The following is a 70,898-nucleotide window of genomic DNA, read 5'->3' on the forward strand; positions in this document are numbered from 1 at the left end:
TAGTTTGCCATACCCTCTCATGGCCCAGTATCAGGACTGGTCCCTGAGGACACCCTCCCCTGTCCCCAGTCACCCTTTCCCAGGTGGGTTTCGGAAACTGGAGTGCGAACCCGGGTGGTGGATACCAGATCCTTGGTAGAGCTCACACAATCATTTTAGCCATTCTAGTGAGGCAGAGTATCTTTAGACCAGGAAAGGGACCTGGGGGACGGAGACTTTACTACGAACGATGGAATCCTTCCAAAGCAAAGGCTCTTGCTTCCACATCCCCAGTGTACACGCGTGGGGCGAAAGGGTCCTGTGGACCAGAGCTGCGGGAGTCTGGGAGACGCCAGGCGGGTGGCACCCCGCTCCCTGCTGGCAGTTTCTGCAGAATCCCATTTCGCGTGACATGGCGAAGCCGGCGCAAAACTTAGGAGTTCCTCCCCGCGCCCCAGAGCGGGCTCCAAGGCAGGGAGGACTGTAATGCCATGCGTCCAGGAAGGGAGGCAGCGCTCAGCGCCCCACATGCGCCTCACACCCCGTCCCTGCTTGGGTGCGGGGAAAGGCTGCTCCGCCGCAGTCCTCCGAGGACGAATGACACCAACCCCCGAGCGGACAGGCCTGCCACCAAGCCGGTGCCCGACACAGGGACCCGCAAAAATCCCAAGGGCGCGGGGATGCCAGGAGCCGCCTCCCACTGTTGCGCTCTCTGCCGGGACTGGGGAAAGCTCCAATTGCGGGGAAGGGTGCAGGCAATCACGAGGCTCTGGCGATTTTCCGCTGCCACCAAGTATCCCCAGAAAAAGGTCAGAAAATGCATAGGCCTCTGCTTTCCTCCCCTGCTCCAGAACGCCCGGGCCCGCGCACCCCATGTTCGCCATCCTGCGCGCTCCATCCGCGTCAAACCACAGCGAGCAGCAGCTCTTTAATGCTCCCAAAGACTGCAACTATAACAGGTCCGCAAATTCTAGGTTTCCTGCCTCCCCTTCCTCCCTGGTAACGGCTCATCCGGAATCGCCGTGCCACGTACGGGAACCGTCAAGGCCGAGAGGTTTAGTCCTTTGGGTCCAGGAGGCTCCGCAGCCTCTTCCCGCACAGCTGCAGGACCTGCAACCAGAGCGCATCCCGGATTCAAGCCTGGCCTGCCGCTGGCCAGCGGGACAGGGAAAGAAAAAGGCCAAGCATTGGGCCATGGAGAGAGGGCACAGGTGCAGCACGCGCAGCCGGCGTCCCTAAAGGGCTTGCCACGGCTTCCCGATGGCCTGGATGTGCTCCTTGGCTTTTAGGCGCAGCGCCGCGATGCTGCTGTTGCGAGGGTCCGCCTCGTCGAGCGGGAACTTGTCCCCGAAGCCCGGCCCGCAGGGGTAGGCAGGTGGCGGCGGCCCGAGCTGCTGCAGGCTGGGGCCCAGCGGCGGGGAGTTGAGGAACGGTGGTGGCGGCGGCGTGTAGCTGGCGGGCAGGCTCTGCGCCGGTGGCCCGAAGCCCGGCAGGCTCTGCAGGGCCGTGGCTCCCCCGCCGGGCAGTGACGGCCCGAGCCACGACTCCAGTGGCAGGGCACCCCCCGCCGGACCCCCGCCACTGCCACCGGCACCCGGGCCCGCCCCGAGGGGCGCCAGGGCGGCAGAGGGCGGCGAGCGGCTGAAGGAGAGGAGGGGCGGGTCCTGCAGCTTCATGGACGACACCTCCAGTTTCTCCTGCCGCCGCCACTTGGCCCGGCGGTTCTGGAACCACACCTGCAGGGAGAGAGCACAGCAGGGTCTGACCCGGAATTTCGGCTCCCAGCTTCCCCTTATTCTCCGTTTTCTCCTTTTGTGCAGACTTTTCCCTAAGTTCTTAACTTAGTGCAACTTTGTCCTTCCAGCACAGAAAACTCAGCCACAACGACTCTAGCCGCTGGTTCCTGGACTGCCCGTGCTGGGAGCTCGGTCTCTTCCCTTCACCCTTGTTCTCTCCCTCTTATACTTTCAAAAAAAATGATTTTTAAAGACCAGAAAGATTGCCAAGAATGCTTCCCTTCCCCCCTTGCAAACAGAGCAGAGCCAAGTGGCTGAGTCTGGAGAACTGTGAAAGAACGGTGGCCACGTTGGTTGCTTAAAGGGTGGGGGCTGTGAGGGGAGAAAGCAGCTCTGAGTCCAAAAGGAGGGTGAGAGGGGCTTCTAGAACTGAGAGAACAACACGTAGTGCCTGAATGGGGGGGGGGGGAGAGAGAGAGAGAGAAATTAGGAAGAGGCAAAGAGCAAAGATGTAGGGAGCCTGCCCCTTCTTACAGAAGGTTCATCTGGGTGCCCAAGACCCTGTGGGTCAGGAAAATACCAGATGTGTGCTGTTGGTGAAGAAAAGAAAAATTCAAACCTGGTGGGAGTTGGGGGGATCACCTGAACCCTGGTCCCTTCCCTCACCAGCACCTTTGGATCCGTTATCCAGGGACAAAGGACTAAAGATTTCCCTACTGCCGCTGTTCACATGGTAGCAGCCCTGCCTGCTACTCTGTCCTCACACACAGCTCCATCTGATTACATCAGTCATATGTCAAGAATGTAGTTAGGTCATGGCTATGCCATGGTGGGACACCAACATCCCATGTAAGCAGTGGTTGTGTCCCGGCTTCCCCACTTCTGATTCAGCTCCCTGCTTCACACCCAGTGTCAGATGCTGCCCCCATGTTTGGTTCCCTGACCTGGGAGAAGCTCCTGGTTTCAACCTGTGTCAGCACTGGCAGTTGAGGCCATCTGGGGAGTGAACCATGAAGAATGAAAGATTTCTCACACCCTCTCCATCTCCGTTCTCACTCTCTCTGTAACTCCGACTTTCAAAATAACAAATTTCATCTTTAAGAAGGAGCACAGCCACAGGCTGGGTGCTGTGCTGGTTGCAGAGCAGGCATAGACATGGTGCTCAAGAATCTCTTGCCAGAAAGAAGCCCTCAAGCAGAGGCACCAGGGAGCCACACACTCACTTGCTGGGGCTTCGAAGCCTTACTGCTCCTCTTCCCTCTCTGCCCTGCACCACCCTCCCTGAAAGCAGGTGCTAGAAGATTCTACCCCTTCCATGAAATAATTGTGGTATTGTGGTCTCAGATTAGGAGACACGGAACTGCCCTTGCTAGCTAATCCTGGGTGACATTTGGGGAATGGTTTTCAGTACCATGCAGTTGCCTCATTAATTCAACCCTAAACTTAAGCAGAAGAGACCCAAAGCTAGGACTTGTCTCTGACTTCTCTTGGGTACTGGTGACAGCATCACTCCCCTACACACACCTGAATATTTGCATTTCCTGGAAACCTAATTTATCCGATGAACACAGAAAGCCCAGCTCAGTTCCCTTGCCTCTCACCTCTCAGCTCCTGGGACATCAGCTCCCAGTGTCTTCGCTTTCAGGCCTGGAAAAACTCTCCCAATTTGGAACTCCTCCCGGATTTTTTCACAGATGACTAACAAATATATTTAAGGCTTTCAAATATTTTAATGATGAGGGATTAAAGAGAATTCAGCTTTAATTAAAGCCAAAAAAAAAAAAAAAACCCTTCTACAATAAAGAGAAAGAGCTTCTGAAGCACGGTGCCTGGAGTTGGGCTGGATGCGCACCAGCCTTGGGCAAATCCAAAGCTTCCACTGCTTTGGCAAAGACCCTGAAAAAGGGGTGGGGGTTCCAAACTCCTCCTGGTGTATTTGGGGGTTCCATTCTGTGGTATTTGGGGGTTTCATTCTGTGGACCTTGGAGCCTAGGACCCCGTCCACCCCTGTATCTGGCAATCCCTTTCCACCTTCTCTTTTCTATTCCCAGTGGGGTTTCCCCGGAGGGCAAGTCCTACTGTAAATTGGACCGGCCTGTCCGAAGGAGTTATGCAGGCGGATCAAGGCCCTCACTTTCCACCAAGTCCAGAGCACGCCCTCAACAAATGCGAGATCGCCCGGGTTATTTGAGGAGCTGTTAAGACCTTGTTCCCCGCCCCTCCTGGGTCCCTCCCGGTTCCTCCACCCAGGCGGGCGGCGCCTTACCTGGACCCGGACCTCAGGAAGGTTGACCTTGCCAGCCAGCTCCTCGCGGCTGTACACATCGGGGTAGTGGGACTTCTCGAATGCGCGCTCCAGCTCATGTAGCTGGTACGTGGTGAAAGTCGTGCGGTTGCGCCGATGCTTCTTCTTGGGCTGTTCCTCCTCAGACGGCTTCACGTCGTTGGCGGCCGGCCCACTTGGCAGCCCGGAGCTCGGGCGTACCTCCCCAGGTTCCTTGGGGCAGTAGGGGCGAGAAGCTGGGGCAACAAGGCCCAGAAGGGTCAAATGGACTCCCCTGGTTCAGGCTCCGAGCTACCCTGTTTTCCCGCGGGTGCTGACCAGCGCTACTGCTGGCAACTAGACGGGCCTAGGGAGGTGGGAGGTGAGGGTTACGAGGAGTGTCTAACGCTTTGCTCCTGCCACAGACAGAGACTCTCATCCCTGCGCCCAGGTGCCAGCTCTGCTGTCTTGCAGAACTTCTCGGCTTGGGCACAAGCCGAGGTGCACACTTACCGTCGTACTCCAGGGTGTGCACAGACCGGGGTTCTGTGTCTTCCCCCGCTTCCTTGGGATCAGTGGGGCTCACACCCAGCCTCCGATCGCGTTCCTTCACGCCCCGGGTGCTTCTCTCCGCCGGGAAAGCGCCAAGAATCCCGTCATCCTTGGTAAACCCCAAGATGGCCTCGATGCTGTGCAACCGAGAGGCGCTCCCGCCTGGGCTGCGGAGCAAGTGGCCCGCGAGCGAGAAGCTCCCGTCGGCCATGGCGGGCGCGCAGCCCGGCAGGTGCATGAGGAGCGCCCGAGGCGAGAAAAGACGTGCAGTTAGAAGGAGCTCCAAGAAAGCTCTCCCTGGTCAGCGATGGAACCTGACGGGCTACTTCCTAAGATCAAGCTTGGTGGACCATGCCCGCCCCGGCTGAGCCCACTGGTGGTGGGCGAACACTCGGCCCTGCCACCGACTCTGTCCCTGCAGAGATGGAAGTTCGATCGGGTCAGCTAGGGCTCCTGGCACTAACGGCTGGGAGCCGGTGGCCTCAGACTCCTCCCCTATCTCCGGGGACCCAGCCCCTTCTCTTGGACCCACCCCCCGCAGGGGGCGGGTCCTTGCCCTGCCACCCTGGGGGAGCGCTCGGAATGTCTCACCTCACCTCTTGATCCGCTCCAACCCTCACCAACGAGTCTCGGAGAAGGACAGGCCATCTACCCGAGGCTCCTTCTCCTCACCCTTCTGTGGCCCTAGGCGCGGCTCCCAGCTGCTAGCTCGGCTATGCGGGGGCTCCTGCTCTTGTCCGCCCCGGGGCCTGATCTCTCCCAGCTCCACAGCCAGGGGCGCACCACAGCCAGGGGCGCAGCCGGGGAGCTCAGAGATCCTCCCCGACACTTCCGTGGCTCCTGTGGGAATCCACGCGGCTCGGGATGCCCGGTCTCCCTCTCTCCTTCCCCTTTCTGCTCCAGCGCACTCCTCTCCAGGCTCGCTGGTCCCTCGTCCCAGCCGTCGGGTTTGTCTACTTATCTCTTTCAAGGGCTCCTCCTTGGCCCACTCACCGCTGGAGGCTCCAGGCTCAGCCGGCGGCGGGCGCATGTGCGCCCACGGTTCCAGCACCCTCAAGACCAGTCCCGAGTCTGACTTTCGGACTGTGCCTTGGAAGGGCAAGGTTCTGCCCCGCTGCCCCTGCTTGCCTCCCCCCCCCACACCCCCCCCCATCCCCGCCAAGCCAAGGGACCGCTGCCGCTGCGCACTGGGCAGGACCTCAGGCTGGCACTTGCATGAGGGTTCAGGGGTAATCCGATTGTGTTTGTCCCCCACATCCCCCTTACCTCCCTTAAGGGGGCCATGGAGGCTCGTGTGACCCAAGAGCGAGTCAGGTGGAGGAGGGAGCAGCGTGGCGCGGCGTGGGTGGACGCTGGCACCGGGAACCCTGCCAAGGCCAGATCCAGCCCCAACCCCCACAACAGGCAGCCACGGGCTCGCCCGGCATCTTCAACCCTCAGAAACAGAATGAAAACACCTTGCAACCATCACATCAAACAGCAAGGATCGGGCCTGTCTAGAAAGGCAAGGCAGAGAAACACACACTTGCTCCCATGGTCTAGCTTTAAATTAGGGTTACAAGGACAGTTTGCTAAGGACAAGTGAGTACATTAAGGATTTGTTAAAGGGTTAACTCTCCGTGATGGGCATATGGAATGGAGAGTGGCCCATTTGTATTAACCAAGCTATTTTTTTTCAAATATTTGTTTTATTTTTTAATTGAAAATGTTATGGAAATAGAAGGAGAGAGGTAGAGAGGAGGAGGAGAGAGAAAGAGAGACCTTCCACCCCCTGCTTCACTTCGCAAATGGCAGCAACAGCCTGAGCCTGTCAGAAGCTGGGAGCCAGGAGTCTCTTGTGTTTTCCATATGCACAGCCCAAGGACTTGAGCCATTTCTATTATCTCCTCAGGCCATAAACAGGGAGCTGGATTGCAAGTGGAGCAGCTGGGACTCAAACCTGCACCCACGTGGGGATGCCAGTGCCAAATCTCCCCATTTTTAGATCAGCTCTATGAAATAAACAAAAAGTGGTATTGTAATAAGTACAAATGGGACTATTTGGGGGGTGGGCCCTGGGAGCAGCAGTTAAGATCTGCTTGAAATGCCCAACATCCCAAAACGTAGCTGTTTCCAACCCAGCTTCCTGCCAGTTCAACACTCTCCCAGGTAACAGGTAATGGCCCACAGGGGAGATCCTGACCATGCTTCTGGCTCTCGACTTCCAGGTGGTTAGTCCTGGCTATTGGGGGCAGAGGAGGTTGGAGGTACAGAGATTTGGCACAAGAACTAGCAGGTGGAAAAATCTCTCTCTGCCTTTCAAATAAAATTTTGAAAAAGTGAATGCAAGGAATTTTAACAAGAAATTTAACTACTCAATCAAATCAGAAGTTATTTTTAAGGCAGACGAAATGAACAGCACCTCAGAGTTGTATGTATCCCTTTGTAATTATGGGGTCCCATTTTATGGGGCTTGAACTAGGGTGCTACCATCCACTTGCGGAATCAGGATGGAGTTGTGGCTTCAGCTCAGCCCAGCCTTGACCCCAGAGGGCCTTTCAGCAGTGAACCAATGGATGAGAGCTTTCCCTCTGTGTGTCTCTGCGAAAATCAACCGATCAAATAAGAACGCTGGGATTTGTTTTGTTTTGTTTTTTCAAGTCTACGGAGTGTAGCCCTTGTGTCCTGGGACCTAGGTGACTTTTCCAGTCCTGGGGGATGAAGGCTGTCTGGTATCCCCCTCGGGCTCTCCAAGGCTGGCAGTGACCTGGTGCCACCCAAGGTCTCACATGCCAGGTATGAAGCCCAGGTGGCTGTGGGACTGTGGCCCTGGTGAGCAATGGACAGCCATCAGGGGCAATTCATTGCTGTTTGTTGCATCCCCACATGACTGGGCATGCTTTCTGTGGAAACTTCCCCAATATTGCATTGATCTCTTTAATCACCGCTAAACGAGGATTGGCACCGGTTTCCTAAGCCCCTGCCCACACGCGGCTATGGGGTTTAGGGACTTGTTTTCCAAAGTCTGTTCCCTTTGGAACTGCCCAGCTCTCCTTAATAGGTCCTGTTGAAGTGAGCTTTTATTTACTGTTTATTTCAGAGTCTGGGGAGAGAAGCAGCAGGGGCCTGTGGGACAGAGCAGGACAAGAGGAGGTTGGGGCCTCCTTTGTGCAGGACATAAAGGGCCAGTCAATAGCTTTGTGGGCACAGTGGAGGGTACTCCAAGCAATCAGCCGGGGGTCATTGTTAGGGGCTAATCTACATGTGTATTTCCCAGGAACTCGATTAGAGCAAATGAATGGACTGGCCATGTCCCTAATTCTCCCAGCCCAGAGCTGCCTCTTTCCAGCAGTTACGCCAGTTCATAATCAGCCCAGCTTCAGCAAAAGTGGGAGCCTGGCTTCTGAACTCTACCTCTGTTACATGCATCAATTCATTAGCCGGATCAAAGAGGGTGGCGGCTCCCACCTGCGGGCTGACCTTAGCCCATTAAACTTGGCACAGTTTGGAGAAATATGTTCATGAAAGTGGGGAAGTTGCGGGATAAAATGACTTTGATTCTGAGTATGTATAAGCAGTCCAGGGCCTGGGAGTGTTCTTGGGCCATCCTAGGACAGGTGGATATGGATTCCTTGTGCCTTTGGTGGGGCAGGAGAAGGTGTCTATGAATTAATCCGGCCACAGCCTCTAGTAATTTCATCCATCAGCTATATTTTACATTTTGGTGAAATAAAAGGTCTACTTACGGGGCTATGAGATATTAATTCAGAAGTGCGTGGAATCCATCCTCCTGTTGCTGTGTGGACTATCTCTTGAGTAGATGCGATTTAATCCCGAGTCACCCCACAATAGAGAGCCAGCTTCTCCTGCTAGCTGACACATGTTCAAGGAAGACAACTTTAGTTTTAGCTAAAACAGAACATACAAATCCTATGATCACTAATCACAACACTCAGCGGTCCACGCACTCTGAAGTTCACCAACTCCAACTAAGAGTTAAAACATACATGTTAAGAGCTAGTCATTTTTATTTGAAGTGCTTATTTTTTTTTTCATCTATTTGAGAGTAGAATTACAGAGAAAGAGGGCGAGCTGCTTCCTTCCATCCACTGATGCACACTCCAAAAGCCTGTGACAGTCAGGAGCCAGGAGCTCCCTGCATGTGGATGGCTGGGCCCCAAGCACTGGAGCCCTTGCCTGCTGCCTCCCAGGATGCACAAGCAGGGACCTGGATCAGAAGCAAATGTGCTGGAACTCAAACTACTGGCCCTCTCCTGTGGGATGCACACTTCCAAGAGCTGGCTGAACCTGCTGTGCCACAATGCCTGCCCCTAAGAGCTTTTATTTATTGACACTAACTGTATGCAAGTGAATATTGGCCACTTTCTCTGTAGTGGAGCCCAACTATGTGTGAATTTTTAAAGTACTGAATAGTGGATTACCAAATTTCATCCTTATCAAAACACTATGAGGTGGACACTATTATTATCTCCACTTTCCAGGTTAGGAACGGGTTGCTCAAGACATGCGGTTGACTTCAGGTGGAGCCAGGATTTGAACCCAGGAGTTTTATTCCGGAATGTGTCCCTCTAATCATCATGAGTATTATTTCTCACTAGGCTGTGTGTGTATTAAGAGGTGCATGTCCATTTTCCATTGACTACAGGAGAACTAGAAAGTAAATTGGAACAAGACACTTTGGAAGGCAAGGATGACAGAAATAAAGCAGGTATGTGCGTCTAGTCTATTGTTGGTTGCAATGATAACAGATCCACTTAAAAATAACTTAAATATGCTTTTGAACTTTCCTTTCCAAGGTTTTCTCCAAATAACTCCATAATTAGTGACAATAGAGTTCCAAACATTTGTTTTTAATACTGTGAATTCTCGCCATACGTTGTGTTTACCTAATTTGAAATGCTTGGGACCAAAAGTGCTTCAAATTTGGGGTGTGTTTCAGATTTTAAAGTCATTGCGTATCTGTAGTGTCTTGAGAACAGATCCAAGAATAAACAGGAGATTCATTTTCGGTTTACACATTCCTTACACACTCAATCTGAACATAACTGGATACATTGGTTTTTAGTGGCCCTACATTTAGAATCGGTACAAACACAAGGAAGTTACTTGTTGTGTGACTCCCTCATCACTTACCAACCCAGTTACCTCGGTTCTGCGTTTGCTTTCACAGCTGATGCAAGTTCAAGTATCCTCTGTGTAAGGGGAAAAAAATCACGTGGCAGCAGACTGCAGGGCATCTTGGTAAACATCTGATCCCTCCTGTCCTCTGGTGAGTTGACTGGCTTGGGACAGCCGCTGGGTAACATCTCCTTTCAGCCCAGCTCAATGATTCTCATCCATAGCTTGAAAGCAGCTTTTCTGGGACTGTTGCCACCACATTAATTAGCATACACCAAGAACCAGGGTCTTCCCCTCAACTAATGGTTTTCAAACATCTACTAGCAGATCGTTAAATAAAACAGAAAGTGATTTTTTAACATTTCTCATAAAAAAAGAACAAAAACCATCATCAATATATTGAGATGTCCAGTTTTTTTTTTCCTGAAATGGAAATTTCATTGTGATCTTAGAACACGTATATAAAAGTGGCAAACTTGGATTTCTGCCAAAGAAATAGACCTTCTTTTTCAGTTGTCAGGAGCAAAGCTATATTAAGATAATTCCTCTTTACTTGTTTTCTAATTAAACTAATTGAATTCAGAGTGACTAGGGGAAGCACTAGAGACATTTATCTCGAGGGGATGATGGTCTTGAAGCTCCTCAATCCTCTTAGGGTGCTAAGAAGGCAAATCCAAGGACACTCACTGTGCAACAGCCTTGACCCAACCCCCAGCCAGGCCTAAGAGCTCCAGCATGCTCTTTCCCTCTTGCTTTAATTTAAAACTATTTTCATTTCTTTTAAAGGCAGAGAGAGGGAGAGAGATACGTTATCCACCAATTCACTCTCCAGGTGCTCTCAATAGCCTGAGTTGGGATGGACTAAAGCAGGTAGCTCCTCAGTTCAGTGGGGTCTCCCACGTGTGCGGAAGGGTCCCAAGAACTTGAGCCATTGTGGTTGCCTTTCAGGCAGTGCATCAGCAGAAGGCTGGAATTGGAAGCGGAGCTGGGTCTTAAATTTAAAAGACTCTGATATGGAAAACAGGCTTCCCCACGCAGCAGCTTACTTGCAGTCCCAATGCCTTCTGTTCTCGGTGAAAGAAGAGTTAACAGGGAGCCAGCTCTGTTCACAAGCATTTATTGATCAAGGCATGCACACGGCAAGGCGGGGGTCTAAGAAGTCACCTGGTCTCCAGTTTTTCACAACCGTTGGTTTTCTCTCTACCTCAACGCCAGCTCCTTCTCGATATCCTCTGCAGATTCACCCCTGACTTTGACCTTTCAAACTGAGAAGTCCTGACTCTCCTCTTCCTGTCTCCCTTCCTTAACAATTACCCACCCCAGGCCTCTCTTCTGTCTGCAGGTGCACCTGGTTATCTGCCTGTGTGGGAGTGAGTACCGCCATGTTAGCATGTTGCAATGTGAAAAGAAACTCCATCCCAAACCTGTTCTTTCCCCATCTGCCTCATGTTTAGGAAGGTCTGTTCCATCCCCTCATGGTTTTTAGGCTTAACCACAATTTCTCTTTTTTAGTTGCAGATAGTCTAACTTCAAATGGTGGACAGATCCCAGTGGCTTGTCAGCATCTCCAGCCTGGTGGAAGCCACCATTACATCTCTCCAGACTCATCCCACCCACCCCCTAATATCTCTTCTCAACATGGAAGCCAAAGAGGTCCTTTGAACACATATCCAAGCATGTCAATCATTGTGATGACCCCTGCTTGGACCTTTGCAATGGTTCCCCGTTGCCTTAAAGTCTTTGAGTGTCTCACCAAGTCCTGCACGACCCAATTGCCCCAACCTCACCTCATGCTCCTCTTTCTCTTGCCGCATCAGATTCAGCTCCTGCTCCTGTGTCTGCCTCTCTGTTTGTGGAGCACACCTGGGGCCTTGACCTTGGGTGTTGCTTTTGCTGCCATATATTGTCTCTGATGACTTTGGGGCTAACTTCCTTAGTCCCTTCAAGCCTTTGATTAGATATTGCTGCTCCTTGGGGTCTCCCCTGACCACTCTATGAACACCCATACCTTGATGCTCTGGATGTTTTTTTTACAATATAGAATGGGCCTCCCACTCAGTCTCCAGCAGGCACCAGTGGCCTGCTGGAATTATCAGCGTCCCACCTGGTCTCCTTTAGTACATGCATTTGGAGTTACCACCTCATTAGGACACACCGAGTTCCCATGTGTGTACCAACTCAAGTTTATTTCATTTACAAAGTGATTTTGCTGACAGAGAATGATTCAACATCAGAATTGCAGGTCTGTGGGGATCATGAAGGTGGCCTACAAACAACTGAATTTTGTTGTTTAATTGGTCACTTGTTTTACACAGACAGTTCTTGCCTCCAAAGGGTTCCTGTGTGATAAGGGACCCTAGCCCCTCCTGCTCAGTGTGCCATTGCTAAGACCCTGTGGTGAGAGTTGCTGCCAGCTTTTAGTCGTCAGTTGAGATTTCACCACATGGGCACTCTCACACTTCCATAATCACCATCATTTTGGAGACAAACATTAGCTTTCCACACAGCATGTCCAGAGAAGTAATTATAGCACAAGTCTGTCTTGTGAACTTAAATCTGTAAGTCTGCTTTACATTACATATTCATTCTTTTTTCCAACCAATGATGGCTGCTTTTTTTTTTAAGAACACAATTCTTTAAAAAAAAAAAAAGATTTATTTATGATACTTGAAAGTGAGAATGACTGAGAGAGATACAGGGAGACACTTATTTATTTACTTATTCCCAAAATTGTTGCATGACCACAGCTAGTCTGGTCCAAAGCTAGGAGCCAGGAGCTTCTTCCAGGTCTCCCATGTGGGTGCAGAGGCCCACACACTTTCCCAGACCATTGAGAGGGAGCTGGATCAGAAGTGGAGCAGCCAGGACATGAACTGGCACCCATATGGGATGTTGGTGCCACAGGTTTAGATCAGCCTGCTACACCAATAGCACCAGCCTCCTGGTTGGCTTCTTAAAATAGGAGGCTTTGCACGTTTGCCCTTTGCTGAAGGTTAGGTCATTCGACACACTGTGTTCAGTTTCCTCCATCTAGCAGCATGTCAAAATGTCCTAGCTATTTGAAGCTGAGTAATGTTGCATTGGGTTAGAGAGCTAAGTCTGGTTAACCAGTCATGCATCCATCAACTGGAGTTGCTTCCACATGTTCGCCCCTGTGAATAAGAGCTACCTTGAGCACAAACGTACCAACATTGAGTCCCTACTGTCAATTCTTTGCCTGGGTCATGTGGTAATTCTATGTTTAGAGAGAGAAAGAAAAAGAATCTTTCATCTAGTGATTCACTCCCCAAGTGGCCACAAAAGACATGGTTGGGGCAAGCTGAAACCAGGAGCCAGGAATACCAGCCAAGTCTCCTAGGAGGCTGGCAAGGACCAAATACTTGGACCATGATATGGGATGCCATTATTTTCTCCAGAGGCAGCTTAAATGACCTGCATCACAATGGCTGGCAAGGAATTAGCCTTCTGTTAGCCTTCTGTCAGCCTTCCTGCTATTCTTAGTTGCTTTCCTTCCACGTTTCAATCTGTAGCTAGCCAGCCAGCCAGTCAACCACCATGCAAGGCTGGGACTCAGATCATGGCACTCTGTGCAGTACCCCATCCTAAGGTTCCCTCTTTTGCTTAGGCGACATCCAAACTCCTGGCACTACTCCCTCACGTCTGCCCCTCCCCCATGTCTGCAGGCCTCTTGCAGAACATTCTGGCCATTTCTCTACCCTGCTCAGGGTTTACTGAGCCAAAGCCACCCTGACCTTTTCCTTCTCTCTTGAAATCTCCCAAGCCCTTCCCTACCCCAGGACTCTTACACTTCTGACTCTGCCTCAAGCCAACTCACATGATCTTGCAGGTCCTTCTGCCCATAGGAGCTACCACTCCGCAAAATACTTACTATCTCTTGTGTGTCTATTACCTGTCCTCCCCACCATTAGAATCTGCCTGTTATGAGAATAAGGCCTGTATCTCTCAGCTCCCCAGCATCCAGCGCCTGTGCCACAGCCAGCGCAGGTTGATTGAATGGGTGACTACGGGAGTAGGAGCTTCTTCACTGGTTTAGTGAAGTAGTGAAGTGACCTGTTTTATTTCATACTGCAACTCATTGGCACAAGTATACCATTTTTCCACATTCTTCTATTAAGTCATCTGGAGATTTTCGAAAATATTAATTTTCCCATTTTCACATTTCCCATGTGTTTGGAACACATCAAACTGCTTTGTTTTCCTTCTCAAATGGTCCCCCAGCAATCATTTGATCACTTTCAAAAGACATTGCAATCCAATCCAGTCTTGTTAACATCAGCACTGGCTGGAGTTTCCTCTGCCGCCTTTGATGTTAGGGTTCATTAACTGGGGGTTCCCAGGGACTGCCACAGCCGCCTTGTTCAGCTGTTGTCACTGGCAGTGGGAATGTCATACTTTGGCTACCACGACATCTACAATTCCTGTAGACTGTTCGCTGTAATAGATTTTGCAGTTTACTATGGTTTTAGGACCATTTGTCTATTTTTATTGTGCTTTCTCCTTTGACCTCTTAAGCCCTGAAAATGCTGACCCTATATGTTCTGATGAATCTAATTAGCCCCTCTTGGCCCAAATGCTTTCAAGCGCGTTTGCAAGGTACTTCTAGAAGTACCTCTATTCAAGTGCCAGGAGCTGTGCGCATTGTCAAATCAATGAAGTGATCCTGAAAGGCACAAAACTTGGAAATCCTTAAAGGCCTCTGAAATAGCTTAAGAAAACAAGCAAACATCCCTCTGTACCTGGGTACTATCTTTTTATGCTTCCCGAAATTTGACACCACCTAGGAATGCCTGTAATTAATAGATGGAGTACTGAAAATATAGTCTACTGAAAATAGCAGTGCTTTTGAATGAGGTAAAAATGCTAAACTTTATTGCATATCAATTTCTTACATGAGTCTTCATATTGCTTGTTAGGTTTGAAAGTTATCCAAAATAAAGTGAAAAAAGACTGAAAAATTACAAGATCTTTGAGTCTGATTTTCACTATGTATGAATCTATTCTATTACTCAAGTGTCATTCTTGTGATTGACAAAATTGATTATGTTAATTTAGATGAAAACACAGGAATGACTCAGCTACTCCTCCGTGGGGAATAATTAGAACCAGGACCATCACTTAGGGAATGGACCAGCTCATAGAAGATCTTTCTCTCTGTCTCCCCTTCTCTGTGTAAATCTGACTTTCCAATAAAAAGAAATAAATCTTAAAAAAAAAAAACAGGGCCATGGGCAGACTCTTTTCTTTTTAAAGATTTATTTTATTTTTATCGGAAGGTCAGATATAAAGAGAGGAGGAGAGACAGAGAGAAAGATCTTCTGTCCAATGATTCACTCTGCAAGCAGGCACAACAGTCAGAGTTGAGTCAATCCAAAGTCAGGAGCGAAGAGCCTCTTCCGGGTCTCCCACATGGGCACAGGGTCCCAAGGTTTTGGGCCGTCCTCGACTACCTTCCCAAGCCCCAAGCAGGGAGCTGGATGGGAAGTGGAGCAGTTGGGATCAGAATCGGCGCCCATATGGGATCCCAGTGCATTCAAGGCGAGGACTTTAGCCACTAGTCTATTGTGCTGGGTCCAGGCAGACTCTTATATACCACATCACTGGTGATGTTATCCAAGCAATCAAAACATACAAGTCACTCAAGGGGCCATCCTTGGAGGAATGGGTAAGTGCAAGGTGGTGTATGCTTTATCATTATTCACCCTGTGGAAGGAAAGTCACCATGAAACCTTGAAGACACCATGCTAAGTGAAATGACCCAGTTACAGCAGGGCAAATGGTGTGGGTGAAAACCCAGTATTTGAGTTTGGTTGGGTTGGATTTGATGAAAGAGCTTTATGTTTTTTTTTTTAAAGATTTATTTTTTTAATTTTTATTGGAAAGGCGGATATACAGAGAGGAGAGACAGAGAGGAAGATCTTCCGTCCGATGATTCACTCCCCAAGTGAGCGCAACAGCCAATGCTATGCCGATCCAAAGCCAGGAGCCTCTTCCGGGTCTCCCACGCGGGTGCAGGGTCCCAAGGCTTTGGGCCGTCCTCGACTGCCTTCCCAGGCCACAAGCAGGGAGCTGGATGGGAAGTTGGGCCGCTGGGACTAGAACTGGCGCCCATATGGGTTCCCAGGTGTGCAAGGCGAGGACCTTAACCACTTGCGCCACTGCGCTGGGCCCAAGAGCTTTATATTTTAAAGAAAAAAACCTGCAAAGTCTTAAAAATAATTCCTTCTGAAAGAGAGGTGTTAGGAAGGAGAAACTGGTATTCTTCTGGAAGACATGCAGAATGCCTGAGAATTATTTAAGGGTAATGGGAAGTGGCAGACAGGAGAGGGAAAGAAGATAGAGGAAGAAAGAGTGGAAAAGAAGAGAATAATTGGGGAAGCCAACTAGGGGAACAGGAGAGGTGGTGTGACCTTGCTTCCCCTGGAGTCTGCATCCTTGGCTCCCTACCTTTCCCATTGCTCCCTGAAAAGACCTGCCACCATGCTAATGGTGGGACAGCATGAAAGCCCATTCTCTTAGGAAGGAAGCTGGAAGGGAAATGTCTTTGCTTTGGTCTCCTTCCGCTGGCTTTGAAGGTCTTTGAGCAGACATGAGAATGACAGCTGACATTTTGGCCTCAGCCACATGTGTAACTAAAAGCATAGTATGCCTCCTACTGCAGGGTTCTAGCTGAACGATCTTTCAGGGATGACAACAGAACGTTTGTCTATGTGTGGAAGCTTTAACAGCACAATCTTTCCCATACTGACTGTGTTAAAAACAAAATCTATGCTCCTCCACATGCCCATGAGAGCACGTGTGTGTGCGATGGCCAGGTTCCCTGATTCACATCACAGAGCACTTCTGTTCTGCTGACTGCTTGATTTCTGTGAAGGTGGCCTGGGCCTTTTCTTTTATGGAATCCAAGTCCATGTTCTGCAGATTCTGCAAGTGCCCCAGAATAGAATCCTTATCCTCTTCTTCTTCTTGGTCCTCGTCTACCATTTTTCGGAGATCTTCAGGCAAATCCACATCATCGCCAGCCATCTGGATTTGATTCTCATCCATTTCACTCTGTGTGAGAAACAAGCAGAGAGATAGATGAGTAACTCTAAAAATTAACCAACCAAAAAGTGGAATGCAAACACAGCAGGCAGTGAGGGTCTGTTGAGAATGGAGGTGAATGGCACACTTGGTCATCTCCCAAGATGCTCCACACTTGAGCACTCCTGGTTGGGAGGCTCCTCCTTGGTCATTCTTTGGATCAATCAGAACCTTCTAGCACAGGGTGGTCACTGGACAAGTAGTGTTAACATCATCTAGGTGCTTGTTTAGAAGTGCAAATTCTTGGAGTGGATACTTGCCATACTTGTGAAGAGGCCACTTCATATGCTCACAACCCATGATGGAGTGGCAGGATGCATTTCTCAGCTCTACTCCTGATGTCAGCTTCCTAATGTGCACCCTTGGAGGAGGTATCATGCGATGGTTCATTCAATTGGGTCCTTGACACCTGTGTAGGTCACATGGATTGAGTTCTGGCTTCTGGCTTACATCTGGCTCAGTCTATGCTGTGGCAAGAATTTGAGATACAAGCCAGGAGATTGGAGACCTACATCTGTCTGTGTTTCTCTTCAAATAATGATCAAAATCTGTATCAAAATTCTTAGATTCTCCCTTGAACCTATTGAGATGGAAATTCAGCCATCTGGACTGTCAAAAGCTCCTTCTCTCTCTCTCTCTCTCTCTCTCTCTCTCTCTCTCTCTCTCTCTGTCTGTCTGTCTCTCTGATGCAGATGGTCACAAAGCCTGGAGCTTCTTACATGACTTCAGTCGAGGGCTGCTTTGCCAAGTTTGCATGGTCTGTCAGCCCATGCTACAACTTGGTGTTTTGGCTGATCCTACTCCAGAAGGTGGCAGTGACCAGATAAGTTTTTGTCATTCCACTAGTCACATCACTTAACGTCCTCTGCTTCCCTTCTGCTAGCAAGGGATCTGGCCTGAGTCAGGTGTTCCAGGCACAGTTGTTACATGAACCATCACAGTTGTTACATGAACCAACACAGCTCCTACTCAGCATCCCGTGCTGCTGGTGTTGTCACCACAGGATGCTTTAAGCATCTCATTTTGTGATTGAAGGCACAGCAGCTCCAGAATTCTTTAGTGCACATCATCTGGGCTTGGAGATTCCTTTACTACTTCAATAGAATGAGTTGAACTCGTCTCTGGGAGAGCTTATCTGTAACTGACACCCTCAGATTGGTGATCAGGCTGTAACAAGAAACATGGAAGATTATATAAGATGTCACTAATGGTAGAAAAGAGGTATGTTAAGGCCACCTTCCCCAGTTGTGACCAGCCTCGAATTTCTTGGCAGGGCTCATGAAATCCACATAAAGAGAAAAAACATCATCTTAGGCTCAGACTGCTGTGAATTTAAGAAAGAATTCAGCACCTGCTGAATTCCCAGGAGCGAGATCGGACCCAGGTGCTGAATGGAAATGACCAGAGAGGCACTCGTGCTCTCTCTGGAACAAGCAGCATGGCAGGCTGCTGTGTACCAGGCATTATCTTCTGTCAAGTGGGCTGGAGGGACCACATGGTTAAAATCCTTCCGGCTCTGTCTCTATGGCATTGAACTTTGCTAGCTGGTCCTTGGAGGAGCCAGGGTCAAACAGCCCTTCCCCAGAGCGTGCGGCTGTTCTCTGCTCTCCGGGCTGTGTGGTCTGGTTCTGCAGCCAGGGAGAGAGGCAGATTTGGGATGGCAAGCGGACAGTGCTTCTGGGAGGGAGACGTGTCCCCCAGCGTTCCCTGCAGACCTTGGCAGTGGCAGCAGCCTCCATGATGGGTAAGCTGTCCCTGTACTTGGTCGGAGCCTCGGACCCTCTAAGTGCTTACAGGATTAACCAGTTCCCCCATCAAACAGTTGTGGGATTAGTTAGTTAGCTAATCCCTACAGGCTCCTGGCCGATCCTGCATTTCTGCTTATGTTTTGTTTACTTACCCCTGTGGCAGCTGTTTTTGTTTTTGATTGTCCTCTATGGATTTTTTCCCCAAGGAGAAGAGGAAAAGCAGAGAGCAGTCTATCCCCTTTGAGTTCATGCAAATGCAGGACGAATGTCCCCTCACAGCAAAGTCAAAAGGAAGTGATTGCAGTAGCAAAGTCCTTCATATACTACTGTAATAATGTGGGGGGAAATCAGTGTGTGGGGGGATTTAAGGGTGGGAGAATGGAACTGTACTGTAAAATAATTTTTAAAAAATTATGGTATGGTTATACCATAATCAGAAGTAGGTATTGGAAATATTCTAGCAACAGGTAAGATTAATTGGAAAATATAGGTTGATTTGCCACGACTCCATAGAGGTGTTATTAAACACGGAGAATAAAATCATATCCTATTCATCAAGAAAAAAAGAAGACACATCAGACACTCAGGGCTGGGCCCGCTCTCATGACTTGGCCAGTCCTCCTGCGGTTCCGGTGCCTGCTGTGCTGAGATCTGCAGCTCCACACACCATGCAGACAGACTGCCACCTTCTCACCTTAGGTCTCAGAACCCAGCAGCAGCTGGGACATGGAGACACACACAGTAGGTGCCTGCCCAGTGATCCATTGAGCCTACAGACACTTAAGTTTGTGGGTCCACTCTGCTGGAAAGAGCTATATTGCTGCAGCTGTCTGTTCATTGTCCTGCTCCCGTGGAGACACCACAGCCTAGGGCAAGGGTATTGGACCGAGCCCGGCAGCCCCAGCAAAGTTGTCAGTTCTACCTCTCAAGCTGTGTGACCCGGGGTGCTCTACCCAACCTCTCTGAGCCTTATTTCCTTATCTATACATTAGGGATCTCTCTGCAGCCTGAGTTGTGCGAGGTTAATTAGATAACTAGTACTGCTTAGAGTCTATTAAGCACTCAATCAGGGGGAGCTTTGCTCAAAACAGCAACGCTCAGAGGAGGGTATGGACATGCTCTGGGTAACTGCACCAGCACTGGGCTCCTCCCTGCTCTCCTGGCTGTGACTGCTTCCTCCCCTGCCCAGGCCCATCTTCCTCACAAGCCAGTCTTCAGGCACCAGGCCCTCAGGTCACCTGGAGTATGCTGTCCAAGGGGTCCCTGGCCACTGGTCAGTGCCAGCACCCCACTGTGACCCCACCCTTCCCTGGAAGGGCCCCAGGGCCTGCCTACTGTGCTCTTCCTGCTCCCAGCTCAGCAGGTTCCCAGACATGAGTGGACAGAGGACAGTCCATGGATATCAGACCTGGGCCTGTGGCCTCACCAGAACTAGGCCCTAACTACGTGAGCAACCCAGATGGAGAACCAGCCAAGGTAACCAGCTCACTTATAAATACTGCATCTGCTACAGCCTGGAATAGGTGATTCTGGTTCAAGTCCAGGGTTTGTCATTCATCTGCCATGTGACCTTGAGCAAGTCACCTTACATCTCTGAGTCCCAGTGTGAGGACCCCAGGTGGATTTATGAGATTAAATAAACACAGGTCATGAAATGGCTTCACAGGCTTCCAGGACCTGGACAAACAGCAGCTGATGCTATTAGTATATCAGGCAGGAGAGTTCTGCGTCAACACGGCTGCCGCTGACAGTGTCCCAGGGATAAAAGCAGGCCTGGATGGTGACCAGAGTGGGAGAGCCTGGCCACAGCAAGCAACCGGGGAGCAGCCACTCAAGGCTTGCAGCAGCCCCAGCCAGCCAGTGGTTGTCTTTGCTCAGACCTCATCTACAATTTAAACAAGGGATGACTTATCCACACTTCCTGTTGCGCAAACCTTAGGTTGGAGAGGCCGGAATATTCTAGACACTGTTCACATGCAAAGGAAAGGCGGCCTTGCCTCATGCCAACCAGCGCAGCCACAGCCACCATGCATCACTGTCCCCACAGGTGGCATAGGGCAAGGGAGGGGTGTGGGAACTGAGACCCACAGCTTGAGTGGATGAGGGAGAGAGAGGAGAGGGAAGTGAGACAGCTTATAATTAGGGGACTTATGCGCTCTGTTTTATTCCTATAGTGTCTGTTGCAGAGGTCTTCTCATTTCGAGAAATCTTATCAATTTGGGATTGTTTAATGCACTTAAAAGCTGATTATTTTTATGCCAGCTGACCAAGATCCGTCTTAATCTCTTGTTTTTAACCAGACTTACTATCTGCAATGCCAGTGCTGACTGCTCCATTGTTTAAATTACTCCCAGCCTGCCACACTCCCCGGGCCTTCTGACAGAACGGCAGGTGTTCCGCTGGGCTCCAGCCTCAGGAAACCTTGGTCAACCAAACCTTCAGCTTGCACCCAGCCTGAGACATGTTATCTTAGATGGCTTCATCTTCAAAAAGACCTGAGTGCTCACTGCTTGTTAGCGTCCAGTCAAGCTTGGTGCCTGCTCCACACCCAGTCTGATTTAGTTTTGGCTTGTTTGTTTACTCTTGGTCCGCAGGATACCAAAGAGCCCCGGAAACGGATTTTTTTCTAGTAGACGAATTAATCTACTACCTGCTGCTGCTAGGTTTGTGAACCTCGTGGACTGTCTCCCTGTCCTGTGGCTGACCACGGCCCTGCGTGGCACAGTGTCCCTGGGCCTTGTGTCATATGGCCCTGGGACACTGTGGCTGCACCTGCTGGCTGCTGTCTCGCTGCCCGTGCCTCTTCGGCGACTTAAAGAGTCCCCCGCACGCCCAGATAGGACAAATGGTGTGAATTTGCCTTGAGTCCCGGGCATGGATTTTTAATGCTGACTGAGAGAGTGTCGGGGTGGGCCCTTGCTGGCCTGGGGATCGCTGTGCACCTCTTGCGGGCTCATCTTCCTTCGGCAGGCAGCGCAGAGGGACTCGCCGGCTACCAGAGGCCGCCTCTCCAAGCCTCTCCACACAGATGAGGAAGCCGAGGTCCTGGGAGGCGAAGACCCTTTCAAAAGCTCATGACCCTGGTCAGGAGTGTGGTCCGCCTCGTTCGGCTCAGCTGCCAGTAGAGGGGGTCAGACGCTGAACCGCTGTTGCCCAGTTCTCTGTGAAGGAGAAGCTGTCCCCAGCTCCCTTACAAAGGGCTTGCCAGCAGTAAGTGGGAAGTGCCTCCTTCCCATTGCCCTTGTTCTCTCGGGGCTCCCAGTGAAGGGGAGGGGCCCACGGAACTGGGGCAGGGGGGAGGGTTGGGGGGAGGGCTGTCTTCCACCGGCCTCCACCCGCCTCCTGCCACCAGAAACAGCTGCTCAGGGTCGGGAGGGGCCAAGGCTCAGACCCCGCTGGGCAATCTCCAGAGCTCCTGCTCGGAAGGAGGCTGGCGGGGAAGGTTCTAGAATCTTCTTTGCTGTTTTATAAGAGGTGGCTCCATTTGGTTCTAACGGAGTTTAAAGTAGGACCCTTTTAGAGACAGCTCTGTTGAAGAGTTTCTTCCTGGTCCATCTTTATTCCAGACGATGGACGCCCTTAATACTGCAGACAAACACCAGGTGTAACTAAACCGTACGGCTCAGCAGGGGGCACAACATGATTTTTCAGTGACTAACCCAGACTGACAACGCTGTTAATAGGATTAGGGTTCATTGTGGAACTGTTTTCTTTTATTAATTTGGCTTGACTTACATATATATTCTGAACTGCCTGGGAAGAGGGGCATGTTAGCTCTTATGAAGAATCTTGTGACTTTCTTAAAAATATTACTTCCTTGCTCTGACAAACTATGACATTTCCATTTCAATACAGAGTCACCTTTTACACAAAATTATACAGTGATTGGAGTCACGAGTCAAACTTGCTCATTTCAAGGGAATTAATTTTAAGGTGATTTTAAGAAGAAGATAGTCTTTTTCTTGTTTTTTTTTTTTTTTTTTTTGACACTTTGGGTAATTCTTTTCCCTCTAGCATCTGTTCATTGTGTGAATACCCTGTGAGAGCATGTGTCTCGGTATCCGGTGCATACAACTTTCATGTGCCAGTACATGCTGGGTGCTGAGGAACGCGCATGTGTCTGCGGAAGGCACAGAAAGCTACGGGGAAAAAAAAAACACACCACGTACTAAAGTAGTGTAGGAACATGGACAAGGGTGACCCAGTTCAGCCTGAAATAGGAAAAAGAGAATCATGGAAGGTTCTGGAAGAAATGGCACTAAACTAAAGTTTTACAAAACAGAGGTCAGGGTGCAGGGAACACAGAAGGAGGCGGGTCTGGTTCAGGCATGGGATGGCCAGAGGTGAATCTGCAAGGGCAGGAGCCACATCTTTGGCAGGCAGGTTCAAACTTTGGGCTTTATTTGTTAAAGTTCTGGTCAAATCAAAGAGGCAGGGATCAGGAGGAGCTAATGGAAGGAGCTGGGTAAGGTTTTTATTTTAAACACCTAAGTCTGCAGTTTTAAGAGAAGCAAGACTCAAGGAGTAAAACCTTTGTGACAGAGGTGAGAGATGACGGGGCATGGGGCCAAACAGAACACCACTCAAGAGACAGCTAGAATTTGCAGATGTGATAAAACCCACGTAGGCTAGCCATATGCACCCAAACCCTATAATGGCTGATAAAGAAGTACAGGGCCCAGCGCAGTAGCTTAGTGGCTAAAATACTCACCTTGAACGCGTCCCTGGATCTAATAAGGGCACCAGTTCTAATCCCAGCAGCCCTGCTTCCCATCCAGCTTCCTGCTTGTGGCTTGGGAAAGTAGTCAAAGAAGACCCAGAGCTTTGGGGCCCTGCACCTGTGTGGGAGACCCGGAAGAAGTTCCTGGCTCCTGGCTTCAGATTGGCTCCACTCCAACCATTGCAGTCACTTGGGGAGTGAATCATCGGATGGATGATCTTCCTCTCTGTCTCTCTTGGTCTCTGTATATCTTCCTTTCAGATTAAAAAAAAGTAATTAATTAAAAAAAAGGGAGTACCCATCCCATTCTTGCAATCTGCTTACCACATTTGCTTGGTGACTCCTCCAAGGACTCAGTACCGGTTACCCAAAGACACCTGGGATGGTCCTTAAAAATTAAAACAAGCTTGGGATTGAAGACCTCTCACAGTTGAGAGGGCTGGAGTCTACTTTGCTCTTTTTCAAGGAGTTAAACCCATTTTCCCCAAGTCAGCAGCAGCAGAAACTCTTTCTCGTAGGAAAACACCAGTCAAGTCATTTCTTTAGAAAATGCAGTTCAAGTTCCAAAATGTGACACGGTTTCCCTTATTGGACCCGACAGCTGCTGGGAGCTGAACTGAGTCCTGCTGTTATCTAACCCAGGGAATTGTGAATGGGGTGCCCGAGGGGTCAGCCCTCATTAGCCCCAGGGTGTGTTGAGTGCCCCCAGTTCCCCTGTGGACCAGTCATGCTATTACCAGCTCGCTTTACCCAGGATAGATTTTATAAGATGGCCCAAGGCCAAACATTCTGTAAGCCCCCCTCCAGCATGGGGGTGGTGGGGAAGGACCTCAGGAACCCACTCAAGTCCTGGGAACCCGTGCTCCCTACCCAGCGAGGCTGCAGTATGGGCTCAGTCTGAGATCACTGTGTCCCGGGGTCCCAGGTCTCACTGGGCAGGAGCTGTGCTCTTGGAGAGGGAGTGGGGAGACAGCAGCATGGAAAACCGGATGAGAAAAACTGGGTGTGAATTCCCACTGGTCACAGTATGTCTTGTGACCTTGGGTAAGTCGCTAAGTGGATGCCATTTTAATGATTATGCATTGAGCAAACACCTATTGGGGGGCTTCCCCTCCCCCCCGCCACCAGTGTCCTGTGTGAGAATCAGTTTAATAAAAGGAGAGATCCCCCGCCACCAGGATCAGGCATTTGTTTCTGACCTGAGGCCTACCCCTTCCAGCCCCCTAAGGTAGGCCTGCCTCTCACCTTCCCATACCTCCATGGCCTGCTGCATGCCTGGGATGGGGAGTGGGAGGGCTGTCCCAATCACAGCCCCAATGCACCAAATGGCACTGCCTGGAGGGCCCAGGCCTTGCTGTTTAAGCAGATGCATCTGCAAACCCACAAACAAGATACCCATTGTGGCTCCTGAGGACATTGGACCCTTGGGAAGGGTTCCCCTGTACCCAGACAGACCAGAGTCACCTGCAGCCTGCTGCTCTGAGACTCTGGTTGGGTGCTGGGTTAGAAGAGCTGGCATTTCCAGCCTGGCAAGCCATCCTGTGCCACGTCCCCCGCCCCCTTCATTCTTCATTCCCCGTCGGCGCCTCTCCAGGCTGAATGGTCCAGCGCCAGAAACCCCCAGCTCACTCTCCTGGCACACTGCAACAGAATCTAAAATGCATAATCTGCTCCATAATGCCCAAAGCACGGACTTCTAGGAAGGCTCTGGAGGACCTGGTGGGGGGTGGAGGGGGGGTGGGGGTGGGGCGGGAAGAGGTTGTGAGGACCGCTGACAGAGCCGGAAGCAGGAAAGTCAGTCACAGCTTCTTTAGTGCCCCATCTCATATTGAGTCCTGCCCATCTGGACTGACTAGGGTGACTTAGAAGTGCCACGTTTTTACACCAAGCAGGCAATTATCATTCACTGCACTTCTAGAACTGCGGCGTTTAGAATCCGTTTGTACCAAGTGCAGCCATATTATGGCAGAGCCCTGGGAAGCTTCCAGACGGAAGTATATTCTGCAGGGAACCCCACTGTCCATATGAAACTGTCACCTGTTTATCCCAAATGCAGATGGTCACTCATGGGTCATGGATCAGCTAATCAGACCCTGGCTGGCTTCAAGGGGGTGGGACTGGGTGCCATTCCTTTAAGCAGGGAGATGGGACAGGTCTTGACACTCAACTTTAAGCCTCTGTGGATTTGAAAACTGCCTGAAAACTTTGGAGAATGCCCAAATATTAATAGTAAAAAGAGAGGCCAATGTTGTGGTACAGTAGATTAAGCCTCTGTCTATTGAGCTGTCCTGGCTCCTCTTCTCATCAAGCTCCTTGCTAATCTGGGTAAAAAAAAAATACCATTCAAGATAGTTCAAGTATATGGGCCCCTAACATCCCATATGGGGGACCCAGGTGGAGTTCCAGGCTGTTGGCTTCCTCCTGGCCTAGCCCCTGACCCTTGTATCTATTTGGGGAGTGAATTAGCTGATAACAGTTCTTTGTCTTTCCTTTTCTCTCTGTAACTCTGCCTTTCAAATAAAACAGTAGTTTAAAAACATTTTTTTTTAAGGTAGAAAGAACAGACAGTGTCAGGAAAGAAGGAGGGATGGCCAGTCCTAAGTTACTCTTTTCATGGTTGGAAGGCCTTGTGAGCAACAGTGGGAACTTGAAAGACGGGGTCCAGAAGGAGCTGACTGGGTTATGACTTTGGGAAGGCATCATTCCTGTTCTGAAGAAGCAGGTTGCTGTGAAACAATGACTATGGCACCTCTCCTGCCTCTGCCTCTCCCCCTCTCATGCCTCCTGCCCCTCCTACCTCTCTGTCTGCCAGGCAGGAAACCTCCCAGCCACCAGCATCTTGAGCCAAGCACACCGTAGCTCTTTCTACATCAGACAGTGTCAGGTGCAGTGTTACAGCAACACAGGTTGGCCAAGCCACCTGCTCCTTTCTGGAGCAGACAGAATCTCTGCATTCTCCAGGGAGGACCTGAGCCGCATTTCGGTGTTCTGTCTGCCTTGCACTCTCCCTCTCCAAAAATCTAGATAAAACATTTACATTTTAAAAACTGTTTGAATTCTGTTTATTTGTTTCATTTTCTGGATAGAAACAGAAGTTCCAAGAGTGAAATCCCTGGGCCTGACTGTTTATAAACTCCTGGCTCAGTGTCCTTCTTGCTGCATCACCTCAGTCTATGTTAGGATGCACGTACCTTCACAGCAGTCACCTTGTGCCAAGCGTGTGTGAAACGGTCGCACAGGCCTGGGTTCAGAGCATCTTTCTTACCTTTGGGAGGCGGTACTTCTCTCTGAGATGGACGCGGAGGCACGCTCTCTCGGCCTTTTTCTGGGTGAATGCAGCATCTCTTTCCATCCTAGAAGAATAAAAGGTCATAAGGATGTGAGAAGCTCAGAATGTCCCAGCGACTGGCCCCAGGAGAGACCACTAGGGCACACTGCCTGTGCACACCTGGCAAACTGGAGAGTTCCTTTCCCTCCTTCCCAGGCTCTCTGTCACCTCCCTATCATAACAGAACACAGGTCCCTAAATAATAATACCTTGGACTTGGTAATCACCTATGCTGCAAAATGGGGAGAGAGGCAGGGTGCTCATTGCCAGGGTGGAGTTGCCAAAGGACTGCACAGCCAAGCATTGCAAGTCTCAGCATCAGCTGGAATGATTCCATTCCTGTCCCATCAGAATTGCTCGAGTGGGAAGGGTAAGATGCACTTCTAGAATGAGTGATTTTTTAAAACTTTTTTCATTTTTTAATTAGATTTTTGACAATCTTTACATAGTTAGTTAGGGTAAAAAGGTTCAAGAGCTACAGGAACGTGGGTAAGACTATTATTTCCATATTGTTTCCTTCATGTATCTGAGGTAAAGGGGGATATTAAAGGAGAAGCCCCACCCAGTCTCCCACCCACCCCATAGAATGAGTGATTTTTATACATGGTAGAACAAGGGTCCAGTGGCCAGGGCCAGAGGATCTTTTGTGGGTGCATGGGATTTGGGGATATATTATTAACCTGTTTCCTTTCAGTGTCATCTTTGTCATGCCCTAATGCAATCAGAGTCTCCTTTCCCCTTTGGGAAAAGAGGTATTCCCAAAGAAGGTAGTGGCAGACTCTGGGCTGCTTGGAGGATGACTCATTGGAATGGCTTACGCCAGTTTGCAGCGGATTCCTTGCTCCTGCTGACCAAGGCAGAGGCAGACCCCTTTGGAGCTGTCTGTAGGCTCCCTGGAACCACCACCCTTCCAGGATGTACACAGAAGTGCAGTGTTGGAGCTTAAATCTTAACACACAGTCTTGCTCCTTTGGCCATATTAGGCTGGGCCCAGCTGAACAAATGAGATCTGGAAGTGAAGTTGTGACTAAGAAAGGCAGTCTGGAAGTGAGGCTGACATCATGACAAGTGGACTTGAAGGCATTGACTGCCATTGTGCTTCAGCCACAAGGTCTGGGTAGCTGAGTGCTCAGAGAGCTTGGCTGCCGAGATGCAAACAGCAGCAAGAGATGGACTGAGAGTGTGTCTGGTTTCCCAATTGCCTTGAGTTCTTAGGCTAAGAGCTTGTGAGGCCTGATGGGAATTCTTCTCATGATTTGTGAAGGCATCTTTGCATGGAATGTTGTGTGTGTGTGTGTGTGTGCTTTGTGTCTAACTCATGTTTTCATTTTCAGGTGAAAATGGTTTTCCATTCCCTGACTCCAGATTTTGAAATAATCTTAGACCTGTCACCAAAGCTCTCTCAGAAAGGACTGCATTTGAAGCAAGCACACAGATTAAACTATTGATCTCTGGGCTGAGCCCCCTGTGAAATCATTTCCATCTGCAAGATGTCAGGGCTGGAGTGGCAGGAGAGAGCACTGGTTTCTATCTTCTGGTAGAATACAGCGACTCGTCCAAGAGATTAGCGACCTGCAGCTCAGGAAGGAAGCCAATTTCACCTACACCTGCTGCAACATTTTATTATTAAAACCTTTACGCAGGGGCTGGAGTTGTGACATGATGGGTAAAGCCACCAGCTGCAACACCAACAGCTCAAATGGTGTGTCCTGGATGCTCCACTTTTGATCGAGGTCTGTGCTAATGCTCCTGGGAAAGCAGCAGAAGCTAACCCAAGTGCTTGGGTCCCTCCCCCACGTGGGAAGCCTGGAAGAGCTCCTGGCTTTGCCATGGCCCAATCCTCCCATGCAGCTATCTGGGGAGTGAGCTCATATGTGGAAGATCTCTTTCCCTTTCTCTGTGTAACTGCCTTTCAATCAGTCAATGGCTTTTTTTTTTTTAAAGACCCTTAACATGTCCAGTAATGTTAAAGGAATTTTACAGTACAATCCAAACACGCACTATCTGGATTCTACAATTCACATCTCACTACCCGCGTTTTCTCCTGTGTCTCACCCACTCTCTACCATTCATTTATTCACCATATTTTTTGATGCAAAGCTGCATCCAATGTGCATATTAACCAGGGCTACAAACTTGTTTTTGTTTGTTTTTTTTTTTAAGAAAAAAAATGTCATATGACTGAATGCACAAACTTCATGTGGAGTTCTTGCTGATGCCCTCAAATGCACACATCTGTGTAACTCAAACATGAATTGCTCTGTGACAGTGGCCTCTTTCCATTGCCGGTCTGCACCTGCCCTCCCATCCCGAGGCAGTCATCATTTCTTCTCCACCGTACGAGACTTTGCCTGGTTCAGAACCACCTTTAACTGGACTGGGTACTTCAAGTTCTTCAGTGTAAGACTTCTCTCATACAGCATAAAAAACTCGAGATTCACCCATGTCGTTTTCGCAATCATCTGCTCCTTTTTGTGGCTGGGTACTCTATTGCACGTGTGAGCACAAATCAATCAGTTCATCCCTTTTCCTGTTGACATTCACTTGTATTCATTCCCATTTGGGGCTACAGTGAAGGAAGCAACTATGAGCATTTGTGCACAAGTCTATCGGTACGTGTAGTTTCATTTCTTCTAGGTAAAATCTAGGCATGACATTGCTGAGCTGCTGGGTATTTTTGCTTAATACATATAGTTTTACAAGAAATAACCTGTCGGACATTTGGCCAAGATGATGTGTTTTCTTACGCCTCAGGAAACAGGAGTTCTTAGTGGTTTCCCACTTGGACCTATACTTGTTATTTTTGGCCTTTCTAATTTTAGCTACAGAGGTATGTGTTATCTTTATTTTCATTTCTTTAGTGATTAAAAAATTCTCATTGTGTATGTGTCTTACAAAGTATTTGTTCAATTCTCTTACCAATTTTTTTTTGCTTTTATTATTGATTTGTCATTCTTTGTTTATCCTAGATGCTAGTCTTTTGTCAGATATATATTTTGCAGATAATCTTCTCTCAATCTGTGGTTTGTCTATTTTCACAAAGGTCCCTTTTGGTATACCACGGGTTAAATTTTGATAGACTGTAATATTATTTTCAAATTTGGGGGTTATTATTTTCTGGTTCATGAGAAAGAAATCTTCACCTACTTCCAAGTTGCAAAAACTTTTTTTCTCCCCCTAAAAATTTCATAGTTTAAGCAACGGATGCATGTCATATTATTCTTAGTGTGTAGTGTAAGGCAGAGGTCAAACTTGAGTTCTCCAGTCATTTCAATAGAGTTGTTGAAAAGATATTCCTTTGCTGGATTATTTGGGCACCTTGGTTGAAAAGTCAAAAAACTATGCAGGTTGCACCAAGCCACATGTAGACCTCATGCTCAGACTCCGGAACTCCAGAGACTGCAGATGAATCAGAAACATTGGTCCCCTAGTGGAGCGAACATTCCAGCAGGAGAAATTCCCATCTCAGTGCACAGAGCCTGCCCCATAGCAGGGATCCAGTCACTCAATCAACCCAGTGAAGTTCAGAGTCAGGTTACAACAGAAGCAGCAACTACTGAAGCATAACCATAACATAAGGTAAAGGTGTATTTCAATTGCTTGAGGGACAAAGCGATGACTTCTATATCCTTCATAGATGTTCTATTTAGGTTCAGACTTCTGCCCATACATATGTTCTCAGTAGAGAAGAAAAAAATCTGAGCACAGAAAAGTAAACGAACATGCAGTACGGTGCCTTGCTAAATAGATTTTCATTTGTACTTGGTAGGGTCAATCCCACATTTTTTTTCTGAAATAACAGTGGTGATTTTTAGGAAGGTTTGTTTGCACATATTTGTCTTAATGTACAATACAGCCTATAGCTGCCTGTTTTGAACTTGTGGTGTACCATTCTTGACATCTGTTGCTTCTGTGTAAGATGCCACTTTGCAGATGTTGCAATGCTTGAAAACTCGAGCAATGGACCAGCTGTCATTGCTCTTGCCTTCGGCTGCCTTATTGTCCTGTCACTATTTCTTAAATTGGGTGAGCACCTGAATTTATAATGTTCTCACAGCCTCACAGAAAGCTGTCCTATTGGCTGATTGACCACACCACTAAGGCATTTTAAGCTTTGTTACTTGAAAACACTAAATAATGTTTTGCACGCCCAGGTGTACCGTAGAAATCTCTGACCACGTGCTCTTTATGACCTCGTTTGATCTGAAAATGTCTGTGCTGTTGTTGCAGTTCCTTGTGATTCCTACTTTCTGTTTGCAGCTGCATTTCTTTCCCATGCCAAGGCAAGGCCAGCCAGTTGTCAGGAGTGCTGCTTCCTACCTGAATTTAGTACAACTTCACCTTTGTATTTGTACTTACTCAAAAACAAACAAACTGTTGCTGCTTTTAACTGATTTTAATTTACTTCAGAGCCAATCCCAACACATTCCAGGTATTTTATAACCTATCATTTCTTTTAGAAAAATACAATTGACGAGGTTCCCACTAAATGTCGGCTTTGTATTTCCACTGTCTCCTCTGGGGTCATTAGTCTATCTACCTGTAATCATCTTAGCTAAAAGACTTAGGTAAAGGGCCTGGCGCCGTGGCCTAGCAGCTAAAGTCCTGGCCTTGAACTCCCCAGGATCCCAGATGGGCTCTGGTTCTAATCCTGGCAGCTCCACTTCCCATCCAGCTCCCTGCCTGTGGCCTGGGAAAGCAGTTGAGGACGGCCCAAAGCCTTGGGACTCTGCACCCATGTGGGAGACCTGGAAGAAGTTCCTGGATCCTGGCTTCGGATTGGCTCAGCTCTGGCTGTTGTGGTCACTTGGGGAGTGAATCATCGGACGGAAGTTCTTTCTCTTTCTCCCTGTCTCTCCTTTCTGTATATATGACTTTCCAATAAAAATTAATGAATCTTAAAAAAAAAAAAGACTTAGGTAACTAGTTTGTAACTTAACTTGAGTAAACCAGCCATGATGACAAGAGAATCTTTCCTTTTGTGACATACAATAACATTTGACCTTTAGATTGATGCTTTCTTTTTTTTAGACCCCACCCCTAGATTGATGCTTTAACTCTTAACTGCTTATTACAAGATGCAAACTGATTCTACTTTCAACTTTAAATTAAATACAGATTTAAATACAGATTACACTTAAGTCTTCAAGTAGGGAAAGCTGTGAGTGATACATTCCATAAAACCAAGATGCTGCTAGTGTATTTTTGAGAGCATGCTGGCACACAGCTGAAATGTCTAGGGGTGAAGTGTAATGGCACCTGGGATTTACTTTCGGCTGATGATCTGTCATCTATTTAATCCATCCACATGTACAGCCAAACGCTATTGACTTTATGTCTGAAGCATATATGGAAATTCATCCTACCGTTCTACTCTACTGCAAGCATAGAATTTTCACAATGAACAGCCCTCAACTGTATTCCAGGTTTTCAGTAAGTCAAATTTTACAACATAACTGGTCTTTTAGATTTTTTTTCCTCCACCAGGTACATAGTTGGTATTCTTAGTTTCTTTCTACTTACTAGGAAAGTGAATTTCACACAGATGGCAAAGATGGTTGCTCACCATTTTTTGTCTCAACAACCAAATCAAGGTCAATGAAAGTAAGCCTGCCCAGAACATGCCCAGCTGCTCCAACAAAGGCCTGGAGAACCTCTTATCTTTGCTCCGTTCCATTCATCCACACAGGTAACAGGTGCAAGCTGCTGTCACTGGGGGAAATCTTTGCCTTTGCAAAAGGAACTTCCCCGGGGTTGAGGAGCATCTTGGAGCTCTCCGAGGGACCAGGGCGGGCGCCGAGGAAGGCGGGGCAGGGCTGTGGAGCCACGCATACTCACTTCTCCTCGATCATCTGCTTTTGGTACTCCTCATACTCCTCTCGGGTCATCCCTTGTGCCGCTGCAGGGTCCGTCGTCCCTCCTTCTTCTTTTTTCTCTTCAGACCCCCCTCCAAATCCCAGGTTCTTTACCTGGTTACTTATCATACTTTTCACAAAGAAAGCCATTGTCTCCGGTCCAGAAAATAACAAACCCAAACTCAGAAAAAGGGAGAAAACCCAGCCAACCAACCCAACACAATGCAAACCCTCCAAAAATTACCAACGCCTGCAGCACATTTGTGAGCACAGGATTCTGCCCTGTCTCATTTCCTCAAGGGCATGATGACAGAGAAGGGTGCTTTGCCGGCTGTAAGCTGGATTAGTGTGGAGAACGCCTCAGTGGACAGAGACAGATGGTTCCGATTATCAACCATACAGTCAGATGCACCTGGCTGCCTTCTGCATCAACGCTCATTGCTAATTTCCCAGGCACGTCGTACTCCTGTTTGTAAAGTTGAAATTGCAAATAGAGTGGGGGCTTCATGGAAGAGACCTGTTGCAGTACAGTTTATCAGAGCTGCGTTTTACAGCTGTGGTGGCATTTCCCAAGTGCAGCTCCTGGGCACAGCACTGTTAAAAACACAGTCCAGAGACTGAAAAGCCAAGTGCTTCATTAAGCAATGAAAATCCCTTGGTCCCATCGTTTCCTCTCATTGGACTCGATGTACTCAAGGCTCGCTCAGGGGTTGGCTAGATTTTTGTACCACGTCAGTGGTCACGGGGCCCACCCAGAAACACACAACCGAGCCAAGGTAAGCTGGAGAAACTTTAGTTCACATCTGGGAGATGAGTCTTCTACAGCCACGTGTTTCTGGTTGATGTGCATCAGCCTTCCAGACTTCCAATTGAGGAGTTAAGAGCACCTGACCTGTGCCAGAGTGCTGCATTTCTCAGTCAGTCTCCTTGGGTATTCTGCTGTCTTTGCAAACAACCCTGGAAATGTTTTATAACGTAGCAGGGTCTCTACAGTCCTGGCTTCCTTCAGGTCAAGGGAGGAACTGAGTATGGCTAAGACTTTAATCTATACTAGTATCTTTCTAATTAAAGCACTCCAAGAAGGGCTGGGGCAGGAGGGCCACCTCAAAACCTCTTTGCAACCTATGCTTATATTAATCAAGGGCATCAGGAAATAAGTCACCACCTGCCAGACTGCCTAAATGACAGTATTTGGATTTTTGCTACAAACATTTGCTTTATACGATTCAATTTTTTTTTCTTTCCCTTGTACTCATTTATTGTTTAAATTTAAGGAAGTAAATTTGTCATGTAAAAAGTAGATACAGTGCCTTGTCATAGGAGTTCAAAATCCGACAGGATTCACACACATTCAATAATTCCAAAGGAAACCACCCAGAAACTGGGTTAGGAGAGGCACTTACCGGTACTCAAGGCAGGTGGTGATGGAGGCTGCACAGCCCAGCCATCCACACTGCCAAGCAGAACACAGCCTTACGTAGCATGCGAGCCAACAAGCGCAACTGGGCTGGTGATCAATGCAGCCTTGGTGTTCTCCGAGCCACAGCTGCACTGGGCTTTCTTCATCTGACTCCACGTTAGCTATCTACCTGTAAAACTCAGGGAGGCCTAACCCACGGGGCACAGAGGGTGCTTCCTCACGCGGGAAGGACTGAGTCCCCAGCCTTCATGACACAGATCTCCCGTGTGATGCCCCCTAAGCCAGGCTCAGGCCAGGCCAACACTAGGAAGCCAACCATTGGCCCACACAGGTGGCAGGGACACAAACACTTGAACCACCACTTGCTGCGCCCACGGTAAGCACTGGCAGGAAGCTGGAATGGAGAGCTGTACAGGGACCTGACCCAGAGCACCCCCACTGGAGCTGGAGCTGGGGATCCCTGACAGCAGCTTCACCCCTGTGCATATGCCTATCCCTTTCTCAACAGGAAAGGCTAAGAAAGATCCTTTAGGGTGAAACAGAACCCTCACCCAGCATCCCTATTGTGAACACACACTATTTCCCCTATTAGGTGGGCTGCTTGGAACTTAATAAACCATTACTCTAAATGATCCCTCACATTGAAGCACATCTCATCCCCGCTGAGGTGCATTACCAACACTAACGCCTCCTAGAACTTTTCAGACTGTACCCTAAAAGCCATGGCCTTATGTTCCTTGTGTGTGGGTTTCTAGCTAAGCACATGGTAATTCTTCTTTAACAAATACTAGCCAGGTGCTTCATGACACTAAAAACCATTTTTACTTCCTAAAGAAAAGGACACCTTGTTGAAATTCCACCCTGATAAAGGTTTGGTCAGAACACGGGATCTCAAAGTGCTGTCGATAGCATGGGTTTGATGAGTCTGCAACAGAGGATTAACATTCTCTTTGAAAGAACACTGCCAAACAACAACCAGAAAATATACTCATTTTTCTATGAAATTAGTTAAAATCTATTATAAAAATGCAATTCATTACCAATCCATTATGAGGGTCTCAACTCTGAACTCCAAAGCCAGTTTGTAAAGCAGTTTCCCTGTTCAGCCCTTTTCTGTATCTAAATGTGTATGTGCATATTTATAAATGTGCTTGTATATATATGTACAAATACATATCTATGTATGTGCAATATCCATGTGTGCATTTATAAGTACACATGTGTCCATACATACTTCTGCAGGCACATGTATCCATAGGTATGTGTGTAAGTGTGTTGCACGTATATATGTATGTTCATCTACGTGTGTGTGTGTGTTGTCAAGCAACAGGCTCTCCTCCTGCGGTCCTGCTATGTTTCATGAAACACATCTCTGATGGTCCCCCAAAAGAGAATTCCATTGAGAATAAGGTCATTTTTCCAAAACCATCACATGTTCTACTCACTGCAGTGGCCTCTTCACAGGCACACCCAGGCTGTGGGCACCTATTATGAGGACATTTGAGTCACCTCTAGAACTTGGCACAGCCAACCTTCAAACTCAGGCCCAATCCTACTAGGACCACCTTAACTCTCACAACTGGAATCACTTGGCTAAATGGTGCTTGATTAAAAGGCTAAAGGATTTTTTTTTAAACTGCTTCAAACTAGCAACGACTAAGAGTTCTTGCTGTAATCCACTATACTTCACTACCATCTGGTTATTAAAGGAGCAAACATCAAATGCATTGTTTTAATTGCATTATTTTTTTATCACCAGTAAGGGAAAATACTTCCCTGGGATCATTCATAATGATTTTGACTTCATGGGCGGAAGGTCACTAAGCTGGAGTGCTGGGAATCTGATAAAGGAAATAGCACAAATCGTGGTCTACATGGAAACTAAATAGCGACTTGCTATTTGAGGTCAATGAGAGAAAAGCAAATTTACTAAAATATTTCTTTATTGCAATAAGGTCAATGTCTTTGAATTCCAGATAGCATTAATTAACAATCCAAAACAAACTTGACAAAATGTTCTCCAATTGAAATTGCAGTGGATAGAAAACTCTTTAAACTTTAAGTATTATAATAAAGGAAATATATTAAACAGGCAACATAAAGATTTTAAAAGGCGCAAGAGTTGATTTTACGCTGTATCTTCTAAATTAAAAAATTCCCAATATACTATTTTTCCCCATCTCCCTCTGGTAGCACATGGACAAGCTCAACATTCACCAGTGTTAACGTTCTTGACAAAGAGTGCATCTCTGCGAAGGTGGCAGGGCACGCAATCCCTTATTCAAGTCATATCCGTCTCCCCTGCTAACAAAAGTACAAATGTCTGAGACAAAACCTCACCACAATCACAATTAGGAACGCAGAAAGCTTAGCGGGCTTCAAGACGGGTGTCCTCACAACCTAAGTACGATCTGAAGTTGACTGTATGCTTAAGAGCTATCCGCTAAGTACTAAGAAGTACAGGAAATAACCTGGATTTAGCAAAAGAAATATTAAGCATACTGTAAATATCAAAGAATTAGTGCACATTTGCTAGTTTTATTAATAATGACTGTTTCATGCTATCTGTTCACTTTTAAATCCACAAAGCACAGCGTGCAGAGCCCAGCAGGTGCCTGCTGAACACGCCCTGAGGCCTCATTGCCAGCGGGGACGCAGCTGCAGGAATGAGGGCCTGGAATCTGTCTTCACAGGCACTCTAAGACCCAAATGGCCCAGGGACCAGACTTGGAGAAATACTGACATCCCTTTAACACACAGCAAAATGCTGTTGTTTGTGACTTCATGGCAAATTCTCAAGCTGAATGAAACAATCAGCACAGAAGGGACGTTAGCTAAGGGCACCAGCCATTCTGCAATGGCATCTTCTTCTTAAAAGTGGAATCATACACATCATGACATGTTAAAATTTTAAAATCAATTTTGAATTCATCGAAGGCACCTGTAAAAATACTTGCTGGTGTGAGAGAAGTGAACAAATTCAATTTATACAAAATAGTACAGAGAGGAAAGAACCCGGCAGTGATTGAGTTTTCCACAAAGCAAACACTTCTGTTCAGAATTGAGCTACCTCAAGTTATTGATTTTGAAGAAAAACAACCCCAACTTCAAGTGATCAGCATGCTGTGCGATGCTGGACTGACTGCTTTCCGAGCTAATTCAGCGGCTGTGGAAGGAAGCCTCCTGCACACACCAGCTCCTTGACAGTCTTCGCCACCTGTGCTAGGAGCAACCACAACGATTTTCCTCGATTGCAACCTAAAAAAGCAACCTTGCATAGATCTGGTGTTCCTCTTACGTCCAGGCACAGAGGCAGACTTTGTCACACTGGCACTGGCAGCCTTTTATCTCAAGAGGCTTTCCAACTCCACGGCCTACATCTTGAACAGTGTTCTGAAGGTATTACTTTTTAAGAGTGGAATATTAGTAAATTTGATGATGATGATGATGTCTCTGAAACGGGAATCTCCAAATGTCAGCACTCCAAAGGAAAGCCGTGGGCACAGCACTCTCCATCCTGCAAGGACTGAGGGGTGGCGAACCAGCAGCAGCACGTCTGCTTCAGGGTTCCAGGAAAAAGGCAGCCTAAAGCAGTGCGAGCAGGCTCCGGGCTCACCCAGCACTTGCTCAGGGTCTCTGTGGCTTCTAGGCGGTGAGTCCCATCTGGAAATGACATCTGGAAGAGCTCGTCAGCAATAGCTTACAAAACAGCACAGTTCTGGAGTCTGCCCCACTCCCCTAAAACACAAGCACTTTGGAGTATTCTCAAGTCAGAATAGTTGACATTAGCGACCACAAAGAATCGGATGTTTTTAAAAATGTCATTCACAGATGGCTTCTATAATACTTGAAACTATGCAGAAAGATTTGTTATATATAAAAGACCCTTCCAGTCTGGTATTTCAAGGTTAAGTTTACTGAAACATGCCTGAAAACACCCTTAGTTCTGGCCTTAGGAGAATGAGAAATCACAAGCAGTTACTTTTTCAAATTTTGTCCCCAGGGAATCTACAAACTGCTGCTAGCACAGCCTTCTTGGTCTCAGCCATGAACTCCAGGTGGCAGGGAACAACGTAAACAACCTAAATGTAGTTTAGATTTTGTGAATTTAAAATATCTTCAGAAAATGCTATCTGACATGAACTATGTGTTCTATAAAGAGAAACGGTTCCTTAAAATACAAATACAAAATTCTTATAATATTGAACTGACATCAACATAATGAAGATATTCAACAATATGGGTAACAATGAAATGAATCCATAACCAGGCCAAATTTCCATTAAAAACCATTTTTACAGGACATGTGACTTTTCAGGCAAAAAGCAGCTCTTAGCATCCCCTAACCATTTCTTTTAAAAATGAAATGAAATGTACCACTGATCATCAGAGGAAAGAACAATGTCAAACAGCACCCTGAAGTCTGTTACCAGACCCTAACAGCTCTCCGCATTTTCCTGGCTATTTTTCAGTGAGCTGTATGAAGAGTAAAGGAATACAGGACCAGGACTCAGGCAATCCCAATTCTTTTGGGTTACAAAACAAACAAGATGAGGCCTTCTTCGTGAGCCCTGCATCTTGGGAGGAGGGAGGCGGGGGGCAGCCGTGTGGACAGTGCGCACAGGAACCTCCCACGGCGGAGGTAGGCGAGGGGGTGCTGTGCCCACGCAGCAGCGGGTCCTTTGTGGGGAGTTCCCCCTCCCTGCAGAAGTCAGTCCAGGGGCCACATTCCACCGACCAGCAGGTCACTGAAATATCAGCAAATGTATGTGCCTATCAACAAATCTGCATGTGGTTCTTTGTTTTAAGGTTTATTTTCACTGCAAACCAATGTTTAAACAGATATTTTATACAAAATTTAATAATTTAGGCTATGAAGCAATTTAAATACTTAAAATTCCCTAAAAGTCAGTGTTTTGTCCATACGTACAGGAGGTACATACACGAACACGATGGTCAAAAGAACTTTTTAGCAGCTGCTTCTTGCTGACTCCTAAGGAGAAACAGAAACAAAACAAAAACAGAACTGAAAGACATTCTGCACATCTAGCTTTGGAAAGCAATGAGATTGTTTAAAAGCAGCGATGCCCGCAATGCTGTCGATCAAGCATATCTTCTATATGTGTACTTCCACAGGAAGTAGAAATACTGGAAAGAGTATTTGCCATCTAGAAACCGCTGCTTAGAGGCAGCGAAATCTATATCACAGGAAGATGGTTCTGTCGAGTATTCCAAAATTAAATTGACTTGGAAAAATGTTAGCTTCACTGTTATTAAGAGGCTTACCTATACATGATATATCCAATGAATAACACCGTCTGAATCACTACGAATACAACGAAGTGGATCGTAGATAAACATGATGGAAACGGTGGTAGTTCTGGGCATTTTGATTTTTCATTTGATGGCTATAAGGCAAAAGAATTTTCTGTAATTACTAGGCAACCTAGTGATTTGGAAAAAGAAATAAATGTGAAATCTTTACCAACTCAGTATACTACTAATGAGACATTTTCATTATTTGGTCCTCAAAATATCTTCTATCCCCTTAGTTTTTTTTTGTTAAACTAACTTGAAAGACAGAATGAAAGGAGAGAGGGATATGAATTCTACCCGATGCCTAGAAGAGCTGGGCTGGGCCAGGCCAGGAGCTCCATCTAGGGCTATCAGGTGGGCATCCGGAACCCGAGTACCTACTTGGCCCACTCTCCATCACCTTCCCAGACCCCATCCTTCATTGCCTTCCCGTGTTCGTTAGCAGCAAGACGGAATGGAAGGCAGAACTGGACCCCAAGGCACTCTGACACAGGAGGCAGGTTACTCTACTACAATACCCACACCTAAAAATTTTTTTAAATCTTTCTTTAAAAAAGTTTTTTTGGTTAATATACAAAAACTTATTTAAAAAAAGAGTGGTTGACACTGGAAGGTTTCCAGGAGTATTCCTTCTATTTTAAGAAGGCAGTTAAGTACTAGGAGCAAAGACTTCATTCGAAAGTTAACAGAATGGTTTCTAAGATGATTCATTCTCCATATAGTTACATGTATGAACAAAGGTCGCCATTACACACACAAACCATCCAGAGCATCACAGGCTACTGTTAGGGAAAAATTACCTCAACCAGAACTAAAGGAATAGGTAACAGTGCTTTGAATGAGAAGTCATGATCAACAAGAAAATTAGTTTTATCTAGAAAAAATATCTATCTATCTATCTATCTATGGCACATACACAGAAATAGGGTAAGGAAAGGTAGTTTCCAAAAACACAGAGCAGACAGATCAGAAATCCAAGACACAAGTCTTTCCCTCTTGTACAACTCACTAGCTAGTAACCTTAGGAAAGGTTTAATCTAATGTTGTTACTAACATATTCACTTAAAATATTTCCTAAAGGCTATCATATGTGTGTATATATACATATATATATACACATACACACATACATGAAAGCCTTTAAGAAGATAAATTCTACATAAATATAAGGGATTAGAACTATTTTTGGTAAACCAGGCAATATGGGTCAACCATATGCCAAACAGTTCTTACGGAAGACAGCAGAGCCACAAACCAATCCAGTTCAATCCAAACCTATAAAACCCAGTGCAAAGCAAATGAAACCAAAAAATACAGTAAGAAATGAGCAGATCAAAACCTTGGTGGGGTGGGGGAGAAGATATCAAATACACTTTAATCAATGTGTGAAATCAGAAAATATTTTCTCTGAATGATAATGAAAACCCGACATATAAAAATTCACGGCTTGGGAGGTCTGAGTCCCGGGCCACACTTCTGCATATGCGGGGTTACCTGCTGTGGGAACTGTTCAATCAGAAAGACTGGGGAACCAGGACACAGGGAAAGCACGGAAGAAAATACTTTCAGTACAAGACAGTAGGAGCTGGCTTCCTAAGGAGACCACAACCAGGGGAAGAGGAGGCCAAGTCACCATGTTGCGCTGCACCAGGCTGTCTATGTCCCTCTTGACCATGTGCAGGTGCTCCTTGATGTCCGTGAAGTGCTGCGTGCTCTCGTAGACGCTGCCCGCGGAGCCGGGGTGCTGCAGCCCGCTCACCAGCCTCACCGCTTCACTCATGGAATTCCTGCAACAGAGACTCCCTTTACCTCGGGGAATCACTGGGAAGACGAGCTTTTTCAAGTCACGGGCTTCAAACAGCTATAACCTTTTGAGCTTAATATACATGTATTAGATCTTTTTTTAAAAAAAAATCTGTTTCTGTGTTTTAAAAAAAATTAATGTCTTCTAAATTGGAAAATCACTTGCAGATCTTCTTAAAAACTAGCTACAAAATATTACAAGTGTGTTCTGTATCAATATCGTGTGTTGATTAAAATTCCTTTAATGGCATACACATCAAAAAATATTCATATGAGCTTAAGCGTCTCCATTAAAACCCAAATTAAGGATTACATTTTAATACACTTAAAATACTGATTAAGCCTAAAGCTTCCCAGAACATACAACTTCCTCAGGCATCTGAATTTAAGAATATTATTTCTCAGAAGCCTGAACTTATTTGCATATAAATGTCTTTTTAATACACAAAGATTGTCACCTAATGAGCTGCTATTCAATCATTCATCCATTTGCCTACTGGCTGTGCCAACATTGATTTGGTTCATGCTATAAACCTGGACATTTTTAAGGATATAAACCGTGAGAAGGAAATCTGATTGCATCCCGCTGAGGCTCCTAGCCTAGTCAGAGGAATGACACCAACAACCAGAGCCCTGGCAGAGGTGCTTCACCTAGACGGGCACCCAGCCGGCCGGGTAGAGCTGTGGTCAGGCAGTAAGGTTTAGTTTAGGGATCGGGCCAGATGAAAAGAGGACAAGACTGAACCCTAAAGAAAAACACCTTTCCAGAGATGACTGAAGCTGAAGAATGCTGAGGGCATGACCTGCTGGAAGCCTTGAGAAGCTTCTGGATGGAGAAGAGCAAGCAGGTGCTCCAGCAGGAGGACTGGAAGGGGCTCATTTCGGTACCAGTGACTGCAGAGAAGAGTTCAGTGATCTGATGTCAAACTACGGGACTCTGAAAATGCAGACAGGTCCTATGCCTAACTCTTGAAACTCAGCAAAAATGGAAAGGAAAAAGAGAAAGTGACAGTGAAGGGCAGGAAAGCAGTGTAGTTCAAGATTTGCACTGATCTGATTAGACATAAACTACAGAAGAGCAAGTCCTTTAAAAATGGGAGAAAATGATCCTAAGGGCTAGATAAAGGTAGAAGATGAAACAGAACTAGTAAAGCAGGGTTCAGGGCTCACAGAAAGGGGAGGATCCAGGGTTAAAAACCTGTCCTGGATTATGAGATCGGTGCTGTGGTGTAGCAGGCTGAGCTTCTCCCTTGGCACCAGCATCCCATATGGGCGCCATGTTGAGTCCCAGCTGCTCCACTTCTGACCCTGCTCCCTGCTTACAACCTGGGAAAGCAGTGGAGGACGGCTCAAGCCCTTGGGCCCCTGCCACCCATGTGGGAGACCAGGAAGAGGCTTCTGCTGGCACCTGATCAGTCAGTTCCATCCACTGCAGCTAGACGGGGAGTGAACCAGCAAACACAAGACAGATCTCTCTCTCCTTCTCTCTGTAACTCCGCCTTTCAAATGAAAATAATCTTAAAAATATATATATATTTCCCCTGGATTAATACTCCTCTGCAGCAAGATGAAAGCTTATAGTTCAGTGTGGATGGAGCCCAGTATGTGGAGGGAAATAAGAGTGGAGGCAGCAAGGACAGCCATCATGAAGAGCAGAGGTGGTGGCCAGGGCCCATGCAGGGCAGGAGGCTGGAGAGTACATGAATGAGACAGTGTGAGCAGGGATGGATAAAAAGCTAATCAAGAATGAGCAATGGCTCAACTGGCTAGTCCCCTTCAAGCAGTGGGATCCCATATGGGTGCCAGTTTGTGTCCCAGCTGCTCCTCTTTCCATCCAGCTCCCTGCTTGTGGCCTGGGAAAGCAGTGGAATGGCCCAACACCTTAAGATCCTGCGCCTGCATGACCCAGAACAAGCTCCTGGCTTCAGATTAGCTCAGCTCTGACCACTGCGACCACTTAGAAGCAAACCAGCAGATGGAAGATCTTTGTCATCTTTGTAAATTTTCCTTTCCAATTAAAAATAAATAAATCTTAAAAAATATCAGGAATGAATAAGTACTGTTATGGGGGATAGGCTGAAGAAGCAGAATAGAGTCCCAGAGGAAAATATTAACACACGCACGTGGTAATGCCCAGCAGGATATCTAGAATGCAACAGTACACAATAAAATGGGTGAGGTGAACAGGAAACGACACATGTTGCTCAATCATGGAAAAGAGCATTAATATTCTGAATTCAACATTTTAAAAATGTTATAATGGTCAAATGACATCAGCCATCATACCTGAGGGTACTTCAAAAGACTGCACGGAAAAAACAATAAAAACACAGCTTTATTTTAGTGCAAAAATATTTAGAACTGAGGCAGTTTTTGGTCATCTATATTAATTTTCCATGAACTTTTTAAGTACCCCCATTCAAACACCAAAGAGAAAAAATTTTTCCTAACTCTGCTGAAAGACCCAGAAGCAATGACAATCCCGGAGTAATATGTACTTAATACGTGACAAAAAGTTTCTTTTCCTTATAGCTTAACATCATTCAGGGCCCCTTTCTTCATTCTGTAAGCTGGTGGTTATACTGTATACTTTTTGAAGCTTGCTTTCTGCTAAAATAAATAAATAAATAAAATGTTCAAGGTACGTATTTGGCCTATGGGTTCCGGCATTGATGCCTGGATTCAATTTCTGGTCTCACTCCCAGCCCCAGCTTCCTGTGAGCGCAGCTGCAGGAGGCAGCGGTGATGGCTCCAGTGCGGCATCCCACATGGCAGACTGGAACTGACATCCCAGCTCCCAGGGATGGCCTCAGCCACCGCAGCAACTCTGTCCCTCTCTCTGACTCCCTGAAACTTTTTTGAAAATGTATTTGTTAAAGAAAAAGAATTAGCCTAATATGAAAATCCTCAGATATAAAACATTTTCCCCATAAACGGCTAACATTTCTTATCACTTTGCATCTTTTCTGAAGTTTAATCCTGAAGAAAAAGTCCTAGAGGATTAAGCCAAAAATCTTGAGTTCAGTTTTTATATTAACTTACTGTTTTTACAGCATTTGTTCCCAGTAAGCGGAAGAGGTAAGCCTTGCTAACTACCCACAGGAAGTACTTTCACGGATAATTCAACTGTCTGGCTAGGATGCCTAACCACGGCTAAATGTCAAGATTGCTAGTACTGCTGTTCAGTGACACAAATAAAGCATGGCAGTACCCAGACTACGCTAGCCTCATGGGAGAAAGGAAATCTAAGGAAGCACCCACGTACCAAAGACAAAGCAGTCAGCACCACGGCACGGGAGAGCGCACAGGGAGCGTGTGAATGGGTAACGCAGCAGTTGGGAGAGTGATACTTCTGTGATTACATAGTTTAAGGCTCTGGTTCTTATCACCAGCATATTCTCATCCTTCTGTATTAGTCACTTTTTCGCTGCTTTATCTAAAAAATCTGAGAGAAGCCACTTAGGAAGTAGAAGGTTTATTCTGGCTCACGTCCCAGGAGCAGGCATGACGAGGCGATGGAGAAACAGGAGGAGCCAGGAAGCAGGGAGCAGCTGCGTCGGACTCCCCTCAGTCAGTCCCCTCTCCTGAGAACTACATTCCAACAGCATGCCCGGGTGAGCCCAAGACCTGGCGCGGGCCACCTGCTGTCCGCTGTAACACTATCGTGCCTGGACCAGAGGCCACAACTCCTCAACCAATACACAGCTTTATGACTGAACTGGGCGGCCAAATCCTGCTCAATCCATAGAACCCTTTCTATTTCAATGCACAGGCAATTAAAATCAACCAGAACACAGGAGGAATATAGACACTTATACAAACCTAGTGATTATACATGAGTAAAATTAATCACAGTGAAGAGAGGTAAACCAAGTACCAAGCAGGAAAGTAACAGCTGGGCTAGACACTCTCAGGGCTGGAGACAGAGGACGTTCACACAAACCCATCAGTAAATGTGTTTCTACACAGACACACACTAACAATTTGAAATCACTTTTTAAATGTACTTATCATGTACATACTAAAATTCAATAATACATTACAAATAGCTTTCTGTTGCTGAAGAAAGAATCCTCAAATGGGCAGAGAAGCTGAAAATCTGCTCTCAACAGTTGAGCCCAGAGGGATCCAGAGTGGCTCACGGCGAACACAAAAGCAGACTGATGGGTACAGATGCACAGACGTGAGCACAGCTATGATTCGGTACAGCACCTTCATCCCCTGGCTGACACTCAGACTCGGAGCAATGGACCGCCCATGTGATGGGCACACACGGCGCACGCAGTGCCTAGATCCTGGTTTTCAAATACCCTTACTAGGACTTGTTGCAGAAGCAGCTGATTCCAGAGTTGGGGCATACAAAACAAGATGAGCAAGGCATGGCACTGCTCTAGAAAGTAGAATACAGGATCATGTGCATATCTTAAAAGAGTTAAAAATGGGAACAGCTTGAAAGAACACAGCAGCTGACTGGAAGGATCTTAGAATTACCACATGCATTCACACCTAATTCCTTCAAAATGGTTCCAACTTACCACAAAGAAGAACTGGCATCCAATCTGACTGCATCGCGTTCCCATGAAGCATCCCACAGATGCTTCTTCCCTCACCCCAGTGGGTTCCACACAATTATTAGCATTACCCCATTTTTAAATATTTTATAAATACAAGAACATGCTTGTCAAGCAATTATTACAAATCCCTTATTTTCTTAAAAGATGTAACAGCATTTTTGTTCTTTTGTAACTTATGACACTTTAAATTTTAGACAATGTTTCTAATCTTCAAAATTCCTATATTTACTCCCGTTTATAAAATGAATCTAGACGTGACTCTTCCCTTCATGCAGGAACCTTAAAGCAATTCCGTGCCTGCACACCTTGATGGGTCACAAGTTGAGGATAAGCAAGCACCCTGCCACTCCTCCTACATACTCACTTCACTTCGTTCACTTGTCTCAGAATCTCCTGCTGGGCGTTCACAACACTGTCCACTTCTTGTTGCTTGATCTGAAAGAAGGAAAGCAGACCAGCCAACTCAGTCACTGGCATCATACAGGGGCACAGGGCGCAGCGGCCCTGTTCTCCTCCCTCCTCTCTGCTCCCCTCCCACCACTGCCCAGTGCGGGCTGGCAGCGTACCTGCCCATGCTGTCCCGGGACCCCGACTCCTCTCTTGGAGATCTCTTCTGTCAGTGAAGAGACATATCTCCTTTGTTCATCCAGAATCATGTCTAACTGGCGGTTCAGCTGCTTGATTTCCAGATGGATCCGATTCTGTCCTTCAAAGATTTGTCTTAGCTCACGATCTCCTACACTCTCAAATACATCATCCGCTGAGAAAGAAATTACAAATTGAAATTAGAATCACTTACATACATGTGGCTTTCAAAGTGTGATGAGTGACCCCCATTTACCGCTTCATGAAGGATCATAAAGGTGGGAGCACAGCCCTGGACCCCACGCTCGTCTCTTAGGACGGCTCTGACACCATCACCTGGTGTGGACAGCGCACATGGCACTGCAAACGCCAGCTCTCACTACTCTCAGTACTTGAACACGCTCAGTTAACAGTCTGAAGCATTAACAGGAATCAAAACAAGGCCGAGCAAGCATTTAGATCAATGCCACGGACTCTCCCATAGTTGCTTGAACAATTTTTTCTGCTTTGTAGTGTAACTTTGCAGCACTTAATGTCTGTGTGGCTTTGTACTTCCTGTTTTTCACACTCAAAACTTCAGTGTTAAATACTTGTATACCAAGTGTCACAGTCACCTTCCCTTTATGTACATGTAACAACATACAATTTTGGTGTTTAATAACGCTCATTGCTTTCTTCTATAAAATTCTAACAAAAATATGACCAGTGACCAAAGCATTAACATAATATGATCATCTCTAACAGATGAGCTTTATATAAATTAGATTTGAAATAACTTTTTTTATATAGACTATGTGATTTTATTTATATGGCTAGGCAGCATTAATCAATGGTGATAGAAATCAAAATATCTATGGGCTCTACGGAGAATGCTAACTTGAAGGGGGCATGAGGAACCTGGGGTGATACAAGCATTCTGTATACTAATGGAATAGTTTAACGGGCACACACAATTGTCAACATTAGGCAAACTATATTATTCAAAGTTACTACAATCAGCTGCACGGTATATTTCCAAATCATGTGATGATGTTTAAAACAAATTCAAGAAAAGAATGCATATTAAGTCTGAATGAGACAGTTGATCATTTAAAGAAATGCATGCTACATAATGTTCAAATGCCAGAGATGGGTTTGTTAGGAATGCCTCAATCATTTATGTTGGTGGGGAATAAACCAGAATAAAAGAGAGCAGATAATTAAAGTCACTCTATATGGCTCTAACATGTTTTATTTTGACATCACTATACTCAAGGTCTTAAATTACACTGGCTTAGACTATTTTAATCTTAATATTTTTCAAGTATTGTCCCTATGATAAGGTCATTCTATACCAGTAAAATAAAAGACAAAACATCTTCATTAATGAATATTGTTCCTTAACTCCTAATAATACATAAAATGGCAAACAACATCCCTGTCCTCACGGCCTTCCCGTTCAGTGCTTCACTGTCCATTCTCGTGCAACCGCGGTCTAGTGGACTAACCACATTCTCACTCATATAAATGCCATCTCCAGACCCTTACAGACTGAAGACCCGCTCCTAAGTTGCTTACACAAGTTACTTGGAAAATGCCAGTTCAGAAAATAGGCCAAGACAAACACAAACCCACAGCCACAGCCCCCACCACGTCAGCTCCTCTGCCACTCACCAGGTTGTCCCTGGAGGTCGGGGTGGTCCTTCTGAAATTCCTCTTTCTTTTTATCCAATTCCTGTTGGAAGTGTTCAAACTCTTCCTGGTACTTTTCTTTTTCTTTGTCCAAAATGTCTCTATCTGGGGTAGGCTTTTAAAAAAATTTTTCCATTTAAGAACAGATCATGAAAAAGATCAGAAAACCAGCAAGATACGTCAACGTATGCTCTACTTCTCATATTAACTATGCTACCACTAGCTGGGAGATTAACAGAAAAATGTTATTCCTTACATATAATCATGGTGAATTTATTCATGTTACTCCTAACCACAAAGGAACAGTCAATGCCACCATATGCTGGACACCCACTGAGGGGCATGCGCCGACTAACTTCTTCCTCACAATGTCAGAACGCAGCCAGCACAAATGCCTATTTTACCGCGAAGACACGGGTGCCACAGAGGCCGGGTGACCTCACAGGCGGCCACAGGCAGGAGCCCGGCCTACCCCAGCTCCACCGTCCCTGTGCCCCATGTGCAGCACGGGCCAACCCCACTGACCACTGAAACAACCGTGTCTCCTTACTGGCTCTTTCCCAGGCTCCGTCAACTGGAAGGTCAGAAAAGAAAGGACATCATGGTCATCTACAAATCCGAAAGAAAAAAAGCAGGGAATTAAAACTCACGGACAGACAGTCTCCTTAGCTATGAACTCACCTTAAAAAACAACAACACAATACCCTGGCACCAAGATCGCCCCGTACTGTCTCACCAATGTCCCCACCGAATAAAGCCAAGCTCTCTTCTCCAGTTATCCCCTCTACCTTTCTTGTGCTGGACTTTTCTTAGAGCACATATTACTTTTTGCCTTAGCTCCACATCTGGTTCACATGGAAGATAACACTAATTTTATCTAAAACTCACAAGAAGTTCAACTGCTCTCAAGTGTTCAAGTGGAGAACAGGAACTGTGCAGCTCAGCTTCCTCACGCTGAACTCAACACTTACTGACTGCTCACCACAAAGCAAGAGAATTAATTTCAGTGTGCAGCAATCTTTATGCTCTCCACCCCTTTGACTGAGATTTAGAAACGTAGACAGGTTCACTGAGAACACTGGCAACCCCGCAGTGCTGAGGAGAAGCTGTGCGGTGGTGGAGAGTCAGAGAGTCAAAGCCCTTCCTTGGCTGATGCTGCTCGCTACACGATCTTCAGAAAACTCCTTTGGTCTGAAATTTGGCAAATCCACCTAAAAATAGGAAAAACATAACCCCTCCTTGTTCTCTCCTTGGGTTGCAAAGAATAACCCGTACATTCAAAAATATTTAAAACTATAGTGTACCATATAATATAAACCCAAAAAGTAATAACATCAAATGATAATTTATCAACTATGTGGAAAAAAAGGTAGCTAAAATTTTTAAATTTAGTCCCCAAATAACATTTTGTCAGGTGGCCAAATTCATTATGCATGTCAAGTGACACCTCTCACATATCTAAAAGGCCTGGCAATTAACCTTCTATAGCCTTGACTTTAAATGTGTCTCTTCCTGTAAAATGGTGCCCAAACTGATGCTGGAATTCACACATTTGTATTAACCACCCCTGCCTACATATAGCTACATGCTTGTGTGAATCATAGCTAACTATGGGATGGTCCCAACTGGCACATATCCCCAAGACACAATATTTCCAATAAACGTCAATTCACAAACATTTAATACCGAAAGCTAACGAGAGTCACCTGCAAGGCCTCCAGTTGCTGCAGATATTCCGAAATACCCTTGTGAGGGGATGATCATATTATCCACTCTAGCGCAAAATTCATAATCATTTTTGTCTGGTGTAAAGCCATTATTGATCATGACCTAGAAAGACATAATGCAGCTATAGATTTTATACAGACACTGTTAAGGGAATCTCAACTAAGTCAAGTTTATGACAAAGACTACCCAATCCTGCCTCTTTCCATTATTATAACGAGTAATCCTAAATAACCTCATTTACTTGGTATCACGACACAACATTATGCTTATCACTTCATGTTTTTGGCTCTACTTGTGTCAAAGACTTAAAAAGAGAAACACTTGGGAAGTTTCCAAAACAATTTCTCTAAAATGAAATACGGTTCAAGCTTTCTTGAGAAGACCCAGGTCATCCTGTTCCTGCTCCTGAAATGGGCCATTCGGAAGAGGCCAGGCCTGTGCTAAAACCCATGACAGAACCGAAACCAACGGACTAAACTGCAGTGTTAGCCACAGCAGCTTGAAGATTACCAAGACTGCTTCAACAAGCAGTAGGTTCCTCTTTATTAACTTAGGAGGGTAATTGGAATGCCAAAGAAAACCCAAGAAAAGTGACAAGTCGTACTGGTAAAAAAAACAGAGGGTAACTGAAAAACCCAAAAAGACATGTAAGTTTCTACTTTGCAGAACATATATATCAAAGAATTCTAGAAAGCATATTAATCCACTAGAAACTCTTCTTAATCCAGTCAAGAAAGGGTGTAGTTTCAACACCCTTCTGACAAGCAATCAGGGGAGTCACTAGGACACTGAGTGCATACAACGGGGTGGGCCCCTTTTATCCTGACCTCCAGAGTAGACCTCCACCAGGGACAGTTAAGTCACATGGGCAAAATGCTGTCCAAATGCTCAGCAAAGAAAGGTGTGCCTTTCAGAAGGGTTCAACTCTATGAACTGTGAGATGGAAACATGCAAACTAACAACTGGTTACAAAGCACTAGTTTTCAATATCACGTCATTTTGTTAACTAATATTAGTAGTGGTTTCCTCTGATTAGTAATTTCGCAATTTCGGTTTACATCATTTACAACAGGTCATCTAACCAGTCTTTCAAACCGGAATCAATACCTGGTAACACAACTGCCTCTGAATGTGAAAAAAGTAAGTGAATCGTGGTCTAAGTCCAACATTAGCAACCTGCAACTGCTCTGTGGTTGCTCCTGGTGTCCGACCACTCATCAAGACTCCGCTCATCAAACTGACTTTTTTTTTCACCGAAAAAGGTATAATATATTCATTGCACAAAGAATGAGCAGGCATGTCAGGAATTTAACTGAAGCCTGGCTAAAATACACTCATGGCTTAATGCCAGAGCACGTTATAACATCGCCAGTGACCCCTTATTCTTCCTACAGCTTCCATCCCCTGTTCCTGACTACATTGTGGTATTTAAACGCTCTGGCTTTGCCCTGTTTCTCCAACAGCACTTCCTGCTTTCAACCTCTCCTTACTCTACCTTTCTCAAAGACGTGGAAACAACTGGAACCAGCTGAGGGCACAAATAATAATTTAATAAACATTCAAGTACCTGAGCCACGTGCAACATTACAAACTATGAACAAGCAAGATTATCCTGGGAAGTTAACAAAAACATTAATAGGAAAAGTCATAAAAATATATAGCTAAGCTGAAATTCAAAAGTACATATATTAACAGCTTTAAAAAAAGCATTAGCAAGAGGCTGGCTTTAAAGCCCAACTGCCATTCCATATTAGATGTCAAATCAAGTCCCAGCTACCCCAACGTCCTGCTTGGGCCTTGGCCACTCAGGTGGATGGCCGGGACGGAGTTCCTAGCTCATGTCTTTGTTCAGCTTGGCCCCGACCTGGCTACTGTGACTATTTGGGGAGGGAATCAGTGGATGGAAGATGCCTCTCTCTCTGTCCCTCCTTCTCTCTCTGTAATTGCCTTTCAAATAAAAATTTAAAAAGTAAATCTAAAAAAATACATGTGTAATTTTAGCTGTTAATGCCAGTTGAACACAGGCATGCACATGCCTCTAAACTCAATTTACCTACAGCTGAACTCATCACCGATCCTCGGATATCCCATCTCTCTCCCAAACACGAACAAATGTGCTACTTTTCCGCTGGTCAGCGGCACCGGTCACTGGTTCACTGGGCCAGAAATCCAGGAACCACCCCTGACTACATTGTGTTCACCTTCCAATCTCAAGCAAACCCACACTGAGTCCAACAGCTCCCACCTCCTAACCATCGCCTGCACCTTCCCTGTGCCACCACCTTCGCAAGAACACAGGCAGGCTCTTGTCGGTAGACAAAACTGGATTAAAATCCATCCTGTTATTTACCATGACACTGTCCAAGGTACATGGACATATTAACATCCTGTGTACAAAATGGGGAGGTAACCCCACAGGACAGCCTATGAGTATGAATCGAGAAACATCAAAATGCAGAAATCTGTATTATTTTGACTCTCCACTTTTCATAAATACACACCATCAAGAAAATGCGCAGGTCTAAATTATCTTTCCAAAATGAAAATCTGGTAAGTGTACTTCCTGCCTAAATTTCTTTCAACTTTTAAGAAGTCATTACAGGTGAAGTGCATAAGCCACACAACACCTGTCACTGCCCACTTTCCCAACTGCCTTCCCACTGACTCCTGCTAACTTCCAGCCACACAAACCACTTGCCTTTCCCAACAGCTCAGCTCTTCGAAGGGTGCGTGTCTGCTTTCTGAGACTAGCGCACACACAGATTCCTCCTCTGCTCGGAACTGCCCGCTCCTGCCTGATGAAGCAGTCCGAGCTGAGAAATCATTCCTGACTTTCCCGTGTCTAATCGTGGCAGTTTCTAAGACACAGCGGGACACTGCACGTTGTGGCCTGTTACTCCGGTTGGCACCCTGAAGGCCTGGAGACACAGAAAACATGTGCCATACTCTAAGGTAGTGACTACACAGGTACTGCCTGCCCGAGTAGAAGCCCACTGCCAAGGTCTGACAAAGGTCACCACTTACGTGGAGCTCTGAGGTCACATTTTTTTCTCTTACAATGCAGACAGATACTACAACAACTTCCAAAGGTAGGTGTGCTGCATTTCTCTCAGAATTTGCAGTGAAAAGTCATATGAGAATCTGCTCATTGACGATGACTACACTCCCGTTACTTACTATCAGCGTTTTCTGGTAATACACAATCTTTGCCTGCACGGGATAGGGCTTATTCCGAAAGTCTCTCTGGCAACTCGCTAAAGCTTGATCGGCACCATCTCTGCAACAGACAGGAAGACAAGAAACTTACAAAGCTTCTCCATATCTACAACTTTAGGAAGGTTGAAATAATACAAAGTTAGGACAAAGTTTGGGCTATTTCAAGTTTATTCACCCTAAGTACACTAAACACTTTCAAGATTTGTAACACACTTAAATCTTTAAATAAAGCAATATTAAACTTGAATAAGGTGGCATAAGCCACTTATTTATCAGTTTGGTCAAAATTCAACCTTATTTTTCAAACATCTTTTTCTAACAAAGATGAAAATGCATGACTAATGACATCATTAAGAGCTGAAATATTCTACAAACTTCCCAAAAATCTATAATAATTGTAGGTAGAATAAAAACATTCTATTTTTGAAATCTGAGGTGGCCTACAAAAAGAATTTCAAAACAGAACTAAACTAGATTAACATCTTTCCACCAAGTTACAAAATATTCTCAAGGACATATCATTTCCTTTGGAAAGTGTTCATATTTGAAACAAAGTATTTCATAAAGTTTCCAAAGGGAAGCTGAGATTAGGATACTGTAAAAATCATATACTTACTTTTGATGGTCATACTGGATTTTTCCATTGTTGCCTATAATTACTATAGTAGGATTATTTTTCTAAAAATAAAAAAAACATTTAAATTCTTAAGGATTTCTAGCTCAATCTTGATGTGCTATATGATCTCTCACATACTTAAAAATTCTAAACTTGAAATTTTAATTTTTTTTCATAGAACTTGAAATTTTAAAATAATACGGTGGCATTTAAGGAGCTACTAAAATTATCCTTTAAATTGCAAATCATCTCTGAAAATCTGCAAACAATCAACCCACAGGAATGTCATCAGTCATAAGGTAACTAGGTAGCCAAATCACATTTACAGTGTGTAAGAACATTTTATTCTGAATTATTTTAGGAGAGATTGTGAGACAACCTGTCATGATCAAACAATGATTGGGGCTGATGCTGTGGTGTGGCACAGAAAGCTGCCATTTGCTGGGATCCAAAATGGGGGCCAGTTCAAGTCCCAGCTGCTTCACTTTCAATTCAGTAACCTGCTGATGGGCCTGGGAAAGCAGGAGGATGGCCCAAATGCTTGGGTCCCTGCAACCATGTAGGAGATCCGCAAGAAGCTCCTGGCTTCAGGCTGGCCCAGATCTGGCCGTTGGGCCATTTGGAGAGTAAGCTAGCAGACAGAAAATCTCTGTATCTCCCTTTTTAACTCTGCCTTTCAAAGAAAGAAACTTTGTTTTTAAAAAAATTGATAAACATAGGAGAAGACTATGGAAGTTAGTTATAGTCCTATACTTGGATGGACTCAAGAAAACAAACTGTCAAAGTCTTCTAAAGGCTACTGGTTTCCCTGTCAACATCTAAAGATTCCTGTGTATCCATGAAGATAATTAAGCACATGTAGCAAGAAGGTCATTGCACAAGTCTCACAGTTGGCCTATGAAAAATCATGCCCATGCAATATTAACACAATTTTTAGCTATATAAAAACTAATCATCATAATTAAAATACCGCTCAAGAACTACTGTTAAAGGAGTCAAAGCATCAAATAAGCTCTACTTCTCAGCCTAACCTTTTTGGCACATATTAAAGTGGACAATATCCATACCTTTCCATCATTGTCAAAAGAATCAAAAAATATTCCAACACCATTCCACATGTCAGCTGCTCCAAACACAGGGCCCTCCAAACCTTGGTTTTCTGTATACCAAATTGCCTGAAAACACATAAGGAAGAGTTAGGGACCAGTGTTACAGGCATTCGTATTTATAAACATTTTCTAAATTAAAAAAGTGATTGTGGGGTTGGCACTATGACACAGGAGGCAAAGCTACAGCCCGCAACACCAGTGTCCCATCCAGGCACCACTTCCAGCACTGACTGCTCCATTCCCAACCCAGCTCCTGGATAATGTACTTGGGAAAGCAGCAGTAGATTGCCCAACTCCATGGGTCCTTGTCACCCATGTGCAGAACCTGGAAAAAGCTCCTGGCTCTTGGCTGTGATCCTGCTCAGTTCTGATGGTTGGGACCATTTTGGGAAGTGAATCAGCAAAGAAATTTTTCTCTCTGTCTCTCCCTCTCTCTGCAACTGTGCCTTTCAAATAAATAAATATTATTTTTAAAAATGGAGTGATCATACTAAGCCATCTGCTCCAATCCGACCTCTTCCGGTCACTCGAAACGTCACCTCCACCTCCCAGTTCTCAAAGGCCGCTTTTGTCTTTGTCCACACTGACCCTCTTTGGCTTTTTAAAGATGGTGCTATTCGAATTTGATCTGAACTTGGAATAGCATCTAAAACAAAAACCAGACGAGAAAAACTTTACATTATAATTAGGAACAATTCAATGAAGTCACTAACAAACTGCTACTTATATCTAGAGAAATCAAATTTTAACTCAGTAACCTGTACAATAACTTTGTTAGAAAATAATTTCTTAACAGCTTCAACTTTAATAAAAGTTTAAGGATAACATTTCCTTTAGCTCCAAATGATAAAATATCTCTGCAAAACATATATATTTGTATATATATATATATATATATATATTAAAGCTGCATACAAAAGACCAAAAATTCCAGAGTTAGGATAAAGGAGAAATTTATGACTTACAAGGCAAACACTATTTGATTGTGATATTTGTTTAGCAGTATCCTTAAACATTACTATTCAGAAAAGCACTGTAACGTGCAATTATTTTACCACTTCACACAGGTCAGAGAGCTCAAACAGCGTGAAAAAGAACAGGTCACTAGGAAACAACAGACTGGCTCCTAGTCTCAGCTCAGTGGTGTGACTTTGAACAAACAGGTCTACTCTCTTCAGTTCACCATATGCTCCCCTGTGCTGTGCTTAATCACTTCTATAAATACTCCTAAAAGCTACATGCAAGACACTGTGGATACATACATTCTAGGGAGAGGCAACAACTTAATTTCCATTCAATAAACAATCCCATCGCTTCAGCAAATTCTTGGAGTAAACACTGGTTCCAACCACTGTGCTCTTCACCTTCAAGCCATCTTCAAACCCCAACTCTGCCACCTGCCAGCTGTCTGATCTTAGCCACATGGCTACATTTCCCTAAACCTCACAGGTGCCCACAGAAGTGCAGACTCTACAACAGATGTCAGCTGTTCCATTACAGGACTAGTTAGGAAAGCGCCCACCAGCTCTAACATATCTATCAAATACTACCAGAATAAGACAGCTATAATACCACTTTGCAGGTAGGAAAACTGATGGAAAGTCGGGATAGTTTGACTAGCTCAGTTGCTGCCATCACCTCTGGGGAGGAGTGGCAGTATGCCAGGAGCACTGGCCAGGGCACAAGTCCCACATCTACATTCGGCTTTCCTGACACCTGCCAGCTGTGCAGGCTTCTCCAGGAACCCTCAGCCTTTCAGAACACTCTCATTCTTCTATAAAACGGGCAATATCTGCCTTGTCTACTAGCAATCTCATCAGAGGATGAAGGTGAAAGAGCTTTAAGAGTTACACACGTCTACAAATTGTTACCATTTTTCTCCCCTTTTGGACCTAAGGATGTGCACTGATAGCACAAAATGACACTAGAGTTAGGAAAGACAAACAGCGTAGATCTGACCCTAACAGGGTCTAGGGCTGGGCTGAAGTCTCCTCCTTGTTGAGGCCAACACTGTGGCACATCAGGTTAATCCTCCATCTAGGATGTTGACATCCCATATGGGTGCTGGCTTGTGTATCACCTGCTCCACTTCCAATCCAGCTCTCTTCTCACGGCCTGGGAAAGTAGTGGGTGATGGCTCAAGTCCTGGAGACCCTATGCCAATGTAGGAAACCTGGAAAAATCTCCTGGCTCATGGTATTGAGTCAGTTCGGCTATAGCCATCGCTGCCATGTGGGGAGTGAACTAGTAGATGGAAGAGAGCTCTGTCTCTCCTTCCTTCTCTGTAAAATTTGTTCTGATAAATAAATCCTTAAAAATCTCTTCAGTTTTGAATTGTTTCAAATAATGGGTGGCAAGAAAAAAATGAAAAGCAATGATGAATAGAGTAACCAGCGAGACTGTAAGAATGGTGGTGACAAGAAAAGGAAGGGCTTCCCACAGCAATGGTTCCCAGGGTCGGCGGCACGGCCATGGCCAGCCACTCGCCTTCATCATGCGGTGCGGAACCTGCCCTTTCTGTGGCTGGCTAGACTAAGTGGGCAACTAAGTCAAGGCAACTAATCTGAGCATATGACTGTGCTTCCAAATTGGCTGATGTGCTGTGTCCATGAGTAAGAGAAGAGAGATGGAGAGAGAGAAAAAACCGGCAGGCACTGGAGATGCAGAGGCAAAAACCATGGAAAAAACCATCCCCATGGCTGAAAACCTCATCATCACCAGAAAGAGAATGAGAAAAACACTGTTTTGAGACCATGTGCACCGCGCTGTGTGTTAACAGGCCCAGCCTTACCTCTCCATGGAACGGGCGCGTAATAAACAAGTGCCGGGAGCAAATAATTGTGCTCTACTTCAAATACTTGATGACTTGGTCATTAAGTCAAATTGAAGCTTATAACCTTTAATTACACATTAATTTGAGGGAAAGGCCCTTTCCTAAAGGCAGGATTCCTACTCAGTCCTTTCTAGGGATACAACATTTTGTCTCAATCATCAGATGCTCGAAAATGATCTGTAGGTAGCTGTTATATAAGCAGTTACTTCATCACACATGAGGACTGAGCTTCCTCCTCTCCTGCTTGCTTCAGAGGGTAACAGCTGATGGTCACAGGGCAGACTCCCGGCAGGCACAGTGCCAAGGCCAATGCTTTAGTCAGCAGTGACACATCAGCATTCAAAAGTGCAGACAAGTTCTCTTCCACAAAAGTAAAGCACTCCAGCAAGCTCTCTGGCCAATCAACAAGAGTGTCAGAGAGCAGATCAGCCCTGCAGCAGAGCTCTCTCCACTTTTCAAGACCGGGCTAAAGACAGAGTTCTTTACTTCCTTCATCTTACGTTCACAATCAATATCAAAAAATATATCTCCCCTCCCCACCCAACAGAGGCGCCAGTGTGACCAGACAATTACACGAGGTGTTAATACAAGGGGAACAAGCCCCACAGACCACAGTCACCGAGAGAGGCAAGCTTAAGGTGTAATTCAAACAGCTGAAGAATTTTTTTTGACAAAGACTAAGAAATGACGACGGATGGATGCCACCTCTGTAGCCATCAGGGGACACGGGCCATTAAGCCAGAGTATTATGACCACGGCTGACACGGGAGAAGAGCAAAGCAGCGAGGAAGGAGGCAGCAGGGGCCTGTTCCCTGGAGACGTGGCGTCAGGGGGAAATGCGATGCCCACAGGCGAGTGTGAGCACGCAGAACCGTAGGAAGAAACAAGATGCCTGCAGATCAAACGCAAAGTATCCCATGAGGTCGAAGAGGCGAGAGCGGATAGAACGGGGACTAGCGTGGGACCCTCGCCGGCCACAGGGGGCTGCAGGAGGCGGGGAGGGGACCCGGGACCCCCGCCCGCAGCCCCGGCTTACTCCCAGCGTGGGTCCAGAAGGGAACGCTCCCATTGCTCTGCACCAGGTGCGGCCCCTTGAAGCTGTATTTGTACTCGAAACGGCGATGCGGCAGCTCGCCCTGGGTGCCCGCGGCGCCGGGGGCCGAGGGGTCGCCTCCCACGCCGTCGCCCTCGACGAAGCGACCGAGCCACAGCAGCAGGGCGCAGAGAAGCGGCCGGAATCCGGCCTGGCGACCCCCTCGCCTGGATCCCGCCATCTTGGATTCTGAAACGCGGAGGCCGGCGGGAGAGGGAGGGACGCGAGAGGCTGCGGATGGCCAACAGGGCGCTCGCTGATTGGCCGAGCCCGGGAGACCTGGGGGCAAGCGGCGAGCCCCGCCTCCCGGGCTCCGCTATTCGTGGAACCGCCGGGCCCAGGGCACCTGGGGGCGGGGCCTGCAGCGGGAGGGGCGGGTCCGCGCTAGAGGGGAGGGGTTTGCCGCCTGGGAGGCGGGGCCTGCCGCGGCGACCGGACCCCCGCTGTGGGCAGGGGAGGGAATTCAGGCCCTTCACCCCGACGTGACTGCGAGTGTTGGAGGCAGAGATGGATATGCCAAGAGTCCTGAAGACCTGAGGTCCCAGCCCATAATAAATCTTTCTAGTATGTGAACAGAGGAATTCCTTTTGATATTTTTTTGTTGTGAACTTTCGGGAAACAAGACATATTCATGAGCCGGCTAAGTCCCACCCACTTGGGCTGGGGCCCTTGAAGAAGTTGAGGATGGAAGTTTCTCTGAATGAATGGGTTTCCTTTGGTTTTCTCAACATTTCATTCTAAGAGCTTTTCAAGCTGTGCAGCCAGCTGTGCGGTGACATGAAACGGGGTTTGTTTGGCTTCGGAGAGATTCTGTGCTGTGGACATTAGGATTAGTGCACCTGGACATTGGAGACTGGTTTGGTCGTTGGCAACCAGGTGCTGCGTTTTGTGCTTTCTAAACAGATTTATTTGAAAGGCAGTCACATGTGGGGGGGTGTTACACAGCGACAGAATAGAGAGATGATTTTTCTGTTGGTTTGCTCCCCAAGAGAGTCCTAAAGGCCGACCCAGAGCCAGGAGCCAGGAGCTTCACCCAGGTCTCTCTGCAGCAGCCAAACCCTTGCCCATCTTCGGCTGCTTTCTCGAGCTCATTAGCAGGGAGCCAGAGCAGAAGTGCAGCCGCCGGGCCCTGAACCGTCATCCATGGGGGATGCCAGTGAGGTAGGCAGCGGATTGAGCCGCCCCCTTAAAACACCGAGCCCGAGGGCCGCACTTCACAGGAGGCTCTTCTTGCTTTTACTTACAGGATAACGCCTGCGTTGTCACATGTCACAGTCATCCGCAGCTGTGGTTTTTGGAAATGTCCCTTAGGATTCTAAACATCCGGGGAACGGCAGTGCTTTGTAGTCACACTCAGCTCTGTGTTTCACCCGCTCTGTCTGTGTGACTGTGCACACCCATGACCCCGTGGCTGCATGTCTACATTATTTTAGGTGGTTTTTCACTGACATCTCATTTTTCTGTCACCACACTCATACCCCACCCTGTTTATTCTCTCCCTAGGACTTAAATCAAAGCCTCAAATTGCATCTGGATTTAGGCTTTCTGCCTGCAAGCTATGACTTCTCATCAGATGTAGCGACAGGATGGTGCTGCCCTGTGCCACCTCAGCAGCCCCAGGCACAAACACCAGTCATCAGAGGTGGCGTGTGTGCCCCTAACCTAGGCTCCAGTGCTACTTTAAAAAAAATGCTTAAGATTTCTTTATTGTTTTTATTGGAAAGTCAGATTTACAGAGAGCATGAGAGACAGAGAGAAAGGTCTTCCCTCCACTGGTCCACTCCCCAAGTGGCCACAATGGCCAAGCTGAGTCAAGTGAGCCAATCTGAAGCCAGGAGCCCAGAGCTTCCTCCGGGTCTCCCATGTGGGTGCAGGATCCCAGGACCTTGGCCCATCCTCTACTGCTTTCCCAATCTACAGGCAGGCAGCTAGATGGGAAGTGGGGCAGCCAAGACATGGACCAATGCCCACAAGGGATCCTGGCGCACGCAAGGCAAGGAATTGGGCACTAGGTCATCAAGCCAGGCCTGAGTGTTACTTTTAAAAATCACTCTCCCTCTCTTTCTCTCACTCTTATCTATATCTACCTATCTAGGTGTGTGTATGTATCTGTTTATCTATCTGAAAGGTGGAGTGATGTAGAGAAGGAGAGACTGAGATCTTCCATCTGCTGGTTTATTCCCCAAATTGCCACAAGAGCTGTCACTGGACCAGGAAGTCTGGAGCCTGGAACTCCGCCCACATGTGGAAGGGGCCCAAGTACTTGCACCATCACTGCCTGCCTCCCACGTGCGTTAGCAAGGAGCTGGACCCAAAGCGGAGCAGCCAAGACTTGAACCCGGGCTCCTCGCTGAGCCGCAGCTTCAGCCTCCTGTAGTGTTTGCCGAGTGGCAGGAGCTGCAGTGTTCCACGTGTGTGAGTTTATTGAACACTCGCAGCAGCCGTCCACTTAACACAAACGAGCGAACAAAGGTACAAAAAGATTACACAATTTGCCCAATGTCACACAGGAAGTGACAGAGATGGTTTTCAGTTCCAGGTATTTCATTGCTAGTGCCTTGTCAACTTTTAAAAGATGTATTTATTTTATTCGAAAGGTAGAGTTACACAGGAAAGGAGAGACAGAGATCTTCCAGCCATTGGTTCACTCCCCAGATGGCCGCAATGGCTGGAGCTGAGTCAATCTGAAGCCAGGAGCTAGAGATTCTTCTGGGTCTCCCACTTGGGTGCAGGGACCCAAGGACTTGGGCTGTCTTCTACTGCTTTCCCAAGCATATTAGCATGGAGCTGGGTTGAAGGTGGAACAGTCAGAACTCAAAAGTGCATCCATCTGGGGTTTGAAGGTTTAGCCCACTATGCTATGGCACCAGCCCCATAATGCTTTAGGAATCACTCTCTGTTAGGCAATAAGTACAGTGAATATTTTCATTTTATTACTCCTGGTTTTGACTTGCAAGACTTGAATTTCAAGTACAACTAACACACACACACACACACAAAATGAACTGTAATTGTACTGCACCATAAATATAAATGGTACATTCTGTGAGGTTGTTCCCTTGTTTATTATCACATGACATAAACACAAAAAAGTAACCAGGCCCGGACAATACAGTTCAGTGAGTTTGTTATGTGCAACCATATCCCAGGAAATCTGCATGCAAACTTTAAAATCCCACAAAACAATGGAGCAAGTTTCCTTAAAACCTCAAAACCTTCCTTAAAACGTGTTTTAAACCTTAAAAAAAAAAAATTTGAAACATAGTGACACTTGGTTTACTCATGAAATGGCCACAATTTCTGAGCTGCACCAGACCAAATCCAGAAACATCAGAACTCCACCTTAAACCATCACATGGGTTTCAGGGCCCCAAGTGCTTGAGCTCTTACCTGCCTCCCAAGGTGGCAGTTAGCAGGAAGTTGGCCAGCAGGTGCAGCAGGACTTTTCATGTGGGCACTGCCATCTGGGAGGTGGGTGTTATTTCAGCCCATTTGCCAATGCCTACCTCCGAGGGGCACGTGACTGCTGGGTGTATCCCCAGCAGCAGAGTTGCAGGTCACCGTGGACGCTGCGTGAGGATGTGCAGGTGGTCGCTGTCATCTCACTTCCACGGTCAGTGCATGAGGGCTTGCAGGCGTCTGGATTCTTCTTACTGTCCTGCAGTAGTTTCTTATTCTTGGCTGAAGATATATTACTCCCACTTTTTGAAATTTCTTTTTATTTTCTTAACATTGTCTTTTCATAAAAAGACATTAAGAATTTAATTTCTTTGAACGTAGACTTTTCTTCTTTCCAGTCAGGACTTCTGTGTCCTGCTGGGGAAACTTTATCTGTCTGGAGGCTGTGACAATGCTTTCCTCTCAAAGCCTTCTGGTTTTACCTTTAAGTCAGCAATTTGCATAAAACTGGCTTTCAATATGGTATGAGAAATAAGATATTTTTTTCTAGAAGGATAATGTGCATGTTTTCTACAGTCGAGTCACCACTGTTGTCTAAATTACACGCCATTCTTTCCGCACTGTTCCTCAGCACTGTCTCTGTGATAAACAGGCGACAAATATGTGTGGGTCTGTTTCTGGATTCTTTAACTTCCACGGATCAGCTGGTTTATCCCTCTGGCAATGCTGGAATTAGAAAAGGCTCTGGTATCTGATAGTGTAACTCCTTCTGCCTACTCCTTTTCTGCGAAACTGCGCAAGCTAATCTTAGACTTTCCATTTCTTTGGGAACTTTAGGCTCAGCTTGTCAACGATTGGGATTGGGCTGATATTCCTGTGATCCATATTGGGGTTGCATGAAATCTACAGGCCAGTAACTAAGTTGATGTCATGTCTACTTTGCTATGTTTACTGACTTTAATAGTTTGTATATCATTTTAGATTTTAAACACATACAATGTCATATTTTCTGTGACAGTGCAGTTTTACTTTTTATTCTTCAGTAGTTCCTTATGCTTTTCTTTCTCTTTTTCTTTAAAATGCACCAGCTGGAATCTGCAGGAGAATATTGAATAAAATAATATCAGCTTGATTGTCTAATTTCCGATTTGTTGAGAGAACCTTTGAATATTTTGCCATTGAACGTGATGTTGTATTTAGATTATTAAATATCAGACTAAGGGATTTCCCTTTAGTTCTTTTGCAAAGCTTTGTGAATGATTGTTTCAGGTTATTAAATGATGCCTCTGTAGCTACCGAGAAGATTATCTAATTTACACATTTTTCTGTTTAGTGAATTGCATTGTTTGATTTTTAAATATTAAACCAACTTCACTTTTTCCAGGAATCCTAGTTGATCAGAAGGTATAGTTGTTTTTTTTTTTTTTTTAATAGAACTTTAGCTTTTTAAAAAGGATTTTGGCATACAGGTTCCTGAGAGATTAGTGTCTAACTTTTCCTTCCTTATGAAGTTCCCATAAGGTTTTGTAATCAGGATTCTTCTTTTCTAATAAAAATAGTTCGAAAGTGTGCCCTGTTTGAATCTGAGTTTCAAGAATAAACTTCTTAATTATTTTAGCTAGCTGTCTAATATACACTTTATTATTTATTTAGAGATGCAGGGGACAAAAGGAGGAACAGGCGACAGGCTGAGATCCCCTACACACCAGTGCATGCCACTGATGCCTGTGGGGGCTGGGGCTGGCCAGGCTCAGAGCCCCTCCCATAGGCCAGGTCTACTTATCTCTAGACTTCCGTTTTCAGGGATGAAGCCAGCGGTTCTGGGTTTCCTGTTCCCCACAGTCCTGCTACTGTAGCTCTCAGTACTAATTGCTACCTGTATGGTGGCACTGATAAACACGCAGGCATTCATTCCTTTGTTGTGCAATTTCTTTTATTCTTTTACAAAGAAATAGCTCTCAGGTCCAACTCAGGTCTGCTTTTCCTCAAACAACGTGTCATATATCTTGAAAGCTTTTTTCCAAGTTCTTACCCATCATAAATTAGTGATTAAGCATGAAGGTGTTGGAGATCAAGGTAGGAGGTAAATCCTAGCTTTCCCAATGTGTGGTGTTGGTGTTTAATCTCTCTCTCTTTTTTTAAAGATTTCTTTTTATTTTTATTGGAAAGTCAGGTCAGATTTATGGAGAGAAGGAAACGCAAAGATCTTCATCCACTGGTCCACTCCGTAAATGGCCGCGATGGCTGGAGCTGGGCCGATCTGAAGCCAGGAGCTTCTTCCAGGTCTCCCTCGCAGGTGCAAGGTTCCAACGCTGCTTTCCTGGGCCATAAGCAGGGAACTGGAAGGGCAGTAGAGTAGCTGGGACATGAACTGGAGCCCATATGGGATTCCATTGTTTGCAAGATGAGGATTTAGCCATTGAGCCATTGCACCAGGCTCAGCACAATGGTTTCCCTCTCCATACTAGAGATTCATAACAGTGCCTATGTCATTTGTCTTAGAAAGAATCCAGTGCCTGTCCCTAGTCGGATCCCACCAAGTGTTAGCTGCTCACAGGGCATTTCCTCGCTGTAGTGCTGACAGTGAAGAGAGGCCTGAAACAGTGCCGTACCGTGGTCATCTGCGTCAGATTGCACGGACTGTCAGCTGGTTCATCCGTTCACCTGAAGAAAACATATCCCGTGCCATAAGACGGAAGCATCTATTGACTTCATGTTAGCAAAAACTGCTGAACTTCTGTTAGGTGAGCAGCTGACGTTTTGTGAGTACCCTAAAAGTCACACCACAGATTGGAGAGGGCAGAGCTAATTGGTGTTTTAATTGTAGTGCATGTTCTGGTTGCTTCTGCCAGAGAAGTTGCCCACTATGATAAACTTTCAGCTTGATTTCTCCATGCTTACCTCCTAGCCAATGAGTGAAATGTAGATAAGACTTTCTTTGGATGTGATTGAAGTTAGGAAAATGAAGGGGAAAGGATGCTGTGTTTGACATAGTATGTTGATATCACTTATCTATGTATTAGCATGTCACGTGAGGGTTAGAGATCCAGAAGTTTCCAGATAACGTTAGTCTTACGGAGTCAATGTATATACAGAAACTTTCCATGACCCTGCTACGTTTACACATACTAATTAATTCTATTGCAATTGCTTACTGTTGAGGTTTCCTAAACTATCATGTCAGGCCTTACACTTGAAATAGGACGTGCTGTTTACTACACTACAGAGCTGATGAACTTTTTGTTCATGTTAGCAAAGAACAGCAGCGGTTGAGTCTTAATCCTCACACTGGGACAAAATTGCTTCTTTTACCTCTTTGACGCATTAACAGTTGAGAGGCAAGAGAAGAGGAAGAAAAAGGAAGGGATAATAGAAGGCCGAAGGAAAGAGAAAGCAATAATACAGAGGGAAAAAAACTGTTCTTATCTGGACTGTGGTATGCTGCACCCTTTTGACCGCAGAATAAATATTTGCAGATATTGATTTCCTCACAAAAAAATGACCAAGGGTAGTAGGAGAGTTTCAGCAAAACACTGAAACTGGGAAGCAAAGTTAAATCTGAAGCAAGGAAGAGACAGAGAAGAGTCATTCTCTCCACAGTTGCTGAAGAAGAGCAGAGCCAGAAGTGTCGGAGCTTTTTATCTGTTCCCTAGAGACAAAGTGTTCTGCGGCCACTTGGAACGCTGGAGCAAATTCAAAATGAAACACAAAGAAACCTCAGTGGCATGGGAAGCCATCATAACAGCTTCTTGTCAGTTCCTGGTTAGCTCAGCAGGTGCAGTGTCATTCCCTCTCTGCCCTGGTTTAGGGGCACCTGGGGCAAGATGTCACTAAAAAGGGGGTGATTTGTTACTGTTGAATATCCAGAAACATTTAAATGCTTCACACCAGAAACTAATCCATCAGAAAATAAATGCTTCACTAATTTCAGTTACAATTAGAAGCAGTTGCTTCTGTTATTGAAAGAACACACAATAGGTACACATTATTCCAAAACCCCACTACTTGGAAACATGGAACATTTTACCCAAATATCAACCTTTTGGACCCAGTGGGAACATTTTGTCAGGATTCTTTAAACATGGCTGCTAAATGTATAATTGCCTGGTGCGAATACTTAGTATGTGCAATGTGGTTAAGTTCCTGGGAATTTTGACTGGGCAGCCACAGTGACTCTAGTATCTGCTGCCCTGGACACGCAGGATCCTAATCTCTTTTAGCTCCAAGAAAAGCCAGAGGCATCATCCAGCTGAGCTGGTGATGTCCCAGCATGCTTCCTCTCCTGTGACTTTCAGGTCCAGTACAACGTTTCATGCTTAGCTCTGGGGCTGTGGTCTTCCCAGGGTCCAAGCGAGACTTCTGACCTCCAGGAGGTCACCTGACCTGACAGCATTCTCGAACTCTGCTTTCCTCCAAGAGTCAGTTCTGTCTCTTGGCTTACTCTCTGATGACAATCAAGTGATGACCACAAACTTCTCATGAGAGAGAACAACATTATCTCGGCGCCCACATGAAAAATTAGGAGAATCCTTAATGAATTGCTTATGTCTCATACCTGTCCATGAAATAATCATAAATGCAGGGGAAAATGTGATGACCAGCTTGTCCAAGATTGTTTTATCTCCTCCCTCTGTTCAAGGTTAGTTTCATCTTGCCTTAACTTTACAGATCTCTAAACACAAGCTAGGCAACTATTGAGAAGGAGAATGAGCTAGACCTGCCTGAAGCTCAAGAATGCCACTAAAGGGCCCAGCGCGGTGGCGCAGAGGTTAAGGTCCTCGCCTTGCACGCCCGGGATCCCATATGGCCACCAGTTCTATCCTGGTGGCCCCGCTTCCCTTCCAGCTCCCTGCCTGTGGCCCGGGAAAGCAGTCAAGGACAGCCCAAAGCTTTGGGAACCTGCACCCGCATGGGAAACCTGGAAGAGGCTCCTGGCTTTGGACCGGCATAGCATCGGCCATTGCGCTCACTTGGGGAGTGAATCATTGGACGGAAGATCTTCCTCTCTGTCTCTCCTCTCTGTGTATCCGCCTTTCCAATAAAACATAATAAAAATAAATCTTCAAAAAAAAAAAAAGAATGCCACTAAAAAGGGCAACTAAAATGCAGCAAGACTTGCATTCTACAATGGGCTGTAGGTCCTTATGGGCTGGAATGTTGCCTCTCCAGCTGGAAGCTTCAGGACTCTGTGCGCTGGTCAGAACCTGGGACTAGCACCGTCATCCCTCCCAACCACCTGCTAACCTGCTGGTCTTCAGGTGCCTACGGGGAGGACTCAAGGATGGGGCATTTGGCAGCAGCATCCATCCATGACACTCCCGGGAAGCAGCCTCACTTTGTCTCTTACGCTTAATATCTCGGTGGCTCACAGACACAGGGACACATTTCTCACACATGTGACATGTTCATTGCCAACCAGATGGGCTGTGCCCCACATCCACCTTCTTAGAAGCAAACAAAATAGCAGCCAAAGAAAGCAGGAGGGCTGCTCAGTATATAGGAAGGAGAACAATGACCATTGGACTTGGGTTCACTGACAGAACATACCACTTTTACTTGGAGTTTTGGGGCCTGAAGATGCCACTTGACTTCAGTGGAGTGAGGGCATACGCTCCTGCCACAGGGAGAGGTGGTGCATACTTGCAATAACAATTACAAGATCTCTCATCGTTGGTAGTCAAAACCACTGACTTAAAAAAAAGAGCAAAGTATCAAAAGAATTGAATGAAGCGTCCAATCATCTTTTAAAATGATAGGCTTTAAAAATAAAATAAAATAAAATAAAATGATAGGCTTTGGAGTTGTGATAATGGGATGTTTGAGTCATTCATTTAAAAAAATTTATTTATTTGAAAAACAATGCAGGGAAAGAGAGAGAACACACTCCCTTCTCCTTGTGTACTCCCCGAACACCTGCAACAGTCCCTGGCTAGGCCTGAAAGTGGCAGCCCAGAACTCAGTCCCCATCTCCTGTATGGGTGGCCGGATCCCAATTACCTGAGCTACCTCTGCCACCCAAGGCATGCATTATCAGGAAGCTGCAGCCAGCAGGGAGTGGGGGTGGGATGGTTCAAACCTAGGCACTCCGAGAATGCAATACATGAGATCTGAATCACTGTTCCAAATGCTCACCCGCCATTTTGTTTTTCATCAGATGTACCTGCACCTAAGACAGATAGGCGTGTTCCCCAAGTGTATGTCCTAGATTTTGCTGCTCCCAAGAGATGCTGTGATACTATGAGAACGGGAATTCCATAAGCAGATACATTTAGGAGATCTGCGTTTTCATTCCAAGGGTGTTTGATCACAGAAACCTTTTTGTATACTAATAAGACACTCCAGGACTGTAACACACTCCTACCTCAGGGTATTCTGAATGAAAGTCCTTAGCAGCACTATGTGCCTCACTTTTTGGTAGCAGCTCCAAGGACCATCAAATCTTCCTTGACAAAAAAAATAATAATAATAATTCAGTCTGGCAGTTAATCTACATGTAAGTGCTATGGTCAAAGCCAATTTCCTGATGCTTAACACACATGACTAAGATGTGAGCAAATGCAATAAAGTGATTTTCATAGGATTTCACCCGGCTAATTTCTGCTTAGACTATCTCAGTTCAGCAAAGCCTGGCTGGCAGGACGCCTTAACAAGCAGCCAGTGACTCCTTCTGAAATCCTAATGAATGGCACAAGGTGTCGTCTCACTCGTGCGGTTCATATCTCTACAATTCTGTTCGGTTTCTAAGCACTTTTTCCATGGATGCCTGAGCTTCGGGGTTCAGCACTCTTCCTAGCCAGAGATTTGCAAACTAGTTATAACATTTCAAACTGCAAGATGCTACTTCAGCGCTTACTTTTAGAACTCCACTTGATAGCTTCATTATAGTCCAGAAGAATAAACATCCAGTCGTGAAAAATGTGTGCGCTCTTGCGCTAATTCGCATTTAACACTGTATTCACTGATACGGTAAATCGGCAAAGAGCATCTGAAGAGGCGCCTCATTAGATGCATTCGAAGAGTCCTGCCTTTTCATTAATCTCCCTTTGAGGCCTTCAAAATGTTAGAGAGAACAGTCTATTGCCCCAGTTTTTTTTTTTTTTTTTAACTCACAATGTTTTCTTTCTGTTCCTTTTAAGAACATAGTTTCTTCAGTTCCCCTGCTTGTCCCAAATTGGTACCCAAAGCCTTGTAATAATGGTCTAAACACACCAAGTAAAAACCTGCAAATACGTCCTTACATTTAAAGCAGTTAGTTATCAAAGACAAATGATGCAGGATCCTGCACTAGAATGGAGCTGCCCAATATTGACATAGTGAATTGTCCTGAGGAGATTAAACCACAGCCAGAAAAGCAGGCAGAGGGACCATGAGTGACAGGGGGTTCTGGGGGGGCCATGCCTCCCAGGGGGGAGTTCATCTTGGAACTCAAAGAGACGCCTTCAGGGATCATGAAACTTGAATTCCCAATGTCATCTTGGCTTGACCAGCTCTGGAAGAACATATTAACCCCCGTTTGTTGATTTTCAGAAAACCATTCTAATTTAGCAAGTAATTACGGGTCACATGTAGGACAAAGAGCTAGATAATCTTGGATTACCCACAGGAAGCTTTGTCTCCAAGGCAACCCCCGACGGAGAGGCTGCTAATGCGAAGGCTGACAGTTAATGAAGTGGGAAAGGTAACCGGCTCCCAAACCTGTTGGAGCCAGTGAGCAGTGTTGGAGCCAGTGAGCAGGACACAACAATGATAGAAAAGAATGTTTCGAGAAGCCAGGGGAGACAACCCGATTAGAGGACACACAGAACTGTCACTGTTCCGCTAAGACGGAGCCTATGGAGCTCAGCTCAGCCTGCGGGGAGGCTAAATCAGGACCATCTTCAGTGATCAGTTTTAGCTAATTTCCAATTAAATCTTACAGTTTCAGGGCGTCCCAGGATTCAATGACCGAACAACTTGGTTTCTTCCATGGAATACCCTCAGAGACCGCACTGGCCCAAGAGTACTTATTTGGAAGACAAGAAGTAGTCTTGTCCATCAGAGTCTTTGAAATCTCATGCTGGACTGAGAAACAAGATAAGAGTTGCACAGATAGGCACCAGAAGAGCATCTCAGGTGAGGGTGGCAAAGGCAGGTCACTAGAGGAGAAATGCCGAGAAAGAGGCCAGGACAGGGTGACAGAGAGGACAAAGGCATCCCCTCCTGGAAATGTGAGAGATTCAGAATAGGAAATTCAGGAGCCTCTACTCTGTGCTTCTCCCTCTCTCTTGGCTTTTTGTGGCCGCATTTAGGATTTACCTTTTTGGTGAAGCTTTCTGTCACTCAATGAGCCCTCCTCACTTCCCCCACAATGTTTACTGACCACATGGCTTGCACGTGTGTTCCTCTGCATGCCCAGATAATCTGATGCGCCTATGTCTTGTAACGCTTGGCTTGATCCTAGCTGGTTCACTTAGTGCTCTAGGAATGTTTGCTAAGAATATGTTGTGAATCAGGTATCTTACTGGATGCTGAAGATACAAAGACAAATAAAATGTAGAGTCTAACAGTAGGTGCTTAAAAATCAGTGATAACACAGGCAGGCTGGCCAAAAAGGGTAGTCAACCCTGAGACATAAGAGCAGCTGAACAGGTGGCAGGTGTTCAGCCTGGCAGTGAAGAGGCCCCCGAGAATGTCCACGCCCCACTTATGAGTGTCTAGGTTTGATGCCCAGCTGCAGCTCTGGCTTCTTCCTCCCTACGTATGCAGACCCCAGGAGGCAGTAGCCCTGAGTCCCTGGCCCTGTGTAAGGGATCTCAGTTGAATTCCCACTTCCTGGCTTTGGCTCCAACCCAGTCCCTGTCATTGTAAGTGTCTGGGGAGTTAAGCAGTAGATGTAAAGTCTTTCTCTCCCCCAACTTCCAGAAAGGGGGTGGGGGACAGCTGGATCGGCATATTTCTGGATATTTGGTAATGAGAAGGAATATTTGGTGCCGCTGCTAAGTTGCAGCTTGATATACTCATAATCCCATACTCGGGAGCCTTGTTTGAGTCCTGGTTCAGAGTCAGCTTCCTGCTAGTGCACATCCTTGGATGTAGCAGATGAGGGCTCAGATACATGGAACCTGCAAACTCGGGGAGACCCCAACGGAGTCCCAG

General features: G+C 46.2%; 3 protein-coding genes across 3 annotated transcripts; all 3 read right to left on the bottom strand.

Annotated features, from left to right (window-relative positions):
* Positions 1 to 1,214: 1,214 nt before the first annotated feature.
* RAX (retina and anterior neural fold homeobox) lies at positions 1,215 to 4,768 on the bottom strand. Its single transcript, XM_040984743.1, has 3 exons — positions 4,492 to 4,768; positions 3,982 to 4,235; positions 1,215 to 1,715 (listed from the first exon to the last, which is right to left on the bottom strand). The coding sequence occupies exons 1-3, from the start codon at positions 4,766 to 4,768 to the stop codon at positions 1,215 to 1,217; spliced, it is 1,032 nt and encodes a 343-aa protein (XP_040840677.1).
* Positions 4,769 to 16,491: 11,723 nt separating this feature from the next.
* CPLX4 (complexin 4) lies at positions 16,492 to 32,561 on the bottom strand. The gene is made up of 3 exons (XM_040984744.1): positions 32,384 to 32,561; positions 26,483 to 26,570; positions 16,492 to 16,719 (listed from the first exon to the last, which is right to left on the bottom strand). The coding sequence occupies exons 1-3, from the start codon at positions 32,548 to 32,550 to the stop codon at positions 16,492 to 16,494; spliced, it is 483 nt and encodes a 160-aa protein (XP_040840678.1). The 5' UTR covers positions 32,551 to 32,561.
* Positions 32,562 to 35,745: 3,184 nt separating this feature from the next.
* On the bottom strand, positions 35,746 to 58,545 carry LMAN1 (lectin, mannose binding 1). The gene is made up of 13 exons (XM_040985071.1): positions 58,308 to 58,545; positions 54,930 to 55,084; positions 54,397 to 54,504; positions 53,330 to 53,391; positions 52,675 to 52,774; positions 49,476 to 49,599; positions 48,320 to 48,378; positions 47,752 to 47,884; positions 46,080 to 46,273; positions 45,878 to 45,948; positions 40,770 to 40,923; positions 39,107 to 39,228; positions 35,746 to 38,813 (listed from the first exon to the last, which is right to left on the bottom strand). The coding sequence occupies exons 1-13, from the start codon at positions 58,543 to 58,545 to the stop codon at positions 38,777 to 38,779; spliced, it is 1,557 nt and encodes a 518-aa protein (XP_040841005.1). The 3' UTR covers positions 35,746 to 38,776.
* Positions 58,546 to 70,898: the final 12,353 nt, after the last annotated feature.

Source organism: Ochotona curzoniae, unplaced genomic scaffold, assembly GCF_017591425.1.
Source record: "Ochotona curzoniae isolate NIBS_2020 unplaced genomic scaffold, NIBS_Ocur_1.0 contig_43, whole genome shotgun sequence".
NCBI lineage: Eukaryota > Metazoa > Chordata > Mammalia > Lagomorpha > Ochotonidae > Ochotona > Ochotona curzoniae.

Coding starts and splice junctions, on each gene's coding strand:
- CPLX4 (XM_040984744.1), bottom strand. CDS start 32,550: ATGGCTTTCTTTGTGAAAAGTATGATAAGTAACCAGGTAAAGAACCTG. Junction 26,571..32,383: donor AAGCAGATGATCGAGGAGAA/GTGAGTATGCGT, acceptor TTATTCTTCTAG/GATGGAAAGAGATGCTGCAT. Junction 16,720..26,482: donor AGAAGTACCGCCTCCCAAAG/GTAAGAAAGATG, acceptor TTTCTCACACAG/AGTGAAATGGATGAGAATCA.
- LMAN1 (XM_040985071.1), bottom strand. CDS start 58,545: ATGGCGGGATCCAGGCGAGGGGGTCGCCAGGCCGGATTCCGGCCGCTT. Junction 53,392..54,396: donor CTTTTGACAATGATGGAAAG/GTATGGATATTG, acceptor TTTTATTTTTAG/AAAAATAATCCTACTATAGT. Junction 39,229..40,769: donor GCCTGGTGCAGCGCAACATG/GTGACTTGGCCT, acceptor TTTGCCTTATAG/CCATCAAATGAAAAATCAAA.
- RAX (XM_040984743.1), bottom strand. CDS start 4,768: ATGCACCTGCCGGGCTGCGCGCCCGCCATGGCCGACGGGAGCTTCTCG. Junction 4,236..4,491: donor GCACACCCTGGAGTACGACG/GTAAGTGTGCAC, acceptor TTGTTGCCCCAG/CTTCTCGCCCCTACTGCCCC. Junction 1,716..3,981: donor TTCCTGAGGTCCGGGTCCAG/GTAAGGCGCCGC, acceptor CTCTCCCTGCAG/GTGTGGTTCCAGAACCGCCG.